Source organism: Papaver somniferum, chromosome 10 (genome assembly GCF_003573695.1).
Source record: "Papaver somniferum cultivar HN1 chromosome 10, ASM357369v1, whole genome shotgun sequence".
Taxonomy (NCBI): Eukaryota; Viridiplantae; Streptophyta; class Magnoliopsida; order Ranunculales; family Papaveraceae; genus Papaver; species Papaver somniferum.
The window spans coordinates 5,918,537-5,990,625 of NC_039367.1; positions in this window are offsets into that span (position 1 = coordinate 5,918,537).

Below are 72,089 nucleotides of genomic sequence, written 5' to 3' on the forward strand. Positions count from 1 at the left end.
ATGAAATCAAACCTATAAAAAATCAAATGAATGCTTCGTATATAGTAGCACCTTAAGAATGAGAACCCTATTAGCAAAATCCCATTAGCATCAATATCGGTCTACCAACGATACACCCATGGTTTTTTTAATTATGTACTCTGCTCTCACTTTATACCAAAAAACCCTAATAACTAATGATCAAACAAAAGAAAGAAAACTCAATAACTCAATGAAATCAGATTATTACATCCTTATACGAAACCATTTACCAAGAAATCAGAACCTAAAACTACGATGATGTGGATAAGCTCATGATATATAAAAATCATATTGAGCCAAACCTAAGAGAGAGGAAACTGTGATGGAGAAGATGAAAAAAAAAAGAACGCCTTGAATAATGGATTAATGGTAACAAATATACCATAAATTTCGTGAAAATAAATGAGGAAGACATTATTAAGGGAATTATATTTAAAGGACTATAAATGAATTATATATTGTTAAACCATTGCTCGGTTGAACCCACAAAGCGTTGGTATGTCAAGTTTGGTTGTCATATTTTAGTGAACCAAAACTCATTTAAAGAGCCGCTTGATTATCTACTAGAGTCAACTTCGTATAGGTTAGCTATAAAGTTATTAGGATATGAGACTTACAAGTATTACTCGAAGACTTGAATAATGTGAAGAAGTAAAGAGCTACATCGACGACACCATCCTTCCTCTTGAGGTTAGTAATATTTTGACTTGAACTGTTTCATTCCTAACGTATCTTTCAAGTCGTGCTATATTGAAAACATAACTGTGAAGTTGTGAATGATTATACTCTAGTTAGACGTAGTATTAAGGAATTGTAATACGAAGTATAACGCCTATCTTTTGACCTTCGTATATAATACATCGACATAATCATATTAATGCTACTGTGATTATATATGGGTATGGGTGAAGATTTCGTCCTAGGAAACAATGTTTTACATTCGTTTAAATGAAGTACAATTCATAAACTTGTTTTGTGAATCGAAAGGGAAATCGCTAGGCTTATTGGTATTGTTATTCATTGCAAATCTTTGGATTACCAATATGTGTGTTTAGTATAACCGCTCATAACTTGTTTATGTATCTTGGTAGAACTATTCACAATGCCTAACTTATGTATCGGTACGACTTTTATTAGTGAAACCAATCTTAAGTAATCACCTGAGATGGTATGATCGATATTTGTAATTGGTGTGACCATTCCTAGTCATTGGGTAAGCGATCCTAGAACTTGGTGGGACTAATCACAAGATGTGTAATCGATCCTTGTAGTAGTGGTAGGCTCAAAAACCTATAATAATAATACTGCAAGTGCACAGTGTCTAACTAGTGGACAATGGAAAGTACAGGTCGTTCCCACGAGGAGTGTGAAATACTCTACCAACTAATACCAAAAACTAAGGAACCAAATATAAGATGTTTTAACGATTTTCATAAATTCGGAATAAAACAAAATAACAAGTAATCGTAATAATAAACAAAGTAGAAGTGGGTTATTAGGGTCTTCGATTTCCACCAATTAAATCATACTAAACTCTACTAATCTCTATTTATCACCCAAGACAATTTCGAAATCAATCTCATGTCTCGGAAGATGGCATGTTAAACTCTAAAATGTTGTTTCTCCGTTGTAACTTCCTTCGCTTCATGGGTAGTGATTCTAAAGCATATTAAGTCAAGGGATTTAACCAAAGCACGAAATATCAATTGAAAAGCATAAACAATCAAGAAAATCACATAATCGATTAAATACCAAGCTATATGAAGATAAATCACTATTCAATCAAATCATTATTGGAAATATCATCTTAGAGTTTATATAAATAAATTGGTTTCTATCTAAACCCTAAAATGGCTCTAGCTATCCATGGATTTCTCAAAAGCCATAAAAAGATTAAAATCAAAATAGCTAAGCAAAAATGAAATCGAGAGAATGAAACTTCAAACCCTCGTCTTCTCCCTGTTCACGGCCATGTGCCGCCGCCTCATCTTCTTCTTTTTTTGTTCAGTTTCTTTTTCTCATACATGGATGCGAAAGAGTCCGACATAAGACCTAGCAACATTTTCCAACGCCCGGTCCATTCAGGTCCATTACCAGCTTCCAAATTCAGACCCATTACCAAGATCCGACCACGGCTTCCTATACCCGAACACCTGACATCACCACAAAACCACCGGATATACGAGTACTCTGTGCTACTTTCTCGGCTTAAAATTCCAGATGAATCTTCACCGAAATCTTCACAAATTCACATTCATGCTCAACCCCCTTGGTAAACTCTATCTCTTTGCTTTTCTGACACTTTACACGAGCCTATAACACTCGAGCTAACACCACTTCTCCATGTTGCCGGGTGTTCTCAATTAACTCCAGTTTCAGACTACATAAAACACCACTTTTAACTTCAGACCATTACCAAATACTGATTTCGAAATCAGTTCTTTCCCGAGCATGGCCGCAACTATATTTCTTCATCGTGACAGCTTATACAAATTAGCTGCTCCACGAAGTTCATCCAATGATGTCCATCTCAACGTCTCAGCTTCCCATTAGTTTTTTCCTGTACTTCTCAAACTCCTCTTCGTTTGGTTGCAATACCACTCAACTTTAGACCCATACGAACCTCCAACTTCATTCCACAGCAAACCCTAGTTCCGTTCTCTAATCTCATCTCGTGTCTTCTTTTCTACCTCGGCCTTGACTCTTACAGTTCACCTTCAGCCAAACTCCAACTCGCTCCTCTGCTGACCACTGATTGCAATAGCTCAACGTACATCTCCACTTCCTGTCCGGCTAAGTTTCTTCTCACTGTCGAATCGATCACACCAGCATCTAACTCCATCTCCTTACGGAATCCGTCAACATCACTTTCTGTATCTCGGCCACGACTGCATACTCAAAATTATTGGAGACTCAACTTCTGAATGTTTTTGTGTGTTTCTTAATGGAGATTGAGAAATAATTACATCAGTAGCATCTCCGTTATTCGTTTCAGCACCCTCTTAATTCCTCCATCATCTGTACGTGTGTTGATGGTGGTTTTTAGTTCAGGGCTAAAGTTGTAAATTTTCCGCATTTAATATGTCGTCACTCTGCAAAGAAAAAAATCCATGTAAAAGTGATGAGTGTTCAACCTTTTCACTGGCGCATTAATTGATCAATTCAATATGTTCACTTGAAACTTATCCCGAATGGTGCATGTAGCAACAATTCCAGATGTTCTGTAATTTTCGGCCCCCTGCCGATATTATTCATTAATATAAGACTCACTGACTACTTTTCTGTGCTATGTTCCCTAGATGAACCCTTAATATTGATATGACATGATAATTAATGTTCACTCGCAGCAGAGTAGCATGAATTTCCCGAAGTATCAAGGCTAAAGTCTTTGCATAAAAGTACTCAACAGGAAAAAATACTACTCTACGACAATAAAATTAAAGAACTCTTTACAGAGTTCAATCAATTTTGTGATAACTCACGAAAATATCCTAACCCAATTAATTTGCAAAATTAGGGTTCCCCCCCCCCCCCCCGCGCAGTATATCAGACCTTGTTGGTCGAGACTAAACCTATGCAAGCTAGGCAATTGATCCTCCATGGATTAGTAGGTGCAAAATCCTACCCAAAATAGAAAACAAGGAATAAAAGAGGAGCCGTGGAAAAAGGAGCAGCAACAGAGGTAGGTATGGTCGTGCCATAAGCCAGCCGGCGCCACTTGCCAATGACCACGCCCCCATGCTGCTTGACCGTCCTTCTTCTTTCCCATCGACCAATCAGGTCGCTTTAAATCCACCACACATACACCAGAAGTGTGGCCACACTCACACCTGGCCGGCCCCTCTTTTAATCAACCAATCAGGTCTTTCTATACCTGCCACAATATCAAAAGAGGCAAAGTTGCGCCAGATGGTCATATACCATCGCTAATACGCTAGTTGGCATGCCAAACGTGCCACTTTTCCACAGAATCATGTCGAACGTGGCAATGTACCATATATAGAGCACCAACGTGCCAACCCACCTTCTGCTCGTGGCCAACGCCATAACAGATTTCAATTTGGTTATCTTAACCAGAAACACGACCTTGCTCTAGTGGCGATGGTCGAAACCCTAATTTTCAGTCGTGGCACAAATTACGCCACTCCGGGCCCCACAACATGCCACGAGCCGCGCGGGACCCAGGAAACCCTAATAATGGCTTCATATCATAGCCACTCGTATCAACCCTTGCTCCTGTGGTCATTTCCACATAATGGTCTGGCTATGGTTCCTTTGGCGTGGCTATGGCACCGTTTGCACAAAACGTCGATGTGCCACGGCCACATGCCACATGTCGTATGCACTAATTAGGGTTTCGGCATGCCAAACCCTAATTTAGGAAAAGTTGTTGTGCTAATCATGCCAAGTAATGTTCCACAGAGCATTGGGATTGATGTGGCAACTGGAACTGATGTTTCCACGCCACATTTGGGTCCAACACCAATGTGTCAAAATCTAGCGGCCATAGCTACGCCAGGCGCTACTTGCACCATTGTTCCACTGGCATGCTCTAACTATGCCAGCCATGTCGTTGTGCCACTGGCATGTGCTAATTATGGCAATGGCGCCACTGTGCTACAATCAGGCGCCAACAGAATGTGGCCATAATCCATGGCCACCCTTTCTCATGAGTTACGATCATCAACCGTCCAAATTCGCCACAGAATTGACAGGCATGTGGCAAGTCTTAGACAACCAACTAAGACAAGCCTAATAACATCACATGCTATTCTCCTTCAGCAAGTCTCCAGAATTTGACTTGCCACACATAGAAATCTGCTACACGTTTTTCACGAAAACACTCGAGATATCAAACATGTCACAAACTGGGGGATGCTCATCAGGGTATTGGTCTGGCGGTTTACAACGTGCGGCGTGCAACACGTCCATTATAATAAAGTGTCGGAAAGAAAGGGCAGTTAGTGGCGGCATGAAGTAGTGGGTGTAAATTAACCCGTCTCCGTCATAGTAGGATTATGGTTTCTGGCATTTACACACGACCCCACTTCTCCATCACTCAATCATTCTCACTTTCTACGAGATCAGGGTGCGTTCAATATGACTTGTATAAATAGGTTCTACCTATTTCAACCAAACGACGCCTATTAGACCATTTCTCGGTCGAACTCGCATGCGTTTCTATCTCAAGCATGTTTGTCAATGTTAGTGATCAAAACTATAAGTCTTGATTTCTAGTCTACCATAGCTAAGTCTCGGACTAGGATAGAAAGTGTAGTTGAGCTCAAGGACTTCATGGCGATTCATCATATAAGAAGAAGAACTATTCAAGGAGCCGGTGGAACTTCTCGACAAAAAGGTATGTGAAGACTTGAACTTATCTAGCACTCAAAATTCTATCTACTCTATCTCCTACTTCTTGAGACAAAAAGTCGTATGCTATATATAGACTTATATTATACACGTATTTAGAGTTGAGTATACCTCGCCTATCTATATCTCAAAATATGTGTTGGTAAGCGTTTCGCTTCGACCATGTTTATCTTTACCTAGTGACGAAAGTCATGATATGTTTCAATCACTTTCAAAATTTCTTTGACGAGAAATGGTGTAACAACTATATAACATCCTCTAAGAATGTTTCAATGGTTGGAATGAGAGTTTAGATTACATAACCAATGATGGACATAAGTATTGTTGTGGAAACACATATGTGCATAAGTCATATCCCTTGAACCAAAGTTTGCGAACTTTGTTGATCAAGAGAAACCGGAATAATGGCTTATTGCCAAGTCCGCGAACATAGTCCGCGAACTGCCGAACTTCTCATCCCGAGAAATTCTGCTGGATTTGACAAACTAGTTGCATGAGTACCAGTCCGCGAACCCAGTCCTTGAACCGTCGGAAAGTCTTTGCCGAGATTTTCTGCTGGAGTTTGTAAACTCTGCCCGGTTGCTTAAGTCCGCGAACCTAGTGTGCGAACTTAAGAAGGTTATATATCTGAAGATGATTTCTGAACTTAACTTATAAAGACTAAGGAAGGCAATTTACAAACCATGGTTATAAAGTTCATGAACCGATTCGAGTGAATCAAATCATCCTTGCTTCAATTGTGTCTTGTGTAGTACTTAAGATTTCCTTGCAATTGAACAACTCTCTAAATAGTTCATTTGATCCATTTGAACTAGTTATGGTGAAGAATAATATGGTTGGTATGAAATGCTCATATGGCTAACCTTTTGGTTAACTATTGTTGAACCAACAATGTACACGTTTGGGGACGGTTAACAAACCTAGAAGCGTGCATTTCATTTGTGTATAACAAGATAAGTTTTCGATCTAACGGTTGAGAAATATTAGCTTGAATCTAAATCAGGTTTTCATCTAAGGGTGGATATTGTTTGCTTTGTGACCAAGGCGAAACCATGATTTGAAAGATAAGGGGACATCTAGAACCTTTGCAAAACTAATCCCCACACCTCACGTGTGATACTAGTTTGCGTGCTAGAGTCGTTTCTCCTTTAACCTTTGGTTTTCTTCTTCGAAAACTAGGTTAACGACTGAAAGACTTCATTAGGATTGTGAAGCCAGACCGATACTACTTTTATCGTAGTTGTATGATCTGATCTTGCATCTTCTATCGTACGAGTACAATCAGATTGATTGGCTTGAGATTGATATCTCTGATAGGCAAGATATAAAAAGTAATCACAAACATCTTCGTCTCATTGTTTGTGATTCCGCAACATCTTGTTTCGCTATCATAGGATTAATATTGTTGTGAGATGATTGCTTTATCTAGGCTGTTCTTCGGGAATATAAGACCGGATTATCAATTGGTTCCTGTTCACCTTGATTATTATCAAAATACGGAACAAAAACTTTAGGGTTTTTCTGTGAGAGACAGATTGATCCTTTGATAGACTTGTCTGTGTGAGACAGATTTGTTTATTGTCAAGTCCTGTGATTTTTGGTGGTAGCAACTCTTAGTGGTGGGTGAGATCAGCTAAGGAAATCAAGTGCGCAGTATCCTGTTGGGATCAGAGGCGTAGGGAGTACAACTATACCTTGGATCAGTGGGAGACTGATTGGGGTTCAACTACAGTCCAGTCTGAAGTTATCTTGGAGTAGGCTAGTGTCAGTAGCGGCTTAATACAGTGTGTGTTCAATCTGGACTATGTCCCGGGGGTTTTCTGCATTTGCGGTTTCCTCGTTAACAAAATTTCTGGTGTCTGTGTTATTTCAGTTTCCGCGTTATATTGTTTTATCTTTATAATTGAAATAATACAGGTTGTGTGTTAGATCATCAATAAGAGTAATCCAACCTTTGGTTGTTGATTGTCATTGATTGATCCTTGGATATTGGTCTTTGGTACCATCCAAGTTATTCCTTGTGTTTGATTAAAGACTCGCTGATTTCTGTTAGCTCGAGTAAATCAAAACAAGAGAGAGATATTAACTCCTTGAGATACTTTTACCTAGATTTAATCTGACTGTCTAGTTGATTCTCTAGAAAGTATTTCGGAGTTAGTCCATACAGATTGCTAAGCGAAATATTGGCTGGTATTGTTAGACCCCCGCTTTTTCAATTGGTATCAGAGCAGGAAAACACGTTCAAGACCTTACAAGTCTGTGTTTGTAGCAATCTGAGTCTGAGGACAGAATCTCTTACGCATACCAGGATGCCTCCTAAAGCTTTCAACTATGTCAGTTGTCTCGAGAATACCTCAAATGATTATTCCTTAGTTGATTCTTCTGAATACCGAGGTAGGAAGATTGTATCATTTTGTTGATCACTCTTCCTCCAATGAGACATTGGACACAATGGCGAAAGCTGAAATGGAGCTCACCAGAATCGCAAAAAATTCTACTGAGTTTGTTGATCTTCAGAATCGTGATAAACTCATCGATGAATTTGAAAAGTCTATTGATCGAGAATGTGTACTCTATAACATTATTGAGTCCTTCTCTAAGGATATTGATAAACTTCTTCTAGAGAATAATCTACAGCGTGAAAAGATTTGTGATCTTGAAAAGGTTATCAAAGAAGGTTCAATTAGAGAAAAAGGTTTGATCAAGACGCATTTATCTGATCTTGACGGATTTCGTGGTGAAAAAGAGAAGCTAGATGCATCACTTTCACTAGCCCATGAACAGTGTATAACCTTGGAAAAGGAAAACTCTGTCTTCAGGAAAAATTCTTTTGTTCCAACTGTTCCTCTTGACATACAGTACATGAAGAAATATCCTCCAAAAGAAGATTGTGTCGAGAAAAGTTTATATAACTTACAATCTTCTCACAGGGCTGTAAAGTTAAAACTGATTCGTCTGTTGCGTCTTCTCCACAAACCTGAACTTTCTGTGGAAAAGGGAATCACTATGCTATCCGTTGTTTTTCCAGGAAGAAACAAATTTCTAAACTTCGTAATTTGCTTCTTTCCACTGACAATGGGGTAAATAGTCAGTCGACTACTGCAGTGAGTCTCATGCTCACAAAACACCAGACATCTTATAAAAATGATCTCCTTCCTAGGAATCATTACAGTACTTATGTGCATTCTAGTGGTATAAAGTCTTATGCTGCTGATGAAAGCATGACCTGTGCTTATAAGAACAACTCTGGTGAATCTAAGTCCAGAGTTTGGAAACCCATCTCGGAAAATCCTCTTGAACCAATCTCTAGAGGTCCTAGACTCAGTAATCAGAAAGCTCCTTCTCTTGAGCTTTTAGGAAGAGCTATGAGAAATTTCCCTAAAAATGGAAACTACCATGGGAAGACAAGAAATGCTGAGATCAGATATCCTGGTGGAAATCACAACTACTCTCTCAAAACCTATGGTGAGACTATGTCTCCCTCTGCTACCTAGTATCAAAAAGTTCCATTCTTGTATCTAACTTGAGAGATACAAGGATGATGTTTGACAGATGCTCAAGTAATTAGTTGAGTTCCATTAGTTTGTATGTTTGATATCTCTTGATGTGAGTTTTTAGTATTTCCTTCCTTCTTCACCTTGACCTTTCTTTTTAGGGCTGGAAATTTTTTGAAAGAGACACAGTATGAAATTTTCCTGGTTGGGTCCATTCTTTGGCGTATGGCTTAGTCCACGAACGTCCATATCTCCTCAAGGAACTCTAGGGTTTCCATCTAAGGTGTAACTTGAATATATATATATATTTCATATATGCATTCATTAATCTTCAAGAAAGGAACTCAATGGAAACTGTTCCCAGAGAAGAAGTTAACCCTACTGTAGAGGATGATCTCAAAGGAAGTGATCCTGCTCAAGAGTTTATTCTGAAGAAGATGCTTGAAAGGAAAAATTATAACTCTTGGGTTGGAGAATCTGTCAAGGATTTAATTCTCGTTCAGAATGAAGTAAAGAACGAACTTGCTAACCTTCTGATGTGATTTTTAGATAGTGGTAAAAGTGGTTCGATTCTCAGACTTGTGAAGGATATTAATTAGACTTAAATCCTAAATATTAAAATAGAAAACTCACTAAAAATTATAGCAAACTCAATCAAAGATGATATCAATACTAAAAGAAACACTGAGGCTAAGATTCCACTATTTTCCAAGTTCAAAGTGATTAAACCAATACTTATATTTATGCAATTTTCTTGTTTAATTTGATTCTAAAATATTGCAACAAGTAGATTTTCAAAAGTAATAATTGTAAATACCAAGTATGAAGCATCAAAAGTCTTAAAACTAAGCATACTCCATCAAAATAGATCACGATCACTCAAATATAAATCATATTCAATAATAATTCAAGGAAAATAATCATATAACTATTGCAAATAAAAAAATAAAATAGAAAAAACCACTTTTTGTTGGAAAAATAGCTTCCTCTATCGCCTCAGCAATGTGGTTTAGCTCCTCATATTAATCATGATCTCAAAATATGTGTTTGTTGCTCAAAAGATGATTAAAAGAGTGAAAATTAATAACACAGACTGTTTGCAACAGTGTATTGGTGTTGCAAAACAGCTGTTACAATGGAACTGTTACAGAAAAACTGTTACTTTGTCGCTGATTTTAAGACCCTAAAATAAGACTGCTCTGAACAGCTTAATGTTCTTCAGCTGTTAAACAGCGACACTTTTCTGCGACTGTCTACCGAGGGTCAATATTCTTCGCGTTCTTCTTCTTCAACAGCAGCAGCAGAAACACAGTTTGGTAAAGCTCTGATTTCTTCTTCTCTGGCTCTCCTTAGGTTCCCAAACTCTCGACACCTCTTCTATATGACCCAAGACATCTATTTATATCAAAAATACCGATTAAATCTCTCCCAAATCTTCCAAAATCTCTTTCCTTCTCTTCACGTCCAAGTTGCGACAATTTCTTGTTTTAGGATTTCTACGCGTTTCTGAGCTTTCCTTTTTATTCTAAACTCTTCCTTAGATAGATACAAATCTTTGGGAAGGTTTACAGCGTTTTAATCACTCTAAAATTCCCTAAAACAGGTCACACACGTGACTTTCCATATTTTCTTGTTGTGAGAAAAATCCGTTGTTTGAGCCCAATCTAATCGATTTAAACACCCATATCAGATTCCTAGACCCATAAGGAGTCTATCTTATGAAAATCAGAGGTTTAATCGACCTCAAACTCCTCCAAATCACGATTGCCAAAACTGCTCTTTAACTACACTTTTTTCCCGCCAAAACCTGAATTTTGAATGTTGAAGATGGTTTCCCCTTATCCAGAGTAGGGGTGCGATTAGCAGATGCCTGGAAATGGGATGCCCCTTATTAATTAGGTAACCCCTTATTCAAAGTGAGGGTCCGAATAGAAAATGTCCTCCCATGAACACAAAAAACACTTTTCGAGCCAATTTCGCCGCAAAATCTTATTGTTCCAAAAACACCTACAAAGACATAAAAAGCCAAAATAAATACAAAATCGAGCACTAACAACATATACAATTGATATTATATCAGACACAAAAATGTGTCTATCACCTTCAACTGCAGATCAACCAGATTATTGATGGACAGGAAAAAATCCTTGGTACTCAGAATATCTTGATCAGGAATCAGAAGAAAGTTATTCTTGACTGCGCTAAGGCTCGACACCTTGTTCGCATTGTTGATCGAAAAACTAACGTTCTGACTCATGAACATGGTGTCTCTACAGTCAACAAAATCAAGGATATCAGTGACTCCTATTTCGATGGACCATACCATAGGTATGAAATTATCAAGGAAAACTGAGTTTTATTAGTTTCCTAGTATGTCTCCTTTTTGGTTTAGATGGAAGAATAACTAGTGCTTGGAATAGCAATGATTGTGACTACACATAGCTATTATATTCATCTTCTTGTTCTTTTTTAGGTTTATTGGTTTTAAATTCTAAAAATATTTGGAGGATGATGGTTTGAAGTATTTAATCTTTATGATTTGTAATATTGCAATTTTTTATGGGATGTTGGTGTTTACGTCCGTGAACTATGTTGTCCCATACTTTGTCAAAAGTAAAATCGTTCGTGTTTGGTATTCACGTACTAGTAAAAGAATGAATGGACTTTTGACAAATAAAAAAGTTAATCCTATATTGTCAATTCTTTGATGGAATATAGGTTAAAATCTTTTGTGTTCAAGGATTATGTCTATTAAAAATCGTTATGCAAATAGTGATGGAAGATAGAATGAATCCTTGTGTATTCCACAGTATTGATCTTTACTGATCCATATTTTATGTAATACTGTGAGGATCCGTAATGTGTCTTATGTTGAGCACGATACAACCAAGTTGATTATTTTTTAATTAGCTTTGTTGGTTGTTCCGTAAGGTACTTTATGTTGAGCATTTTTGAACTAAATTAATCATCTTGTTTGGTTATTTAGTTGTTGCTCTATAAGTCTTTTTATGTCGAGCAAAATAAATGACAATTAAATTGATTACTTTTGTAATTAGTTTGGTTGTGTATTCCAATTAGATTAATTATGGGTTTTCTTGTAATTAATCTAGTTGAGTATTTTCATACTCCATAAGATTCCTCTTATGTTGAGTATATGAATGACTATCCTATTAATTTTCTAATGGTTATGTTAGTCATATGCTCCGTAAGTTCTCTTATGCATAATCAATTAAGTTGATCACTTTTGTGTTTAATTTGATTGCGTATTCCGATTAAATTAATCATGGGTTTACTTGTGATTAATTTGATTGAGTTTTTGGATATAGAAAATCATTCTCATGGTTTTTGGTGTCCAATAAAAATCCTTCTTTTCTTTTGAAATTAAGGTCGCTCTTGTTGTTCCCTTGGGAATGACATAAAATGGGGAAGAGTTCTTTTGAGCTTGTGCTTAATGGTCATATCTTGAGGGGTGTGCGGCTGTGGAATTTTAAAGGGGTTATCTTGTATCTTTAAACTCCTTGATGAATGCTATTAGCTTCGGCAATATGATTGCATCTAAATTTGATGGTATGTATTTTCTTTTAGTCATGAAATGTCTCTTACGGAAATTTCATTATGATCTCGTTCTTGTACCTTTGCCAATTTTATTGACAAAAAGGGGGAGAATTAATATGTAGTTCACACTACAAATACATATGGTTTTTGGAACATTGTGTAAGGGGGAGTGGTTTCCATGTGAGATGGAGTATTGACTAAGGGGGAGTGATACATATCACCATAGTATTATTATTGAAGTTGTGATACAATTGGATTTTGACACTGTGGAATAATACTATGACACTGTATAACAATGATCGAGACCGATGCTTTCTCATTGTTATAACTACGGATCTTCAACAACGGTGATGCTAAACTTACAACCTTTGGGATCATTGGAGTACTTGGAAGTGACGAAGATTTCGAGGAATGTTGTAGATTAGACATGTGGAATAGGAGTTATTAAAGTTTCTTTATCTTTTTTGTATTTTATATGTATTGATAGTTTTGTCACTAAAATTGACAAAGGGGGAGATTGTTATAGCATTGCTCGGTCGAACTCGCATGCGTTGCTATCTCAAGCATGTTTGTCAATGTTAGTGATCAAAACTATAAGTCTTGATTTCTAGTTTACTATAGCTAAGTCTCGGACTAGGATAGAAAGTGTAGTTGAGCTCAAGGACTTCATGGCGATTCATCATACAAGAAGAAGAACTACTAAATGAACCGGTGGAACTTCTCGACAAAAAGGTATGTGAAGACTTGAACTTATCTGTCACTCAAAAGTCTATCTACTCTATCTCCTACTTCTTGAGACAAAAAGTCGTATGCTATATATAGACTTAGATTATACACATTTGGTATTTCGATCCGAGTAAACCTCGCATATCTATATCTCGAAATATGTGTTGGTAAGCGTTTCGCTTCGACCATGTTTATCTTTACCTAGTGACGAAAGTCATGGTATGTTTCAATCACTTTGAAAATTGCTTTGACGAGAAACGGTGTAACAACTGTATAACGTCCTCTAAGAATGTTTCAATGGTTGCAATGAGAGTTTAGATTACATAACCAATGATGGACATAAGTATTTTTGTGGAAACACATATGTGCATAAGTCCTATCCCTTGAACCAAAGTTTGCGAACTTTGTTGATCAAGAGAAACCAGAAGAGTGGCTTATTGCGAAGTCCGAGAACTGCCAAACTTATCATCCCGAGAAATTCTGCTGGAGTTGACAAACTAGTTGCATGAGTACCAGTTCACGAAACCAGTCCGCGAACTGGCGGAATGTCTTTGCCGAGATTTTCTGCTGGAGTTTGTAAACTCTGCCCGGTTGCTTAAGTCCGCGAACCTAGTGTGCGAACTTAAGAAGGTTATATATCTGAAGATGATTTCTGAACTTAAACTTATAAAGACTAAGGAATGCAATTTGCAAACTGTGGCTATAAAGTTCATGAACCGATGCGAGTGAATCAAATCATCTTTGCTTCAATTGTGTCTTGTGTATTACATAAGATTTCTTTGCAATTGAACAACTCTCTAACTAGTTCATTTGAGTCATTTGAACTAGTTATGGTGAAGAATAATATGGTTGGTATGAAATTCTCATATGTCTAACCTTTTGGTTAACTATTGTTGAACCAACAATGTACACGTTTGGGGACAGTTAACAAACCTAGAAGCATGCATTTCATTTGTGTATAACAAACTAAGTTTTTGATCTAACGGTTGAGAAATATTAGCTTGAGTTTCTCAACCGTTAGATTGACTAATCGTATGGTAGCGAAACAAGATTCAAGCTAATATTTCTCAACCGTTAGATCGAAATCTTAGCTTGTTATACACAAATGAAATGCACGCATCTAGGTTTGTTAACCGCACCCAAACGTGTACATTGTTGGTTCAATAATAGTCAACCAAAAAAGGTTAGCCATTTGAGAATTTCATACCAACCATTTTCTTCTTCACCATAACTAGTTCAAATGACTCATATGAACTAGTTAGAGAGTTGTTCAATTGCAAGGAAATCTCATGTACTACACAAGACATAATTGAAGCAAAGATGATTTGATTCACTTGAATCGGTTCATGAACTTTTATAGACACGGTTTGCAAACTGCATTCATTAGAAATTTTAAGTTTAAGTTCAGAAATCATCTTCAGATATATAACCTTCTCAAGTTCGCAGACTAGGTTCGCGGACTTAAGTTACTGTTATAGTTTTGAAAGTGGTAGTAAAAGTTCGTTGCTCGGACTTGTAAAGATTTAAAAATAAAAATATATACACAATATTTGTCACAATGGGCGAGAGGTACTGGGACTAGGATTCCGCCAAATTCATTTCTTAAGGTTCAAATAATAATTCTTTTATCAATAATAGCTCAAAAAATATATTAAATATATCGACTCTAATTTATTGCCAAGATTGATTCTCAAAATATTAGGTGTAAATGTTAAGCATGGGACATCAAATCATCTAAGCTAAGCATGACCCATCAAATCAAATCACACCTAATTAATTTAAATCATAATTTAAATTAAAATTAGTGCAAAAGTCATGAAAAGAATTAAATATAATTACCCAAGTGTGAAATAAGGCTTCCTCCATCGCCCCAGTGTTGGGATTTAGCTTCTCATATTAATCATAATCTCAAAATACATGTATGTTGCTCAAAAGTTGATTAAAATGATAAAAATGAGTAAAACAGTGAATGGACGACCCACAGAAGGCGTCACAAAAGGAACGATAAGAGAGAGGTGCTACTGATATTTAGACTGCGCTGCGACCCACGGCTGTGCGTCTTATACACTGTTCATAAACGACTGTCCTTGCGAGTCCGTTCTTCGTGTTCTTGGTGTTCTTCATCAGCAGCAGCAAACAGCAGCAGGAAGCTTGCTGTTCATCTTGATTTCTTGCTCCTCGGCTCTCCTCAAGCCCCCAAACTCTCGACAACCGTTCTATGACATCCCAGAAGCATTTATATAGTCACAGCGCCTCCAAATCTCCGCCATCAATTCGAATAATCTTCCACTAATGAGTTTTATTCTCGGAAAATATTTTCTACCAGAGTTACGTAATTATTTCCTTCTTTACCTTGTTCACGCGTCTGCATGGTGTTGACATTCTACCATCATGTTTATTACGTGTCTCTGATGAAGTAACGCACGCTGTATACACACGAAATCATTCCAAAGATAGCTAAAAATCCCGAGAATATCTTCCATGTGACGTGCTTTCCATGTTTTTCTTCTCTCGGATTAACTAGCCAATTTGGATTGAAACCAACACCCGTATGACGCCTGTTAAGCCCAAATAAACCTTTCCGAAGAATTACAGCGATTTAATCTCGCTAAAACACTTCCAAATCACGAACCAAAAATCTGCCAGAGAATAACTTTCTTTTCCCGCCAAAAATTGATTTTGAATTTTGAGAAGATGACCTCCCCCTATCCTGTATAGGTGTCCCCTTAGTAATTTGGGCTGAAATAGTAATTCTTGGGTTGAAATAGTAATTTTTTCTGGGACGTTTCCGGTGCATTTTTTGGGGTGCCTTTAGTACTTTTCTCCGGGGTGTAAATCATCACTTTTTGAGCAACTCTTTCCATACAAGGGTATTTTCTCCAAAAACACCTAAACAAACATAAAAACACCATAATGAGAACAAATGGGTACTAATAAAATACATAAAAGAGATCAAAATAGACACATAAATGCGTCTATCAGTTACCGGGCAGAGTTTACAAACTCCAGCATAATTCTCGGGTTTGAGAACTTCGCAGGTTCGCGGACTGGGTTCGCGGACTTAGCTTCACGCAAATAGTTTGTCAACTCCAGCAGAAATTCTCGGGTTTGAGAACTTCGGCAGTTCGCGGACTGAGTTCGCGGACTTGGCTCACACCATTCTTCCGGTTCTCTTGATCAACAAAGTTCGCAAACTTTGGTTCAAGGAATATGACTTATACATAAATGTGTTTCCACAATAATGCTTATGTCCACCATTGGTTATGTAATCTAAACTCTCATATCAATCGTTGAAACATTCTTAGAGGACGTTATACAGTTGTTACACCATTTCTCGTCAAAGCAATTTTCAAGATGATTGAAACATATCATGACTTTGGTCACATGGTAAAGGTAAACTTGATCGAAGTGAAAAGCTTACCAACACATATTTCTAGATACAGATAGGCGAGGTATACTCGGCTCGAAATACCAAATGTGTATGATCCAAGTCTATATATATAGCATACGACTTCTTGTCTCAAAGAGTAGAAGATAGAGTAGATAGACTTTTGAGTGACAGATAAGTTCAAGTCTTCACATACCTTTTTGTCGAGAAGTTCCACCGGTTCTTTGAGTAGTTCTTCTACTTGTATGATGAATCACCATGAAGTCCTTGAGCTCAACTACACTTTCTATCCTAGTCCGAGACTTAGCTATAATAGACTAGAAATCAAGACTTATAGTTTTGATCACTAACATTGACAAACATGCTTGAGATAGCAACGCATGCGAGTTCGACCGAGCAATGCTCTAACACCCATAAACAATTGGCGACCACAGTGGGAGATTAAATCTCTCGGTTACAAATTAAATTCTCAATTTCATTTTCCATCCCAATTGGTCTTAGGCCAAATTCAATCATTAGCCATAATTCACTTCAATCTCCAATTCATGATGCATCCCGGCCATCAAAAACACTTCCAAAGACGCTAATTCTCGAAATTCAATCACCATGAAAGTACGGAAAACCAGATGTAGCAAGAGCCAGCAAACATTCGCTCGGAGAACGCCACCAAATTTCAGAGACGACACAAAATGTTGAATCCTTGTCTGAAGTTTGTGCCTCCACCAACGACGATGCAGACAGAGTATGTGGACGTATCGAACGAGAGAAAAGGGAATGGCCAACACCAATATACCGTCCGCAAGCGCAGTCAATTGAGTCCATGGCGTTACATCCTCTAGCACCAATACCGGCGCAGGAAACATTCCCTCTGGCTTAACGCCTCCTGTCACCAGAGCCGGCGCCACTCCACCACCGGGACGAGATACTGGAGGAGCTAGAGGAAGCCAACCTTCTCTTACCACTGGTTATTTGATGGAAAGACAAAAGGTTCTCGTAAGGCTCAGACAGACATGGCTACAACTCAGAAAGAGATACCTATTTTCTTCAAGACACTAACGGAGCGGCTACCACAAGAGTCACGTCAACCCCATATGGAGCTGTCAAGGAATACTTTTAACATCCGACGCAGGCACTTCAGCAGGACGCGCGTTTATAGATGAAGAGGCTCGCGTTTCTCCTGAACGCTCAGTAGAAAGGAATCAACAATCCTATTTCATCACACGTGAAGATCAGGAACGACTTTTCCAAAATCGAGGCAAATAAAATCAGCAACCCTCTTGAGTTTACAGAGACCCTTTTTCCGTCAAAAGATTCTTTTTTTCTGGGGACTCCGCCCACAAAATCGTGCAGTCTATGATGAAACATTTATGCGAAATTCTGTATTTCTCCAAGGCGCAACGTCAAGACATATTTGCATCCCTCAACCGCATTGCATCAGGAAACCAGCTGTTTCCATCCAGGGAAGTCATTCCCAAACCCCAACCTCTTCTGGAAAACACGATTGATAGATGGAACTGGGGACTCCTAACCACTGTTCACTTGAAGGATGTTGACAGCACGCTGATTGACGCGGCCTCCGACTTCAACATTGTAACCGTAAAGGCTCTGGGAGTTGCAAGGGAAAATCAAACAGAAGAAGCGTATTCTTTCTCACGAGGAGAAAAAATACGCCTTGCCGACCAGCACTATTTGTGCTGTCATCCCATACGCCATATTGTATCAAGTCATTTTTCGAAGTAAATGGTTAATAGCGCCCTCAATGGAGTTTTCTCCAGGAACCGCTTCGGCGTTTCTCTTCAGGAGACGCTTCAACGTTCTCTACAGAATTCGCTCCGCTTCAATGTTCTCCAGCAGCCCCTCCGCTTCAACGTTCGCTCCAGCAGCCGCTCCGCTTCAGCGTTCTCTCCATAAGCTGCTCCAAGATCCGAAGCCAAAGCTTCAGCGTTCTGCTCCATAGCTTCAATGTCCTATCCAAGAGCCAAAGCCGCTTCAACTCCTCCTTCCTTCAAAGGATCGTGCCGTAGCCGCCACTTCTTCCTGCCAAAGATCGTGTCGTAGCCGCCACACTCCTTCCTTCCAAGGTTCGTTCCCGTAGACACCACACTCCTCCCTGTCAAGGATCGTGATCGCAGCCAACCAAGGTTCATAGTTGTGGCCACCTTTTGTTTTATCCCATCAAAGACCTGGGAATTTTGTCCGTTTATCAACCCGTCATCATCCTGATGTCATCACTAACACCTGATGCTGCTCACTCATGGGGAGCCTAAAATACCCAAAGCCCAATCATGCGCGAAGGACATGCCTAGCGGAGACAAAGCTAATTAACTATCCTTAAACTAAATGTTTTATATCTATTATGCATATTCAATAAGCTTTAAATATCTTGGTGTTGAGACGTGCAAATTCCTCAACACCACTATTGTGTTGCAAGGCATGTTGCCTCAGCACATCCTTTCTCTTAGTGTTGAGACGTGCAAATTCCTCAACACTCACCACTGTGTTTCCAGGCATGCTTCCTCAACACATCCTTTCTCTTAGTGTTGAGACGTGCAAATTCCTCAACACTCACCACTATGTTGCCAAGCATGCTGCCTCAACACATCCTTTCTCTTAGTGTTGAGACGTGCAAATTCCTCAACACTGACTATTGTGTTGGCAGGCATGCTGCCTCAACACACCCTCCTCCTGGTGTTGAGACGTGCAAATTCCTCAACACCACCACTATGTTGCCAGGCATGCTGCCTCAACACATCTTTTCTCTTAGTGTTGAGACGTGCAAATTCCTCAACACTCACCACTGTGTTTCCAGGCATGCTTCCTCAACACATCCTTTCTCTTAGTGTTGAGATGTGCAAATTCCTCAACACTCACTACTGTGTTGCCAGGCGTTCTGCCTCAACACACCCTCCTCTTGGTGTTGAGACATGCAAATTCTTCAACACCACCACTGTGTTGCCAGGCATGCTGCTTCAACACACCCTCCTCTTGGTGTTGAGACGTGAAAATTCCTCAACACCACCACTGTGTTGCCAGGCATGCTACCTCAACACATCCTTTCTCTTACTGTTGAGACGTGCAAATTCCTCAACACTCACCACTGTGTTGCCAGGCATGCTGCCTCAACACATGCTTTCTCTTATTGTTGAGACGTGCAAGTTCCTCAACACTCACTACTGTGTTTCCGCCCCATGCAGTATATCAGACCTTGCTGGTTGAGACTAAAATTAGGCAAGCTAGGAAATTGATCCTCCATGTATTAGTAGGTGCAAAATCCTACCCAAAATCAGAAAACAAGAAATAAAAGTGGAGCCTCGAAAAATAGGCGCAGGAGCAAAGGGAGGTGTGGACGTGCCATAAACCAGCCGGCGCCACTTGCCAATGGCCACGCCCCCATGCTGCTTGACCGTCCCTCTTTTTTCCCATCGACCAATCAGGTCGATTTAAATCCGCCACACGCACACCAAAAGTGTGGCCACACTCATACCTGGACGGCCCCTCTTTTAATCAACCAATCAGGTCGCTCTAAACCTGCCACAGTATCAAAAGAGGCAAAGTTGCGGCAGATAGTCACATACCATCGCCAATACGCTAGTTGGCATGCCAAACGTGCCACTTTGCCATAGAAGCATGCCGAACGTGGCAACGTACCATAAATAGTGCGCCAACGTGCCAACCTGCCTTCTGTTCGTGGCCAACGCCATAACAGACTTCAATTTGGTTATCCTAACCAGAAACACGACCTTGCTCTAGTGGCGATGTTCAAAACCCTAATTTCCAGTCGTGGCTCAAATTAAGCCACTTCGGGCCCCACAGCATGCCACGAGTCGTGCGGGGCCCAGGAAACCCTAATAATGGCTTCATATCATAGCCACTCGTAGCAACCCTTGCTCCTGTGGTCGTTTCCACATGATGGCCTGGCTATGGTTCTTTTGGCGTGGCTATGGCACCGTTTTCACAAAACGTCGATGTGCCACGGCCACATGCCACATGCACTAATTAGGGTTTCGGCATGCCAAACCCTAATTTAGGAAAAATGGCTACGCTAATCATGCCAAGTAGTGTTCCACGGAGCATTGGGATTGATGTGGCAACTGGAACTGATGTTTCCACGCCACATTTGGATCCAGCACCAATGTGCCAAAATCTAGTGGTCATGGCTACGCCGGGCGCTACTTGCACCATTGTGCCACTGGCATGCGCTAACTATGCCATCCATGCCGTTGTACCACTGGCATGTGCTAATTATGGCAATGGCGCCACTGTGCTACAATCAGGCGCCAACAGAATTTGGCCATAATCCATGGCCACTCTTTCTCATGAGTTACGATCTCATCCGTCCAAATTCTCCACAGAATTGACAGGCTTGTGGAAAGTCTTAAACAACCAGCTAAGACAAGCCTAATAGCATCACATGCTATTCTCCTGTGGTAAGTCTCCTGACTTTGACTTTCCACACATAGCAATATGCTACACGTTTTCCACGAAAACACTCGAGACACAAACATGTCACAAACTGGGGGATGCTCATCAGGGTATTGGTCTGGCGGTTTACAGTGTGCGGCGTGCAACACGTCCATTATAAGAAAGTGTTAGAAAGCAAGGGCAGTTAGTGGCGGCATGAAGTAGTGAGTGTAAACTAACCCGTCTCCTTCATAGTAGAAACGTGGTTACTGGCATTTACACACGACCCCACTTCTCCATCACTCAATCATTCCCACTTTCTACGAGATCATGGTGCATTCAATATGACTTGTATAAATAGGTTCTACCTATTTCAACCAAACGACAGCAGTTTGGTTAACAACAACACAAGTATCCAGAAAAACTCCAAAGAACTGATAGCTTACATTCCGCAAGCCAGTTCCAAATTATGATACAATTCATAAAACAACCACACCTTCAGGATTAACTATTATGGTCTCAACACCTTATTCGCTTCCCTCCCTAAGACCAACCCATCTCATTCACTTTGTGACCGAAGCAAGATTGGAACGATCATTTCTTGATTTAGGCCAGGATTGTACAGATTGATCTCTCGAATCTAAAGTACTCCCGTGCAGTGCATTTCTTTAAGGTATAGATTCGTTTCTCATCCACACATCCAAATTTACCAAAACCGGCAGAAACAGTTTTTACCCATAAACAACGTGAACCATGGAAGTAACAGCAACTCTTCAACCTTCTCTACGTCTTCTTAGTTTCAGTTCTCCATTACTGCTCTCTAGCTGCGGCTGCTGCCACTATATTTATATTAACAGCTTCTGCCAAAAGTCCGAACATTGCCACTTTCCGTTTACGTCAGTTTAATTCTCTTCACCTGACTCCTGCCACAAACCTCATGCAAAACCAAATCCCATCCTCTGACTCCTAGATCAGACCACCACAACCAACGCCAGTTCTGCCAAAACACCACTTGGATACTAGTAGGTATTCAATTGATTTAAATTTCATATTAAGACATGTTGTTCAAAGATATTCCTTAATAACTAAAGGAGAATCTCGGATCGAAATAAATTACAAAATCTTTTAATTAAGGTTTTTAATTTTATATGTTTTTAATTTCCAGCAATTAAATGCATATCTTTATAAAATAAAATTTGGTAATGTGCATTTACTAATTGGAGATTTTCTACTGAGATTTCGGTCAATATTTGGACAAAGCATTTCCGGGAATTATGAAACCGATTTTGTCTTTATTGCATATCTTTGAGAATATTCGGTTTTGGAAATTCCTTGGTGTCCAAACTTCCTTGGTCTATAAATATTGAAGTTTGCATTTCGAGCAAACTAATCCTCAGAGCCAGCAAAACTACGTAGTTGTGTTGTTACTGGTGGAGCCGTCTATTCAGAGAGGAAAGTAACTTAGGCGAAATCTCTTACGACCGCTAGTTTTAAAGACTTCTTTGGGATTGAGAAGCTCTACGAGTACCGTTGGTGGGAAACTAGATAATTGCAGTTTATTATTAGTTTTCGATTGACTAACGGTTGTTGAACTTTGATTGCACCTAGTTTTTTTATGCTTGAGAATCTTCCTTCTGATATAAGATTTACTCAAACTAGATCGAAGTTTCGACGGGGATCTTTAGACTATTTGTAGATATAAAGACGTCTTGTGATAATCCATCATTAACAGACTCTTTTCTATGTGTGATTGGTCACAAGAGATTCAAGTTGTTTGTGTACAGGTGTTTATTGAAGATCTAAGAAGATTTGAAGTCAAAGAAGATTTCTTATTTGATTTCATAATCTTTGGTTTGCACAAACTTGATCGGTTGGGGATCCAACTATAATTGGTTTATCTTTTGATAGATTGGATTTATTAGTTGCGTAGATCGGCATCAATACATTTCTTTGTAATTCATAATATTGATTGCATAGTCTAAACAATTACTTTGGTAATTGTTAAATAGATTCACCTGAGAACCCGACAAAGGAGTTTATTGGTTAAATGGAAGATCCTTTTGTCAAACTCATATCACGTTGTTTGAAAAGAGTTGTCGCTGAACAGATTTGTTGTTACTTTACTGTTTGGAATACGAACCAAAGGAATTGTTCCAAGTGTGTGACTTATTGCAAGTTAGAGGCACAGGGATACTGAGGGAACTAGGTGAACTATAGGTTTAGTTGATTGGTGTCAACTATACGAAGTTGGTTTATATTTTGTATAGCGGCTTAATTCTGAGAGTATTCAATTCAGGACAAGGTCCTAGAGTTTTTTCTGCATTAGCGGTTTCCTCGTTAACAAAATCTTTCTTTGTCTTTTACTTTTCTATTTCCGCAATTATAATTGATTTATTATAATTAGAAGTAAACTACACAAATGTTAAATCCTAATTACTTGATAGCAATCCTATAGTGTTTGGTTAATTCCGAACCTATTATCAAGTAATCACACTTCGTTGTTGTATTGTCTCGATCTTGTATCCATAGTCAATCATGCAAGCTATCTTGTTGTCATATTGTATCGATCTCGTATCCATAGACAATCACACAAAGTGTGAACCGATTTGTTTATTGTCTCGACTTAGTCCAGAGACAATCACTTTCGAAGAAAGAACTTATAGATGGAAAAGTTTTTAGATATTGAGGTATATTTTTGTACCCTCGTCTTTCAATTGGTATCAGAGCAGGCAAACACGGAAAGATATAACAATTTGTGTTTGGTGCGACTCAACCTATAGAATGATCTAATGAGTGATTCAGTTACGTACCACAAGATCGAGTAAACTCGTCCGGTTTAACTTTAGAAAATTCTTAGAAGGGATATCTTCCACAATATCTACTTGCTCGTCTGAGAATGTGTCTCTATGTTTCTCAAGAAGAAGTTAAGTTAAGCCATGTATTCACAATCCATGACTCCGATTCAGATTCCGAATCACGTCATGATGATAAAGAAGACATTGATTATGTGAATATAAACCTCTCAGCTAATAAACTAAGTAAAGCTCCTCTCATGTGATACGTAGCTCACACTTGCACTAAGAGAGAAGGAAAACTTCTTGCAGACTTATGTCATATGAGCTGAAAATGATCAACTCAACCTTGATCTGCCATCCCTTAAAACTGACTTGGAATCTATCAAGATCAGTTCATCCTCGAAGATCAATTCCTTAGAAGCAAATCTAAAGAAAAGTATTGATCAAAAAAAGAAAACTGAGCTCTTAAGAAAAACAGCAACAGGTGAATACAATGCCTTAAAAATCTCATATGACTTCGAGATAAAGACAGTCTCCGAACATGTCAAAAGGCTGAAGAATGAGATGTGTTCATTAATATCTGAAAATCAGTTTAATACATCCTTCCCGGATAAATCCAAGAAATCTGTATTGATTTGTCCTTCAAGAGGAAAGAAGAATGTCGACCTTAAGAGCGTTCAAAACAGGTTTTCATCTTATAAAGAGGTTCTATATTCTCAGGGGATAACAGGATGAACTACTCACATCAGAGAGTTTCACATCATCATAAGCATCATTATAGACGATGTTTTCATTGTGGATTCAAAGGTCATGTTATTAAGGACTGTCAACGTTTCTCTTATTCAAACTCTAAAAAATTCACCTCCGGCCCAAGGTGTAACATGAAATCTTCCTCGAATAAAATCATACATAAACATGATCTTCTCAGATCAAAGTATTCTCAAAAGAATTCTTCAGTAGTTCATCACACAAGTAAGAAGAATCGTAAGGATACGAACTTATGGAACTGTATACAAAAGAAGATTATGGAACTGAAGAGAGAAGAAGTTGGCAATGTCTCCAGTTCATCAGCACTAAAGGTAATTCCTAAATATCTTGATGATAGTCATTTCTATGACAAATTTGATTTGTCTTCCAAAAGGAGTAAGGTTCTTAACAAAACAGATAAGAAGAAATTTTTTGTTAGTCTTGGAAAATTTAATCTGTCTCTTTCAGATATCTAGTATCTGAGAGAAATACACTGACTCATGAAGTGCTCAAATGTTCGTTTGAGGAGTTCAGTGTATATTGTGCAATAGTTCAAAAACTTACAAGAATTATGAAGATATTCATAGGAACGCACTTTCCTAAAAATCCTTAATATTGAAGAATTTCGGTTATTCCATATTAAGGAAGAATATTTGTTTTCCATAATCGATGAACAAGTTTTTAGAAACTATTGATGTATAAAGTTTCGGTAATGTTTGAGCTTTTCGATCATTAGTCTGGAACCAGGAATCATGGACAATACAGATTATTATGCAAAGCTTTCTTTAAAGGTTTCAGAAAGGTATGCTGAAAAGATGGTTTGTGACTCTTTCGGACTTCTTAATTTCAATAGAAACGAAACCGCTTCCTATATGAATATGAATCATTCATATTGTATGATCGATTATGAAAAGGAGTTTCACAAGATGGATCGAACTTGTGCTGAAACTAAGTTGGAAGTATTAATGCTAAAACGTACTCTTGAAAAATCTTTACTAGTTCAAGATAAGATTATCAAGCAACTAGATTTACTCTCCAAAATAGTAAACGATGAGGAACCTAACTTCCACAAGGTTGATGAATTATTTTTCAATCAAGGATCGCTTCAGGGAATTCGGAGAATCATTTCTATCAAGCGGAAGAGATCACAAGATCATAAAGGGATCTGAATCAAGAGAAATAGACATTAGTTTCTGGTCTCTTTCAATAAAGTCTATTTTGAATAAAACTATCTTATTTATGAATATATTTTTTTTTGATAGTTTCCGATTACATATCCTGTGCTTGAATGCTTCATTTTATTGCTATGTGTTTTGAGATGTTTGATTTCGGTTTTCATAACCTTAATATTCGATCTCATATTGTGTGAACCCTTATGGTTGGGTGACTTTTTGATTTAGCGGGACTGAGTTCTAGCCCATGATGGTAGGCTTTATCAAAGGATCATAAGGGGTTCCGATTGAAACTCATGTGTAAAAAAGTCACAATATGTTGAATTGTTTTTGGTTTAGCATAAAAGCATATGTGTTTAGGGTTTTCAACTTTTGCATCGCATTAGTTATGGTTTTCAACCTTTTTCTAGTAAAGGTTGCCTTTTGTTGTTGTTCTTTTGTCTTGCGATAGGATGACAACACAACGAGGGAGAGTTCTATGTGAACTTGCGCTTAATGATATATCTTTCGGGAGTGAAGAGGATGCAGAATTTGAGGTAACGAATTTGTTAGTTAATCGTTTCCTGTTTAAGAAAAGCCTGATTTTGTTGCATATATTTTGCTTTTGCTTAACAAAATTTCGGTACAATTGATGTTTATTCCATTATTTTTGTATGGATATGTGTGTGTGATTCAATTGTTTCCGGTTGAGTAAAACTATTGTTATCTCGCTTTATTGTTTGGTATCAATTGTTTAGGCTTAACGAAAATTCGGTGCAATTGCGGTGCTATAATGTCTATGTTTGTTTCAATTGCTTTCGGTTGAGATAAATAATTATGTAAATTAATTTATTTGGTTTGTATGAATTTTTTACAGCTTAACAAAAAGGTTTTCGGGATCAATTGTTTAGTCCAATTCGATTCCGGATAAGAGAAACTAAGTTAATTCTGATCTTAGTTAGACTTATCAAAGTGGAGGATTCGGTTATTCAAGTATGCCATAACAAGAAATACTAGTTAACTAACCTAGTACTTGTCTTGTTTAAAGTGAAAGGTCTAAGTTATTGTTCGAATAATTAGAACTTGATGAGAAAAATAGAGTTAATTCTGATCTTTATTTTGGTCTTATCAAACAAGCGATTTTATTTGTACAATCGGTTTAGCAAAAGAATTAAGGTGCTTAGTCAATTTTTAATTTGCTAAACTATTAGGGAAAATTGCTTCGGGAAATTTTTTCCTTGTTAACATATCAAAACAAAATTAATTTGTAGTTTCGGTTTTGATATTTGTTATCTAGAATGGTGTGTGGAACCCTCGTGCTTAACTCTTATAGGTTATGCAAGTCTTTTAGATTTGTAAGATCATTTCGGTTTGTGCTTTATTTGCTCGTACCTTTGTCATTTTGTGAAAAAAAGGGGGAGAAATATATGGAGTAAACAAGTGATTTGGTATCACTAAGGAAAGGACAATGGTGCTTAAACGTTATATATAACGAAAGAGTAAAGCATAGACTAAGGGGGAGTAACATATCATATTGATACTTGTGGTTATGTTAACTACAAAGGGAATAACAAAGACGTGCGGATTGAAAATCTACCTATCTTACCTTCAAGGGGAGTATTAGCTTTGTTATTATAATGTCAACAGCGTCATTTGTGGATTGAATGTATACAGGTTATTGTGTTGTTGAAACTTGGAATCAAGCGTATGTATAATGAATTCTTGTAATTTGTTTATCCATATGATGTAAGAGTTTTGTCACTAAAATTGACAAAGGGGAAAATTGTTAGAGCGTTGCTCGGTTGAACCCACCAAGCGTTGGTATGTCAAGTTTGTTGTCATATTTTAGTGAACCAAAAATCATTTAAAGAGTCGCTTGATTATTTACTAGAGTCAACTTCGTATAGGTTAGCTAGAATGAGACTTACAAGTATTACTCGAAGACTTGAAGAATGTGAAGAAGTAAAGAGCTACATCAACGACATCATCCTTCCTCTTGAGTTTAGTAATATTTTGACCTGAACTGTTTCATTCCTAACATATCTTTCAACTCGTGCTATATTGAAAACATAACTGCGAAGCTTTGAATGATTATACTCTAGCTAGACGTAGTATTAAGGAATTATAATACAAATTATAACTCCTATCTTTTGAACTTCGTATATAAGACATCGACATAATCGTATATATGCTATTGTCATTATGTATAGATATGGGTGAAGATTTCATCCTAGGAAACAATGTTTTACATTCGTTTAAATGAAGTACAATTCATAAACTTGTTTTGTGAATCGAAAGGGAAATCGCTAGGCTTATTGGTAGTGTTATTCATTGCAAATATTTGGATTACCAATATGTGTGTTTAGTATAAGCGCTCATAACTTGTTTATGTATGTTGGTAAAACTATTCACAATGCCTGACTTATGTATCGGTATGACTTTTATTAGTGAAACCAATCTTAAGTAATCACCTGAGATGGTATGATCGATATTTGTAATTGGTGTGACCATTACAAATGCATATCCTTAGAAAATAAAAATTGGTAATATGTATTTACTAATTGGAGATTTTCTACTGAAATTTCGGTCAATATTTGGACAAAGCATTTCCAGGAATTATGAGAATCGATTTTGGCTTTATTGCATATATTTGAGAATATTCGGTTTTGGAAATTCCTTGGTGTCCACACTTCCTTGGTCTATAAATATTGAAGTTTGCATTTCGAGCAAATAATCCTCAGAGCCAGCAAAACTACCTAGTTATGTTGTTACTGGTGGAGCCGTCTATTCGGAGAGGAAAGTAACCTAATTAGGCGAAATCTATTACGACCGCTCGTTTTAAAGACTTCTTTGGGATTGAGAAGCTCTACGAGTACCGTTGGTGGGAAACTAGATAATTGCAGTTTATTATTAGTTTTCGATTGACTAACGGTTGTTGAACTTTGATTGCACCTAGTTTTTTTATGCTTGAGAATCTTCCTTCTGATATAAGATTTACTCAAACTAGATCGAAGTTTCGACGGGGATCTTTAGACTATTTGTAGATATAAAGACGTCTTGTGATAATCCATCATTAACAGACTCTTTTCTATGTGTGATTGGTCACAAGAGATTCAAGTTGTTTGTGTACAGGTGTTTATTGAAGATCTAAGAAGATTTGAAGTCAAAGAAGATTTCTTATTTGATTTCATAATCTTTGGTTTGCACAAACTTGATCGGTTGGGGATCCAACTATAATTGGTTTATCTTTTGATAGATTGGATTTATTAGTTGCGTAGATCAGCATCACTACATTTCTTTGTAATTCATAATATTGATTGCATAGTCTAAACAATTACTTTGGTAATTGTTAAATAGATTCACCTGAGAACCCGACAAAGGAGTTTATTGGTTAAATGGAAGATCCTTTTGTCAAACTCATATCACGTTGTTTGAAAAGAGTTGTCGCTGAACAGATTTGTTGTTACTTTACTGTTTGGAATACGAACCAAAGGAATTGTTCCAAGTGTGTGACTTATTGCAAGTTAGAGGCACAGGGATACTGAGGGAACTAGGTGAACTATAGGTTTAGTTGATTGGTGTCAACTATACGAAGTTGGTTTATATTTTGTATAGCGGCTTAATTCTGAGAGTATTCAATTCAGGACAAGGTCCTAGAGTTTTTTCTGCATTAGCGGTTTCCTCGTTAACAAAATCTTTCTTTGTCTTTTACTTTTCTATTTCCGCAATTATAATTGATTTATTATAATTAGAAGTAAACTACACAAATGTTAAATCCTAATTACTTGATAGCAATCCTATAGTGTTTGGTTAATTCCGATCCTATTATCAAGTAATCACACTTCGTTGTTGTATTGTCTCGATCTTGTATCCATAGTCAATCATGCAAGCTATCTTGTTGTCATATTGTATCGATCTCGTATCCATAGACAATCACACAAAGTGTGAACCGATTTGTTGTATTGTCTCGACTTAGTCCATAGACAATCACTTTCGAAGAAAGAACTTATAGATGGAAAAGTTTTAGATTGAGGTATATTTGTGTACCCTCGTCTTTTCAATTGGTATCAGAGCAGGCAAACACGGAAAGATATAACAATTTGTGTTTGGTGCGACTCAACCTATAAGAAATGAATCTAATGAGTGATTCAGTTAACGTACCACAAGATCTGAGTAAAACTCGTCACGGGTTTAACTTTAGAAAATTCTTAGAAGGGATATCTTCCACAAGATCTACTTGCTCGTCTGAGAATGTGTCTCTATGTTCTCAAGAAGAAGTTAAGTTAAGCCATGTATTCACAATCCATGACTCCGATTCAGATTCCGAATCACTTCATGATGATAAAGAAGACATTGATTATGTGAATATAAAAACCTCTCAGCTAAATAAACTAAGTAAAGAGCTCATCTCATGTGATACGTAGCTCACACTTGCACTAAAGAGAGAAGGAAAACTTCTTGAAGACTTATGTCATATGAAAGCTGAAAATGATCAACTCAACCTTGATCTGCCATCCCTTAAAACTGACTTGGAATCTATCAAGATCAGTTCATCCTCGAAGATCAATTCCTTAGAAGCAAATCTAAAGAAAAGTATTGATCAAAAAAAGAAAACTGAGCTCTTAAGAAAAACAGCAACAGGTGAATACAATGCCTTAAAAATCTCATATGACTTCGAGATAAAGACAGTCTCCGAACATGTCAAAAGGCTGAAGAATGAGATGTGTTCATTAATATCTGAAAATCAGTTTAATACATCCTTCCCGGATAAATCCAAGAAATCTGTATTGATTTGTCCTTCAAGAGGAAAGAAGAATGTCGACCTTAAGAGCGTTCAAAACAGGTTTTCATCTTATAAAGAGGTTCTATATTCTCAGGGGATAACAGGATGAACTACTCACATCAGAGAGTTTCACATCATCATAAGCATCATTATAGACGATGTTTTCATTGTGGATTCAAAGGTCATGTTATTAAGGACTGTCAACGTTTCTCTTATTCAAACTCTAAAAAATTCACCTCCGGCCCAAGGTGTAACATGAAATCTTCCTCGAATAAAATCATACATAAACATGATCTTCTCAGATCAAAGTATTCTCAAAAGAATTCTTCAGTAGTTCATCACACAAGTAAGAAGAATCGTAAGGATACGAACTTATGGAACTGTATACAAAAGAAGATTATGGAACTGAAGAGAGAAGAAGTTGGCAATGTCTCCAGTTCATCAGCACTAAAGGTAATTCCTAAATATCTTGATGATAGTCATTTCTATGACAAATTTGATTTGTCTTCCAAAAGGAGTAAGGTTCTTAACAAAACAGATAAGAAGAAATTTTTGTTAGTCTTGGAAAATTTAATCTGTCTCTTTCAGATATCTAGTATCTGAGAGAAATACACTGACTCATGAAGTGCTCAAATGTTCGTTTGAGGAGTTCAGTGTATATTGTGCAATAGTTCAAAAACTTACAAGAATTATGAAGATATTCATAGGAACGCACTTTCCTAAAAATCCTTAATATTGAAGAATTTCGGTTATTCCATATTAAGGAAGAATATTTGTTTTCCATAATCGATGAACAAGTTTTTAGAAACTATTGATGTATAAAGTTTCGGTAATGTTTGAGCTTTTCGATCATTAGTCTGGAACCAGGAATCATGGACAATACAGATTATTATGCAAAGCTTTCTTTAAAGGTTTCAGAAAGGTATGCTGAAAAGATGGTTTGTGACTCTTTCGGACTTCTTAATTTCAATAGAAACGAAACCGCTTCCTATATGAATATGAATCATTCATATTGTATGATCGATTATGAAAAGGAGTTTCACAAGATGGATCGAACTTGTGCTGAAACTAAGTTGGAAGTATTAATGCTAAAACGTACTCTTGAAAAATCTTTACTAGTTCAAGATAAGATTATCAAGCAACTAGATTTACTCTCCAAAATAGTAAACGATGAGGAACCTAACTTCCACAAGGTTGATGAATTATTTTTCAATCAAGGATCGCTTCAGGGAATTCGGAGAATCATTTCTATCAAGCGGAAGAGATCACAAGATCATAAAGGGATCTGAATCAAGAGAAATAGACATTAGTTTCTGGTCTCTTTCAATAAAGTCTATTTTGAATAAAACTATCTTATTTATGAATATATTTTTTTTTGATAGTTTCCGATTACATATCCTGTGCTTGAATGCTTCATTTTATTGCTATGTGTTTATGAGATGTTTGATTTCGGTTTTCATAACCTTAATATTCGATCTCATATTGTGTGAACCCTTATGGTTGGGTGACTTTTTGATTTAGCGGGACTGAGTTCTAGCCCATGATGGTAGGCTTTATCAAAGGATCATAAGGGGTTCCGATTGAAACTCATGTGTAAAAAAGTCACAATATGTTGAATTGTTTTTGGTTTAGCATAAAAGCATATGTGTTTAGGGTTTTCAACTTTTGCATCGCATTAGTTATGGTTTTCAACCTTTTTCTAGTAAAGGTTGCCTTTTGTTGTTGTTCTTTTGTCTTGCGATAGGATGACAACACAACGAGGGAGAGTTCTATGTGAACTTGCGCTTAATGATATATCTTTCGGGAGTGAAGAGGATGCAGAATTTGAGGTAACGAATTTGTTAGTTAATCGTTTCCTGTTTAAGAAAAGCCTGATTTTGTTGCATATATTTTGCTTTTGCTTAACAAAATTTCGGTACAATTGATGTTTATTCCATTATTTGTGTATGGATATGTGTGTGTGATTCAATTGTTTCCGGTTGAGTAAAACTATTGTTATCTCGCTTTATTGTTTGGTATCAATTGTTTAGGCTTAACGAAAATTCGGTGCAATTGCGGTGCTATAATGTCTATGTTTGTTTCAATTGCTTTCGGTTGAGATAAATAATTATGTAAATTAATTTATTTGGTTTGTATGAATTTTTTACAGCTTAACAAAAAGGTTTTCGGGATCAATTGTTTAGTCCAATTCGATTCCGGATAAGAGAAACTAAGTTAATTCTGATCTTAGTTAGACTTATCAAAGTGGAGGATTCGGTTATTCAAGTATGCCATAACAAGAAATACTAGTTAACTAACCTAGTACTTGTCTTGTTTAAAGTGAAAGGTCTAAGTTATTGTTCGAATAATTAGAACTTGATGAGAAAAATAGAGTTAATTCTGATCTTTATTTTGGTCTTATCAAACAAGCGATTTTATTTGTACAATCGGTTTAGCAAAAGAATTAAGGTGCTTAGTCAATTTTTAATTTGCTAAACTATTAGGGAAAATTGCTTCGGGAAATTTTTTCCTTGTTAACATATCAAAACAAAATTAATTTGTAGTTTCGGTTTTGATATTTGTTATCTAGAATGGTGTGTGGAACCCTCGTGCTTAACTCTTATAGGTTATGCAAGTCTTTTAGATTTGTAAGATCCTTTCGGTTTGTGCTTTATTTGCTCGTACCTTTGTCATTTTGTGAAAAAAAGGGGGAGAAATATATGGAGTAAACAAGTGATTTGGTATCACTAAGGAAAGGACAATGGTGCTTAAACGTTATATATAACGAAAGAGTAAAGCATAGACTAAGGGGGAGTAACATATCATATTGATACTTGTGGTTATGTTAACTACAAAGGGAATAACAAAGACGTGCAGATTGAAAATCTACCTATCTTACCTTCAAGGGGAGTATTAGCTTTGTTATTATAATGTCAACAGCGTCATTTGTGGATTGAATGTATACAGGTTATTGTGTTGTTGAAACTTGGAATCAAGCGTATGTATAATGAATTCTTGTAATTTTTTTATCCATATGATGTAAGAGTTTTGTCACTAAAATTGACAAAGGGGAAAATTGTTAGAGCGTTGCTCGGTTGAACCCACCAAGCGTTGGTATGTCAAGTTTGTTGTCATATTTTAGTGAACCAAAAATCATTTAAAGAGTCGCTTGATTATTTACTAGAGTCAACTTCGTATAGGTTAGCTAGAATGAGACTTACAAGTATTACTCGAAGACTTGAAGAATGTGAAGAAGTAAAGAGCTACATCAACGACATCATCCTTCCTCTTGAGTTTAGTAATATTTTGACCTGAACTGTTTCATTCCTAACATATCTTTCAACTCGTGCTATATTGAAAACATAACTGCGAAGCTTTGAATGATTATACTCTAGCTAGACGTAGTATTAAGGAATTATAATACAAATTATAACTCCTATCTTTTGAACTTCGTATATAAGACATCGACATAATCGTATATATGCTATTGTCATTATGTATAGATATGGGTGAAGATTTCATCCTAGGAAACAATGTTTTACATTCGTTTAAATGAAGTACAATTCATAAACTTGTTTTGTGAATCGAAAGGGAAATCGCTAGGCTTATTGGTAGTGTTATTCATTGCAAATATTTGGATTACCAATATGTGTGTTTAGTATAAGCGCTCATAACTTGTTTATGTATGTTGGTAAAACTATTCACAATGCCTGACTTATGTATCGGTATGACTTTTATTAGTGAAACCAATCTTAAGTAATCACCTGAGATGGTATGATCGATATTTGTAATTGGTGTGACCATTACAAATGCATATCCTTAGAAAATAAAAATTGGTAATATGTATTTACTAATTGGAGATTTTCTACTGAAATTTCGGTCAATATTTGGACAAAGCATTTCCAGGAATTATGAGAATCGATTTTGGCTTTATTGCATATATTTGAGAATATTCGGTTTTGGAAATTCCTTGGTGTCCACACTTCCTTGGTCTATAAATATTGAAGTTTGCATTTCGAGCAAATAATCCTCAGAGCCAGCAAAACTACCTAGTTATGTTGTTACTGGTGGAGCCGTCTATTCGGAGAGGAAAGTAACCTAATTAGGCGAAATCTATTACGACCGCTCGTTTTAAAGACTTCTTTGGGATTGAGAAGCTCTACGAGTACCGTTGGTGGGAAACTAGATAATTGCAGTTTATTATTAGTTTTCGATTGATTTGATTGACTAACGGTTGTTGAACTTTGATTGCACCTAGTTTTTTTATGCTTGAGAATCTTCTCTTCTGATATAAGATTCACTCAAACTAGATCGGAGTTTTGACGGGGATCTTTAGACTGTTTGTAGATCTAAAGACGTCTTGTGTTAATCCATCGTTAACAAACTCCGTTCTGTGTGTGATTGATCACAAGAGATTCAAGTTGTTTGTGTGTAGGTGTTTATTGAAGATCTAAGAAGATTTTAAGACAAATAAGATTTCTTATTTGAGTTCATAATCTTTCGTGTGCACAAAACTTGATCGGTTGGGATCCAACTATAATCGGTTTATCTTTTGATAGATTGGATTGATTAATTGCGTAGATCGGTATCAATACATTTCTTTGTGATTCATATTATTGATTGCATAGTCTAAACAATTACTTTGGTAGTTAAATAGATTGATCTTAGAACCCGACAAAGGAGTTTATTGGTTAAACGGAAGAGCCTTTTTTAAAACTCATATAACGTTGTTTGAAAAGAGTTGTTACCGAACAGATTTGTTGTTACTTTACTGTTTGGAATACGAACCAAAGTAATTGTTCCAAGTGCGTGACTTATTTAAAGTTGGAGGCGCAGGGATACTGAGGGAACTAGGTGAATTATAGGTTTAGGTGTTTGGTCTCAACCATACGATGTTGGTTTAGATTTTTTATAGCGGCTTAATTAATTATGAGAGTATTCAATTCTGGACAAGGTCCCGGGGTTTTTCTGCATTTGCGATTTCCTCGTTTAGAAAATCTTGTTGTGTCTTTTACTTTTCTATTTCCGTAATTATAATTGATTTATTATAATTAGAAGTAAAATACACAAATGTTAAATCATAATTACTTGATAGCAATCCTATAGTGTTTGGTTAAGTCCGAACCTGTTGTCAAGTAATCATACTTCATTGTTGCATTGTCTCGATCTTGTATCCATACTCAATCACGCAAGCTATCTTGTTGTCGTATTGTCTCGATCTCGTATCCATAGACGATCACACGAAGTGTGAACCGATTCGTTGTATTGTCTCGACTTAGTCCATAGACAATCATTTTCATAGAAAGAACTTATAGGTGGAAAAGTTTTAGATTGAGGTATATTTGGGTACCCTCATCTTTTCATATTTGCACCCCTTAAATAATGCCCACAAAAACGCTACCACTAATGACCCATTATTAAAGTAATTATATCTAAAACATATTGTTAATAATATATAACAGATAAAGGTTAATTTAGTCCAGGTGATAATATGAAAATTAGATCTAATCTAACACGACAATTTTTAACAATGCATCTTGTATTTTGGTTACAAATACATAGCATCTTAATGATGGGGTTTATACAAGAGAGGAACCAAACTTGGGTTCCTCAAATATTTCCACAGTAGGAAATCATTCATGGGTCAATTAAGGTTGGGGCAAAAACCAACACAAAGACTTTACTATGAATTGATCGGAGATGATGGGAGAGTGTGATAGATGAGTTCTGGTGCGTATTGTTGCCGTTAAATGAATAGTGTTCTGGTAATTAGGATTAAGGGGTTTTACCGATATGAGCAAGGGTTTGTGTTCGATCAATTGAGAGACTTGGAAAGAGATAGTTTTACCGAGAAGAACAAGGGTCGGTAAGGAATTTCTAGCTGTGAAAACAGCAAGAACTTCTGTTGTTTCCATCGATTAGGAGATGTATGTGTGGTTTGTCTTGAATTTGTGATCAAGTGCATGGAATAGTGGTCAAACGTTTTTAGTGAATGTGAGTAGTTCGAATGCAGGAAAGGATAAATGACTTGCTCAGGAATCAACAACAAACTCATACATGTATCACCAACAGGATGCATATTAGGTGCTTGTAAAAATACCTGGACCACCTGTTTTATCTACCGGAAACAATGATCATCATTGATAGCAATTATTTTAACTTCTAATATTATTTTGTTGCCAAACTTGCTTATTAGTTTTTTAAATTTGAAGTCACCGAATTGCGAAACTAGCTTATTCATAATATTACTTCTCAGAAGCACTTCTGAGAAGTCTAGAAGCACCCAAACATGCTATTACTCTAATAGTAAGGCCTATTCCTATACATATGGCAAATACCATATTTTTCCATATATGCACGCATTATGGGTATGCCAAAGTTCCAAACTTATATGCCTATATGTCAATTATAACATATACGCATACAAGGTAGACTTTCAAGCGAGCGATAGAGTGTTTATCGCTAGATGGTCTCAACGTCGCTCGTTGGTCATTCCAGCACCAACGATAGTCATTTATAAAGTGTTGCTCGCTGTTTTGATCATCGCTCATCAATTCCTCATCTAACGACTATTATTCCCCCTATAAATACCCATTTCAACTCACACCATCTCAACTTCAAATTCATTTCACTATGACTAGTGCTCGCATAACCTAAGTGGATTTCACTCGAAAAGAAGATATTTCTCTAATTCGATGTTGGATTTCAGTTGCAAGTGATAGAGATTTCAATTTAGAGACTTTAATTTATGGGACACTGTGTTTCAAAGGTTCATGACGTTAAGTCACATAAATTCAAGCAGAACAAATGAGTGTCTTCAAAATCGTTATTGTTTTATCAAAAACTATGTGAGAAAGTATTAGGAAATTATGTGGACGATAAAAGGGGATAATCCTGGGTTGTCAACTGAAGAAATAAAAATTAGAGCTCATACCAAATTTGTTGAAGACAACAGAAGTTTGTTTAGTCACGACAAATGTTATGAACTCAACAAGGTTCACGTGCAGTGATTCAATTTTTAAATATTGTGTTATGCAATTAAGGTTAAATTTTAATGAAATGTAAAACTAGTTTTTATTTGAATATGAATATAAAAAATTTCCATTAATTAAAATAAAAAGATTACATTTGAAATATTTAAACTACATTACGTTCATAAACTACTAAGTTCCTTCCTGACCAAAGAACCAATTGCCCGTGTTTTCTGGATCAAGAGTGTTGTTCAACATATCAGTTTTCGAGACGGTTTGAGACTCACTTGGTGCTTGAGTCTCATCAAAATCACCATAACCTTGATAATTAATGGATCCATGGCGCAGGGAAACATGATATAAATCTTGAAATGTGTGTTGTTGATATGTTGTGGAGTTTACTGAAAGGGTTGAAATGCTGATTAACTTGAGGCGATTGGGGTATACAGAGTCGATTTCCTAATTGCTTCCATGTTCACACCACCACCAGGAGTCATTATGTCAGTTGGCATTTGCCTAAACAACATGCAGGAATTTTATCCATACCAACGTTTTCATCACCTTCACGTACTACTTAAGTGTCTAACACTTGGTGTGGAGTAGAACTTTCTGGTACCTCCTGCATAGAACGACGTATCAAACTTCTTTCACTTCCACGACTTCGCTGACTTGATCGATTGGGACTCATGCCTCTACCACTGGGACTCAAATGAGTCATTCTTCTACCACTGGGACTCATTCCTCTAACACAGGGACTCATTCCTCTACTACTAGCTGAACCATCATGACCACAAAATCCTTGACTCAGGTAAACCTTAATGATTTCCCTCAGTTTTTGCAACTTATTCAAGTGGAATCTCTGAAATCCATGTGTTAGAGCATGATAATCGTTCAACTAGGTATGATACTGCTCTGGTGTAGCATTGACCCCACAGTATGGATAAGTACGATCAAGTGCACTGGACGCAATTGGATAAGTAACTGTCTCTCCAGATGTGGTGGATCTAGTCTGTACATCCCAAGAAAATGGTGGCGTAGTTGACGATGAACCCGCTTGAGAAGGATATGCAAATGCATCGCCCGTCTCTAGTGGAGGTTGGGAAGGAAGAAATTCATCGCCAAGTGGCATCCTACCTAAAGCTGGGAAATCCATCCGACCCAAACTTTGAGGTTGCATAGCAATATTGGGATTGAAAATAGTGTTAAACCAAAATAGGTAGTCATTTCTGTCCATTGGCTCCCGGATCAATTCATCAACTTCTTTCCAATTATGACCTTCCCTTATCTTCAAGTAGTCGTCTTCAGAAACCCCTGGACTTGGATATGGGTTGACGGCTCTCACTATTCTTCTCTGCAACTGAAGAAGTTTTTAGCGACCCCAAATCTAGCAGTTGTTAACTAAATAAAGAGGCATTAAGAATCTAATCATTTACTTAAACATTCAATTAAGAAATCTGCTACAAAACTTAACCCAAAACTTGCCCTGCTCTGAAATTTATATACAAGAACTCCTATCAAATGATACATATACAATAGTCATTTGGTTTACAAATATAATATGCAACATAATAAACATAGCTGAAGTTAACCAACTACCGAAATCAACCCTTGAAGCTTTCGCTGCGCAACTCTGATCTGAATTTGAAACTGAAAATGAAAATGGGTGAGCACATCATCCCTCAAAGGGGTGCCCAGTAGGAATAACATTTAACTTTCAAGTAATCATTGGAATGATCTAGAAAACAATACATGTTTTTCCTAAACATCAAGAGACAATCAATTCACAGAAATAAACAATCATGTATATGGAACTAACTCCTTCAACAAACAATGTGTAATATTTGTGCTAACCACACTCAGTAATAATATTGTGGTGTATCGCCCTAGCCATGTGCATAAAAGCTGAATTCATGTAGGTATAAAAGAATGAGCAGTATCTTGTATACCACGAATGAAAATTCTCATTTCCAAACATACAAATGGAAATTCTTATTTCCCAAACAATTCATAAAGACAAACAAAGCATTATAATTCCTTTCCAAACCATGGAAAGATTAAAAGAGATACAGAACTTTCGGAATTTAAAACTAAACAATGCAAGGAATACACAATCAGAAAATGCTTGAATTTTTTAAACATAAACTTTCGTAAAAGAAGACAACAATAATCACAAAAGATTTAAATATAAATTCCCACCTCTTTTGATGACAAGCCAGACCTACCTCGAGATCCACGATCTACTGGTTCATCCTTTAAATCGATCGTTGTTAATAACTAACTGTTAATCACACAAGAACTCTAAGATTCTAGACAAAATAGCTCACATAAGAATCATATAATTTTATCTAATGGTTCTAGGCCCATTTAAGGTTCTACACATCTTCATTATCCATCTCTTGCATATCTAAAGGTTTAATAATTCAATTAGGTTGTTTCTCTAGTCCACTAGATAAGTCTTATGAATATCTAGAATAAGCCAAAGGATAATTCGGACCATAAGAAAACTAAACCTAAGTCCAAATCCACTAAACAAGCCCATTACACAAGGCCTGGTCCACTAGGGTCAACTAACGGTCTCTAACAGTCGAAGGGTCACTTAACGGTCAACGTCCAAGGTCAGGTCAATAGTCAAAGTCTAGTCTGGTCAAGTCTAGTCCTGGTCTACTAAGTCCAATTGATTTAACTTAGGTTAACAAGATCAACTCGACTCAGTCAGATCAACTGAGTCAGCTAAGCAAGACGAGTCAGACTGAATAAGTTCAGTCAGACAAACCAAAGGTTCTTACCCAACTACAATTCTAACATCAGTTCAATTTCAATCTATTTCATTGCATCAAATCATTCATTTCAATTTATAACTCTAAATTGATTTACAAAGACAATACATCTTACCTACAAGAGCAGAAGCAAGCCTTCTTAGAGACTGCCACCAAGCCATAACTACAAAAACAACACTTCCTTGCAACTCACAAAAAACTACAGATCCACCACCTACACCACCATCTCAGCACCAACAGTAGTATTACTACCTTCAACAATTACATATAATCTGATACTCTATTCTCACCCACAATCTGTATCATCTAATCATATACTTATTTCATGTGATTCAACACAAGCCCGGACTATCATTGCATCTTCACCCACACTATAACTCTAGATAACACTTTTCAATTGCACTTCATAATCCAGTACCCATATCAGTCTCAGTTACCCTTTGTCCACACTTTCTTCACAACACTGAACTACTCCCGTTATAGACTCATTCTCATATTTAAATTCATCACCTTTATCAGTTATATGTACCCAGTTGTACAACAAAACCATCTACACCTCCACCAGTTCAATAACTGTAACCCAAATTATGAATTGATTCAACTTTAATCACCACCAGATCCAACAACTATACAACCAATACTGCCAACAAACAATATCCTAACATTCATCTACAACTCCTTCAATTCACAAGCAGTTCAACTTAATTCAACACTAAAACAACCTGCATCCCCACCACCAACTTCTACAGTTCACATTCTCAGTTCTCAAAATTCAATTCATCTATTACAAACACCATTCATCTCAAAATTACCATATGTAATTAACTTAACATTTAACCAACTCTTCTCTTTGTGCTTAACACAAACATAACCAAATACAGCTCCAGCATAGCCAATTTAATTCTCAATTTATTTAGAAACTTATAAACTCAAAAAGGAACTTGAACTGTTAATACTAATAAAACAATTACCTCAATTCAGCTTCACCTAAACCATGGATTCCAACAGTTGAATCAGATTCTTCTTTGATTTTCACTTACTTCAGTAACTCCTCTCAAATCCACCAATAACCCATCAATTATGCTTTAATAACACTCAACAATCTTCACCATCCCCGTTAATTAATCATGAAACCCTAATTTCTAAATTCAAATCATACTCTAACCTTAACTCTTAATTCAGTTCAAACCCACCTTCAATCATCTTCCTAAAACATCAATTTCATCCTTTCAATCTTCTCTGAGATTTTCTAATGAAACCCTAACTCTTTGATTCTTCCCTAAATCAAATTCAGAACTTTAATTAAATTACAACCCTTCTGTTATTCTACTAGCAGCAACCCAAATCACCTCTCAGTTCACCTAAGAACTCGAATTCAAATCACAGAAACCCTAGCTCTTAATTCACTTCCTTCTTCTAATCTGATTTAATAGAAGACACCAATGCCATCACCACCGACTACTGCATGATCTTCTCCACCCTTTGTCGATCATAGAACTTCCATTTAATTCTCTAAAACTCGTAGAAGAAAAGAACAAGAAAAGAAAGAATGAGGAGAAGAAGAAGAAGAATGAAGAAGAAATAGAAAGAAGAATACACGTATATCTTCTCGGTTTGTCTTGAGATAAGGCCGACCCAATTTGCTGAGATTCCCACTCGCTTCGACACGTGCAACCACAAAGGTAATATCCAAGATTACTATTTTACCCTCCGAAAACAAATTGATAAATCTTCTTCACCCAGTGTCCGAATGACGCGTGCGGGTAGTCCGATATGCAAAACTTTTCGAGACCTATTCAGTGATACTAATTTCGTATCTAGATCGTTGTTAGATTAATTCCTATTAATTAACGTTCGTGTTAAACTAATCAAGTTATTAGCGGCTAAGACGACTCTTGACTAGTCTAATAGCGTTGATGAGATTGAGGGTCCTTACAAAGTTGTGTTTCACCATAATACCAAACACCCTTTTCATAAATAGAGTTGTATAACACGATCCTTTTAAGGCTTAGTTGTACCATTCTCTAAGCTTGTTCTTCTTCGAACTCAGGTTTTGCTTCATACGGCTGGGAGACAAGGTTAAGGCTTGTTCTACACAACTGTTGAATCTTATGAACAATAGCATTATGTTGACCATCTTCAATTTGTTCTGCTTTCCTATTCTCGGAATCGTACTTCAGTATGACCGGAAAAACATTGGTGTGATTCTTAAGAGAAGGTTCAGAAACATGGAAATATGTATACCACCAATACTGAAAATAATAACATTATTGGTTAGTAAAATTTTCATATGAAAATAACAAATAAATAGTGTGAAAAATATTGGTTCTTACCTCCAACACTCCCCAAAAAACATTAAAACTATCTTTGACACAAGTCGAGCAATTACCAACGGATATGTAAATCTCTGATAAAATTGGAGACCCCCAATCATTTATTGGTTCTTACTCTAAATATTCTAATGCTTCGAGAAAACCAATTAACACCACTGAGCTAGCATTTGGAAATAGACATTGGCCTAGTGTCCATAACACAAACAGACTTTCAAGCTCCTCATAATGGTCAGGGAACAAATATTCAATATTTCCTAACTTGTTCTCATTCATTTTCTTAGAATAACGTTACAAAAAACTTTCCAACCTAGGCACTTTTAATCCATTTGTTTTTATTAGTCTGTATGAAGCATTTCCTTCTACACCATTTGAGTATAAATGAAGTCTTTGTTTCCATCTATCTTCTGATAACCAATTTAGTATGTTAAATGAAAGTAAGTTTCCAGCACATGAAATTCCCTTTAACATGTACAAATATATCGGTGTAACTCCTATTACCAACATTTATTCATAATTAGAATTTGTTGAATTTTATAAATTTAAAAAAAAAAAAACATAATCTGAAAATTTAATTACTAGAAAAAACTGACTTACCGCACTCAAAGTCTTTGAAAAAGAACGTGTTTTTAGTCTTCCACCATCGTTCTAATATAACTTGAACTTCTTGAGTCTTGTGGTTTCTAGGTTGTATATGATATAAATGTAGCCAAGGATATCTTCGACTCTCTCTTGAGCAACTTGGGGAAGTAACTAAAATATCGTACGGAACTCAGACCATCCACCTCTCAGAAATACTGAATTAACTCGCCCCGGATAGTCAAATATGTGATTAGGGAACACACCATCACCGCCTACTTGTATAACATTTCGAAACTCATATTCTTTATCCACAACATAACTTAATCCACCGGCTGGGGTACAAGTAGATCCTCTTAGTTTTTTGTTTCTTTTTATTTTCTCACTTGCATATTTGTTAAAGAAGTAAAAAGAAATATAATTTTCTTAGCGAAGAGAGCAGAAGAGCAGAGAAAAGTTGAGAAGGGAAGAGGAGGTAAAGTGTGAGGAATATATGGGACGGTGCGGTATTTATAGGCGTTAGAAAGTCGAACGTTGGCGATATTAATTATAACGCTAACACTAGAATCAATATCAAGCGATATTCATGGCAGCGCTGGCGATATTGTCAAGATCATTCGCTAGAAACTCTGTCGCTCCGTGGTGTAGATTGGGAAAAACGTTTTGCTGATTTTTTAGGGAATGGAGATACGACGGTGTGGACAGAGGCTCCTCAACCGAGAAAACTACCTATCCTCAAACAGATGCACTGCACGGGAGTGCTTTGAGTTCGAGAGATCAATTTGTAGGACTCGGGCTTAAACCAAAACAATGGCCGTTCCAGAGTCAATTAGGTCACAAAGAGGGAAGAGGGTTAATCTGTATGAGGGAAGTTGAGAAGTGTACGAGATCAATCATGATCGGTAAATATGTTTAAGGTTTTTGCAAGTTTTCTGTGAACTGTTGAGTTCGAATAAGTTCTGGTCAATTAATTGAATTCTTGAGAGTGATTGCTCGGATCATAATTCCTCTATTCTTCAGTCGTGGATTCAGACACTTATTCATATTGCAAGAATAGTAAACACATTGATCTCCAATAATTGTGACGGTTGCTCGAGTGAAAGAGTGGGAAAGTGGGAAATCATGGTTTAACCAGTTCCAAGTCGTGCAGAGACTTAGTTGATTGTCCACCCACTACTTTGCTAAATCCCTTAACTGCTCGCACGACTTACTCACATTTATCATCATGTATGAACACACGTGCCATAGGCTGCCAAACAAAAACCCTAATTAATATCCCCATGTGACGTGATTAATGTCTTACGAATGTAGAGTCTGCAAAGCAGACATGTATTTGATTAGTCAGTCGTTGACTTAATTATAAGATGAGTCTAATTATTGTTTGGTCGAGCATGATTGTTGAATGCTCTAGGATTCATGAACTGAACATGTCTGCTAGGATATATAGTTCTCGAATGGATGATGTTGATAGTTGAGTCAATATAATGAATATTGATATTCTGAGCTAATAATGCTCGTATGATGAATCGTTGAATATTGATAGTTGGATAAATATTCGAAGATCTGAGCAAGTATTGCCCATTCGAAAAATTACTGAATATTGATAGTTGAATCAACATTTGAGCATCTGAGCAAGTATTGCTCATTTGATAAATTACTGAATATTGATAGTTGAATCAATATTCGAGCGTCTGAGCAAGTATTGCTCATTTGATAAATTACTGAATATTGATAGTTGAATCAATATTCGAGCATCTGAGCAAGTATTGCTTATTCGATAAATTACTGAATATTGATAGTTGAATCAATATTCGAGCATCTGAGCAAGTATTGCTCATTCGATGAATTATTGGTAATCGTGACCAAATAAAACATTAATTAAAATATTGGTAGCTGGACCGAATATTATATAATTAATCCGGATGTTGATTGCTGGATCAACATAAAATTATTAGTATTTGAACTTGCTCAGAATTTTGATTTGCAGAGCATTCGTTCGAAACCCTAATTTTGATCAATTGTTGATCAATTGATGATTCACTGAAAACAAGTCACTGAGTGAAGGAGGGGCCGGTTAGATGGGATGATGTCCAACCATGTAGCGCCCAGGTACTCAAGTGAGCATGCACCAAAGTCTTTTGTTGACCAGTTCGGTGAAAGAATAATCAAATGCTAGTTTAATCATTTATTAAAATAGTGCACATGTGAGCGTTAGGTGGTAAAACCTAGTTATGGAGAAATAAGGGACCAACCAAAGGGTCATGGGACTTGCCTTTGGTGGTTATGGGACCAGATGACGGTCGATTGAGCGAGTCCCAAGTTGGTTGGAGAGAGTTTGGACCCAATATGAACAGTTGAGAGATAATTAGGTCAAAATTATGAAAGAGTATGGGACCGGCTCCTTGCAATCCTAAGGGCCGACCTTGGTCGGTCAAGGTGGCATGCCCGTGTCACCATACTACCCGTGTCTCAGTCCTAAGAGTTTTGGTATTTTCTGGTGCGCGTTTGAGCAATATTTTGGATTTTCAGAAGAGTTTGATCTTGACTGAACCTTTCAATTTTGCTTGAATGAGCAAGTAGAACTTTGCTCATGCGACCGATAATTTGAGAATATTAAAATAATAATATTTTAATTTTTTGACATGAGAAGTCTAGTCGGTCATGGGGCTATCTGACTTTTTGGCTTTTTAATGATTTGAGCAATATTTGAGAAAATATTGAAAAATTAGGGTTTTCGCTCAAACGATGGAGTTCCATGAGATGAAGGAAACAATAATATGAGAAAATAAGGGATTGTAATGTGTGGGATCGGCCACGTCTAGGGTGTGGGATCGGCCACGGCTAGGGCGTGGCCGGCCGACTAGGTGGCCCGGTCCCATGACACCTTTCCCTATTTATGTTTGATGAAAGTATGGAGAAACTAAGAGTTTCGCTCAAACGAGGGAGTTTTTTCAAATGAAGGAGTCTTCATAAGATGAGGGAAATAATAAATTAAAATAAAAATAAAATAGCGGAAGAGGGGGACCGACCACGGCGGCATGACCGGTCGGCCGGTGGGCCCGGTCCCACACCTCTTGTTTATTTTATTTAATATTATTTTCCTTCATAAGTTCCTTGTTCTTCCATATTTTTGAATGCTCGTTCGTGCGTTCGGGTACTCGTTCATGCATTATTTTCAAGTACACTTGCACCATTTTCTCGGGGCTTACTCGGTGATAGTCGCCTGATTATTGAGTATTTATTTCTAATTCATGAAATTCAGCTGAGAATGATTCATGAAACGGAGTAATAAAATAAGTTGAGTATTTATTACTAATCCATGGAATCCATCTGGGATTCAGGGAACGGAGTAATGCGATAAAATGGTTATCTATTACTAATCCATGGAATCCAGCTGGAGATCAGCCATGGGATGGAGTAATGGGATAAAATGGTTATATATTACTAATCCATGGAATCCAACTGGGGATAGCCATGGAACGTAGTAATAAGATATAATAGATTATTTTCTATGAATTCAGTTGATGAATGACACGTTAGAATTAATCTATTTGCAGAATCGAGATATGAGATAATTGAAGCATCATATTCGTTCTGAGCGGTGTATAGTCAGGGAACAACGAGAAGCGTGACGTCCTGAAGGCGTTAAGCTCTCTAACAAACATTATGTATAGGAACCGCCCAATCATTAAGAGATTCTATACACGGTCTATCTACGTAGTCATGGAACAACGAGCAGCGTGACATCCTGAGCGCGTTGATCTCTCTAACAAACATTATGTCTAGGAGCCGCCCAATCATTTTGATTCTACGTAAAGGTGATGATGAAATGTGTGAAGCATCTAACGCTAAGCTGGGAGGCCTTTCGAGAAACATATTCATCATATCTCTGAGAGGAATGTTCGCTCGGTCAGAGATCGTGAAATGGTTCACGGATCATAAAATATAAACCGTCACATACATTCCTGAAGTCGGGTCAGAAACATGCAGTATCATGATTTTACGATTTTAGCCCTTGTTGAAAATCCACCATCAACATTAACTCCCCTGCTTTGTGAGGGACAGTCATGTTCCGCAGTAAGTACTAGATGGTGATTTTCCAGTAGACGAGATAACTGGTTGAACTTAGTCGTACAAAGGCATTTTCACAAAAGGGAAGAATCCCTAAAAAAAAAAATCTCTTTGATTGACCGACCAGCTTTCTCTCCCATCTCACGTCCGTGAGAAGAAGAATTTTTTTTTGAAGTCGCCGGCACCGACTACCGCCGACGGAATTCTTGCCGGCGCCGACAAGGTACGTGAATTTTATTTTTTTTACTGTTCGTTCATGAGTTATGCTCAAAAAAAAAATCATATGCATACAGGCATGCGTAGGTTTTATGAAAAATTTGTATTTAGCAAACAAACGTCTATCCGTCCGTCGATTTAGGAAATGAATGATAATCCCTAACTTAGGAGAGATTTATTTTTGAATAGACATGCGTCTAATGATAGAGTTTGTTTATGAGTTTTCACAAAAACAAAATTTATTTGGGATATGTGTGGACCTTTGAAAAATAGAAAAAGACCCATTTGATAGACGAACGAATTTTTTTTAACACACGTGAGTTATTCATGAAATTTTAAAATTTTGTAAAATCAAGTTTGATCTTTAGCAATCGCCTAGAAGCAAAAAAAATTAATAAAATATTGTTTGTATGGATTTTGTGATTTAATAGTGTATACACGAAAATCAATGAGTGTTCCCTCGGTGGGAGTTGCTTACACGGTGAAATTATGTGAATTTCTCACATGATGGAAATGTGAATTGCTCACATGAGAATCAAGTTATGATTTTGAATAATGAGTTTTGCTCGTCGAAGGTTCAAAGGAGCGGACAAACCCTCAAAATTTTGCGTTGTAATCACTACTGATAGTGAAATTATAAAAGGTAAGAGTTGGAATATTACCATTTTTGTTGCGTGTTTGATGTTGGCATATCCATGACTCTATGTTTTTGGCTTCAGATAAAGGTGATTTCCAGTAGTGACCACTCTTCTAGCTCTTCTGAGGAAGATTCCAAGCCAAAAATGAAGATTTTTGCAGCGGAGGCACGTGCCAAAACGGATCGGTCACTGAAGGATGCTAAGGAGATAATAAACAGTATGTCTATCGATCATCTAAGAACTTTCCATGATGGACTTTTAAAGAGAGAAGCCGGAGACGGAAAGCTGGCAACTTATCGGAAAAAACGGCGTCGACTTCAGCAGACAAGGCTAGCAGCTTAGGATGAAATTCGGTCTCGCGCTGATAGTGTGGCGTCAGATTCAGATGCGGAAGAAGTTGAATATGTCTGGTAACCTGTTGAACGTGAGGTTAAGCCATATCCACCTAATATGAGAGCTGAGTGGCTGACTAGAGCGGATTTCCGAGCCGTATATGAAGAAGATGAATATTTGGATGCAATGTATGTTGATCCTGAAGATCAATTGGAAGAAGTTCTCAGTGAAGATTCTGACGACTCTGATGAAGAACTCGACGAAGATTCCACGGATGATGATTAGGAAGACAATAATGTATCCGATGAATCTGATGATTAAGTTTGCTTGCAAATTCTCCAGAGGTCATTTATTTTCTGTTAAAGTAGATGTTATTTTGATCATTTGAGAAACTTGACTGCATGGACGTTTCATTAGGAATTACTTTTCGAACAATAATCCCTTATTATATCTTCTGCTTAATTCTTCTCATGCCTTCAATTGAACGAGATGGACCAATGTCCATTGTGCAAAAAGTTAATCATAATCCTCAGAAGTGTGATTGCACGAGCGAGCTAGAGAAGCATGTTGTTAGAGAATTGCTCGGTCGAACTCGCAAGCGCTTCTATCTCAAGCTTGTTTGTCAAGTTTAGTTGCCAAAACTATAAGTCTTGATTTCTAGTCTACTTATAGCTAAATCTCAGATTAGGATAGTAAGTGTAGTTGAGTTGTAGACTCCACGGCGTTCATCGAATGAAGACGAAGAACTACTCAAGGGAACTTGTGGAACTTCATCAAAAAATATGTATTTGGAGACTTGAACTTATCTATCACTCAAAAGTCTATCTACTCTATCTGCTATTTGAGACAAAAGTCGTATTGCTATATAGACTTCGATTATACACACTTTCTATTTCGAGCCGAGTTTATCTCGCTTATCTATTTATCGAAATATGTGTTGGTAAGCTTTCGCTTTAGCCAAGTTCATCTTTACTCGTGATGAAATTCATATTGATTATTTCAATAATTTGAAAATCGCCTTGATGCTAATAGTTTGTGGATAACACTATTTTAACATCCTCTAAGAAAGTTTCAATGATTGAAATGAGAGTTTAAAACAAGTAACCAAGTTTGGATATAAACATAGTCTGTTTTTCACATTTGTGAAAAAGTCCAAAACCGGAAACCTAAAGTATGCATACCCGTACGCGTACCGGCGGCTGTTGGAAATCCGGGTATGTATGTGTATCCGTACGCATACTAGAGGAAGTTTCACGTCCGTGAATTTATACAGTTTTAAAGTAAAAAACAAACTCAATCCGGCTACTTAAGTATGCGTACCCGTTTGCATACTTAGGCAGGTTACTTTCTAAAATCGGTTTGTTCATGAACTAAAACATTTATGTAATAAGGAATGCAATCTTTACAAACCGTGTGTATAATATTCATGAATTGATTCGAGTGAATCATAATTTATTTTGCTTCAATTGTGTCTTGTATACTTCTATGAGATCTAAGAAATTGAACAACCCTCTAACTAGTTTAGTTTGAGTCATTTGAACTAGTTATGGTAAAGATGAATAAGGTTGATATGAAAGTGCTCATGTGGCTAACCATTGGTTAACAATTGTTGAGCCGACTAAGTGTACACGTTTAGGTACGGTTACTCAAACCTAAACGAAGATACATTTCATTTGTGTATAACAAGCTAAGTTCAATCTAACGGTTGAAAGATATTAGCTTGAATTTAATCAGGTTTTCATCTAACGGTGAATATTGAATGCTTTATTACCAAGGTAACTTAGATTTCAAACCCTGATTTGAAATCTATATAAAGAAGAACTCTAGAAACTGGGAAACCTAATCCTCACACCTCCTGTGTGATACTAGTTGTATCGATTCTCCTTTAACCTTAGGTTTTTCATGAAACCCTGTAGGTTAACGACTTGAATACTTCATTGGGATTGTGAAGCCAGACCCAACTATTTACTCTATAGCCGCGTGATATGATCTTATTGTTTTCTATCGTGATTGAGTACAATCGTAAGTTTGCTTGAGATTTATATCTCCGACAGGCAAGATAGAAAAGTAGTCACAGACATCTTCGTCTCATCGTTTGTGATTCCACAATATCTTGTTTCGTTAATCGATTAAGATTATTGTGACATGATTGATAATACTAGGCTGTTCTTCGGGAATATATGTCTGGGTTATCAATAGGTTCATGTTCACCTCGAATTATCAAAATACGGAACAAAAACTCGTAGGCATATCTTCGGGAAATATATTTATCTATTCAATAGACTTTTCTGTATGATACAGATTTGTTTATCAAGTCTTCGAATTTGGGTCGTAGCAACTCTTAGTTGTGGGTGAGATCAGCTAAGGGAATCAAGTGCGTAGTATCCTGCTGGGATCAGAGACGTAAGGAACGCGACTGTACCTTGATCAGTGTGAGATTAATTAGGGCTCAACTACATTCTAGACCGAAATTAGCTTTGTAGTATGCTAGTGTCTCTAGCGGCTTAATACAGTGTGGTGTTCAAATATGGACTAGGTGTCGGGGTTTTTATGTATTTGTTGTTTCCTCATTAACAAAACTTCTGGTGTCTGTGTTATTTCTTTTTTGCATTCAATCAGGCTCGCAAATTCTTATTTGTTTGATTGCGGATTGAATTGATAAATTGACATATAACTCTTTGATATACTTTTATTAAGATTGAGTCTAACTGTCTAGTTGATTCTCTTGAAAGTATATTGGAGTTAGTCCATGCATATTGCTAAGAGAAATATTGGGTGAGGTTGTTAGACCCCCGCTTTTTCAATTGGTATCAGAGAAGGCAAACACGTTTAAGACCTCATAAGTTTGTGTTTGTACGTAGAGATCTAAATCTATGGACGACAGTACTATCTCTGATAAACGCGTCACCACAAGAAAAAAAGTTTTGCTTCTATAATGTCTATTAAATAGAAAGATGTGTCAATCTCAAATATATACGAACCTAGTGTTCCAATGAAACAGATTGACACTGACATGTGTTACCCCAATTACCCTTCAAATGAGTCTGACTCTGTTGATGAAAGGGAAGCATCTGAAGAGAGTAAACTAATTCTAAATCTTGTTAGAATCCAGGCTGAATCAATCGGTTGAAAAACAATGTCAATGTTCTTCTCGGTATAGTGAGAGATTATGACTCTAAAGAAAAAGCTTCTTGCAAGGAAAACGTTGAAGTTCGGTCATCATATATCTTACTCGAGGTGAACCTCAAAAAGAATGCTTTAGAAATTGAACATCTCTTGAGTAAACTCTGTATTCAAGGATGTTCCAAAAAGTCTATTATACCATTTACTTCTGTCACAACTGAAAGAGTTCCAGTTCGAGAAGTAAAATCAGAATCCCTTCCTATTGGAAAAGATGTGCTCATAGCCTCCTCTAATCAAGGAAGTTCCATATCACATGGAAGGAAGAAATCTCCAAACGATGATGTTAAGTTTGTTCTCTCTAATCACTCTAGTGATTAGAAAGTGTGTCTCTTTTGTGATTCAAAAGGGCATGTTAAGCAAAAGAGAAACTCTAGGAACAATTCCTTTGTTCGACTTCAACACACCTTAGATTTAATCCTCAAAGGTGTAACTGACATTCTCATGTCTAAACCAATTGGTTTTAGTACTCACCCTGTGTCTTCTACCAGGAAATTCAGTTCGACGTGTTCTTCAAATGCTTAAAAGCATAACAGACTTCTTAACAAAAATTGTCCAAGAAGAGCTCAAGAATTCTCTTCTGTCAAAAAGGGATATAATGTTGCTTTTGATGTGGATGAAGCATCAGGAGAAGGGATCAAAAATGATGATCTGTAAAAAAACATGAACGTGATAATTGAAGTTTATAAATAGATCGTCAATAGGCTGTCAATTCCCTCTAGTCAAAATTCTTCTGGTAAGAACTCAAACTATGTATCGTATTTTGATGACAGTAAGTTTTATGATAACTTTTCACATCAAAAGGTATTATTTCCTAGATTTTAAAGGAAAAGAGACTCAACGGTGAACACCGTTCATCTAATGATCTTAGGGCTCATACTTGTGCTAATTAATCACAAGGGTTGAGAGCTTACTCATAAAAATCATGTTGAGTAAGATGTGTTAATAATCAGGTATACTTTTGGAAAAATTGTTTGCTGTTTAGTTGAGCTATTTTCTTATCGTCCATAGCTAAACTATTGACCACAAACAACTTTGCTTAAGTATTGGACGTGTCTGAAGATGTTCTTCGTTTTTTTCTTTTTGCCTTATTTGCGAAGAAGTTTTCGTTGCAACTAAGTTTCCTTCTACTCTTATTTTCTAAATTGTTTTTCTAAGGAGAAATAAAATTTATTGAGCCAAAAAATTGTGAAAATCTTCACGTAGCAAAAATTTTGTCGTATCGTAAAAGTACGACCTTTTGTGTGTTTTTGTTTTTGGGTCAAGTTGTGTTCGTATGGGTACCCGTGTTATTGTCATGAATCAATTTTGGAAACCCTAAAAGTTACCTTCCCTAAGAAACCATTTAAATACCAAACCTTTTGAGTCACGTACCCATACTCTGGGTTGTTTTGCCAAGAATGTCTTCATCTTCTCGCTCTGGTGATTTTGCAAGAGGTTTTCTTGATAAAGGTATTGGTTTCGAGTCCAAAAGGAGGAAGAAAAAAACCCTAGTAGAAGTTGATTATCATAATGCCTCATGTTACAATGCCTATACACATCAGGATATCGAGAATGAGGATATGGTTTCTGCTGAAGTGGTTCATGATTTTCTTAAATACTTTGAGGAAACAAAACTGTAACTCGTTGATACTATGCAGAGTCTTGATGTGTTAAGAACTAAGTTGAAAAGGGTTAATTCTGACTTTGTTCTCATGAAGTCACATGTTGAAGAACTTCTCAATGAGGATATCTTCTCTGAAGAAGCAATGGATGTTGTTAATCACAAGCTCAAAGATCTCAAGGCTCGTGAGGATTCCGAAAATGTTATTTGATTTCAGCTCATGTTCGGTTTTGGTAGTTTAGGAGTCCTTCTTTGTTTCTTAGCTTGTCGATTTCTTTTTTTCTAGGAAACTTCTTATGAGAATTTATTCTTATGTTTTAAGAAGGATAACTAGGGTTTGGAATAGCAATTATTGTGAGTAGACATAGTTATGTCCAACGATTTTCATCTTGCAATGTTTTTAGATTTATTTATTTAAATTCTAAGGTTTATTTGGAAGATGATTTTTCGGTATTAATCTTTATGGTTTCATATATTGAAACTTGTTATGGGATATGTATGTTTACGTCCGTGAACTATGATTGTCCCATCCGTGTTCAAAAGTTAAATCTATCATATGTCCGTATGAAAGTATTGATAAAAGATGGAATGAACTTTTGACAAACAAAAGTTAAGCCAATTATGTCATTATGAAAATATTGATGGAAGATAGGATAAACTTTTGTTACAAAGATTAAGTCTATAATATGTCGTTGTGCAAATAGTGATGAAAAATAGATAGAATCTTTGTTTATTCCGCATTATTGATCTTCCCTGATCCATATCTTTATGTAAATATTATGTGGCTCCGCAAGTTCTCTTATGTGAGCATTTCTGATTAAATTAATCATGGGTTCTCTTGTGGTTAATTTAATTGAGATTTTTGGATACAAATTCATGTTTCATGTGATTTGTTAATGTCCAAAGAAATCCTTCTTTTTGTATGAAAGTAAGGTCGCTCTTGTTGTTCTTTCGAGAATGAAATTTTATGGGGGAGAATTTTTAATTGAACTTGTGCTTAATTGCCAAATATTAGTGGGGAGTGCGGTTGTGGAATATTAAAGGGGTTATCTTGTATCTTTATAAACTCCTTGATGAATGCATTTAGTTTCGGCTATATGATTGCATCTAAAAAGTTCATATGTGCTTTTATTTTGGTCATGAAGTATCTCTATGTAAATTTCATTAGGATCCCACTAATTTTCGTACCTTTGCCAATTTTATTGAAAAAAAAGGGGGAAAATTAATGTGTAGTCCACACTACAAATGCATATGGTTTTCGGATCATTATGTAAGGAGGAGTGGTTTTCATGTGAGATGAAGTATTGACTAAGGGGGAGTGATACATATCACCATAGTATTGTTGTCGAAGTTGTGATACAATTGAACTTTGATGTTGTGTAATAATACTATGACACTGTATAACAATGATCGAGAGTTATTGTTTTCTCATTGTTATAGCTATGGATCTTCAACAATGATGATGTTGAGTTGAACACGTTTAGAACCATTGGAGTACTTGGAAGTGACAAAGATTTCTAGTAATGTTGAAGAACCAAGGAGATCAAGTATTTGGATGAGAAGCTACAAAATTATTTATTTTGTATTCCATATGTATTGATAGTTTTATCACTAAAATTGAAAAAGGGGGAGATTGTTAGAGCATTGCTCAGTCGAACTCGTAAGTGTTGCTATCTCAAGCTTGTTTGTCAAGTTTAGTTTCCAAAACTATAAGTGTTGATTTCTAATCTACTTATAGCTAAGTCTCGAATTAGGATAGTAAGTGTAGTTGAGATTTAGACTCCAAGGTGTTCATCGAATGAAGACGAAGAACTACTCAAGGGAACTTGTGGAACTTCATCAAAAAAAAGGTATGTGGATGCTTGAACTATCACTCAAAAGTCTATCTACTCTATCTGCTATTTGAGACAAAAGTCGTATTGCTATATAGACTTCGATTATACACATTTGCTATTTCGAGCCGAGTTTACCTCGCTTATTTATTTCTCGAAATATGTGTTGGTAAGCTTTCGCTTTATCCAAGTTCATCTTTACTCGTGACGAAAGTCATATTCATTATTTCAATAACTTGAAAATCGCTTTGATGGTAATAGTTTGTGGATAGCAACCATTTTAACATCCTCTAAGAAAGTTTCAATGATTGAAATGAGAGTTTAGAACAAGTAACCAAGTTTTGATATCAACATAGTGTGTTTCTCACATTTGTGTAAAATTCCAAAACCGAGAACCTAAAGTATCTGTAGGTTCTCTTATGTGAGCATTTCCGATTAAATTAATCATGGGTTCTATTGTGGTTAATTTAATTGAGATTTTTGGATACAAATTCATGTTTCATGTGATTTGTGAATGTCCAAAGAAATCCTTATTTTTGTATGAAAGTAAGGTCTCTCTTGTTGTTCTTTCGAGAATGAGATTTTATGGGGGAGAATTTTTAATTGACCTTGTGCTTAATTTCCAAATATTAGTGGGGAGTGCGGCTGTGGAATATTAAAGGGGTATCTTGTATCTTTATAAACTCCTTGATAAATGCATTTAGTTTCGGATATATGATTGCATCTAAAAAGTTCATATGTGCTTTTATTTTGGTCACGAAGTATCTCTATGTAAATTTCATTAGGATCCCACTAATTTTCGTACCTTTGCCAATTTTATTGAAAAAAGGGGGGAAATCAATGTGTGTCCACACTACAAATGCATATGGTTTTCGGATCATTATGTAAGGAGGGGTGGTTTTCATGTGAGATGAAGTATTGACTAAGGGGGACTGATATATATCACCATAGTATTGTTGTCGAAGTTGTGATACAATTGAACTTTGATGTTGTGTAATAATACTATGACACTGTATAACAATGATCGAGAGCTATTGTTTTCTCATTGTTATAGCTATGGATCTTCAACAACGATAATGCTGAGTTGAACACATTTAGAACCATTGGAGTACTTGGAAGTGACAAAGATTTCGAGTAATGTTGAAGAACCAAGGAGATCAAGTATTTGGATGAGAAGCTACAAAGTTTATTTATTTTGTATTCCATATGTATTGATAGTTTTGTCACTAAAATTGAAAAAGGGGGAGATTGTTAGAGCATTGCTCAGTAGAACTCGTAAGTGTTGCTATCTCAAGCTTGTTTGTCAAGTTTAGTTTCCAAAACTATAAGTGTTGATTTCTAGTCTACTTATAGCTAAGTCTTGAATTAGGATAGTAAGTGTAGTTGAGCTTTAGACTCCACGGTTTTCATCGAATGAAGACGAAGAACTACTCAAGGGAACTTGTGGAACTTCATAAAAAAAAGGTATGTGGATGCTTGAACTATCACTCAAAAGTCTATCTACTCTATCTGCTATTTGAGACAAAAGTCGTATGGCTATATAGACTTCGATTATACACATTTGCTATTTCGAGCCGAGTTTACCTCGCTTATCTATTTCTCGAAATATGTGTTGGTAAGCTTTCGTTTTATCCAAGTTCATCTTTACTCGTGACGAAAGTCATATTGATTATTTCAATAACTTGAAAATCGCTTTGATGGTAATAGTTTGTGGATAGCAACCATTTTAACATCCTCTAAGAAAGTTTCAATGTTTGAAATGAGAGTTTAGAACAAGTAACCAAGTTTGGATATAAACATAGTGTGTTTCTCACATTTGTGTAAAAGTCCAAAACCGAGAACCTAAAGTATCCGTAGGTTCTCTTATGTGAGCATTTCCGATTAAATTAATCATGGGTTCTCTTGTGGTTAATTTAATTCAGATTTTTGGATACAAATTCATGTTTCATGTGATTTGTTTATGTCCAAATAAATCCTTCTTTTTGTATGAAAGTAAGGTCGCTCTTGTTGTTCTTTCGAAAATGAAATTTTATGGGGGAAAATTTTTAATTGAACTTGTGCTTAATTACCAAAGATTAGTGGGGAGTGCGGCTGTGGAATATTAAAGGGGTATCTTGTATCTTTATAAACTCCTTGATAAATGCATTTAGTTTCGGCTATATGATTGCATCTAAAAAGTTCATATGTGCTTTTATTTTGGTCATGAAGTATCTCTATGTAAATTTCATTAGGATCCCACTAATTTTCGTACCTTTGCCAATTTTATTGAAAAAAAAGGGGAAAATCAATGTGTAGTCCACACTACAAATGCATATGGTTTTCGGATCATTATGTAAGGAGGGGTGGTTTTCATGTGAGATGAAGTATTGACTAAGGGGGATTGTTACATATCACCATAGTATTGTTGTCGAAGTTGTGATACAATTGAACTTTGATGTTGTGTAATAATACTATGACACTGTAAAACAATGATTGCGAGCTATTGTTTTCTCATTGTTATAGCTACGGATCTTCAACAACGATGATGCTGAGTTGAACACATTTAGAACCATTGGAGTACTTGGAAGTGACAAAGATTTCGAGTAATTTGAAGAACCAAGGAGATCAAGCATTTGGATGAGAAGCTACAAAGTTTATTTATTTTGTATTCCATATGTATTTATAGTTTTGTCACTAAAATTGACAAAGGGGGAGATTGTTAGAGCATTGCTCAGTCGAACTCGTAAGTGTTGTTATCTCAAGCTTGTTTGTCAAGTTTAGTTTCCAAAACTATAAGTGTTGATTTCTAGTCTACTTATAACTAAGTCTCGAATTAGGATAGTAAGTGCAGTTAAGCTTTAGACTCCACGGCGTTCTTCGAATGAAGACGAAGAACTACTCAAGGGAACTTGTGGAACTTCATCAAAAAAAAAGGTATGTGGATGCTTGAACTATCACTCAAAAGTCTGTCTACTCTATCTTCTATTTGAGACAAAAGTCGTAGTGCTATAAAGACTTCGATTATACACATTTGCTATTTCGAGCCGAGTTTACCTCGCTTATCTATTTCTCGAAATATATGTTGGTAAGCTTTCGCTTTATCCAAGTTCATCTTTACTCGTGACGAAAGTCATATTGATTATTTCAATAACTTGAAAATCGCTTTGATGGTAATAGTTTGTGGATAACAACTATTTTAACATCCTCTAAGAAAGTTTCAATGATTGAAATGACAGTTTAGAACATGTAACAAAGTTTGGATATAAACATAGTGAGTTTCTCACATTGGTGTAAAAGTCCAAAACCGGGAACCTAAAGTATCCGTAAGTTCTCTTATGTGAGCATTTCCGATTAAATTAATCATGGGTTCCATTGTGGTTAATTTAATTGAGATTTTTGGATACAAATTCATGTTTCATGTGATTTGTTAATGTCCAAAGAAATCCTTCTTTTTGTATGAAAGTAAGGTCGCTCTTGTTGTTCTTTCGAGAATGAAATTTTATGGGGGAGAATTTTTAATTGAACTTGTGCTTAATTGCCAAATATTAGTGGGGAGTGCGGCTGTGGAATATTAAAGGGGTTATCTTGTATCTTTATACACTCCTTGATGAATGCATTTAGTTTCGGCTATATGATTGCATCTAAAAAGTTCATATGTACTTTTATTTTGTTCATGAAGTATCTCTATGTAAATTTCATTAGGATCCCACTAATTTTCGTACCTTTGCCAATTTTATTGAAAAAAAAGGGGGGAAATTAATGTGTAGTCCACACTACAAATGCATATGGTTTTCGGATCATTATGTAAGGAGGGGTGGTTTTCATGTGAGATGAAGTATTGACTAAGGGGGAGTGATACATATCACCATAGTATTGTTGTCGAAGTTGTGATACAATTGAACTTTGATGTTGTGTAATAATACTATGACACTGTATAACAATGATTGAGAGCTATTGTTTTCTCATTGTTATAGCTACGGATCTTCAACAACGATGATGCTGAGTTGAACACATTTAGAACCATTGGAGTACTTGGAAGTGACAAAGATTTCGAGTAATGTTGAAGAACCAAGGAGATCAAGTATTTGGATGAGAAGCTACAAAGTTTATTTATTTTGTATTCCATATGTATTGATAGTTTTGTCACTAAAATTGACAAAGGGGGAGATTGTTAGAGCATTGCTCAGTCGAACTCGTAAGTGTTGTTATCTCAAGCTTGTTTGTCAAGTTTAGTTTCCAAAACTATAAGTGTTGATTTCTAGTCTACTTATAACTAAGTCTCGAATTAGGATAGTAAGTGCAGTTGAGCTTTATACTCCACGGCGTTCATCGAATGAAGACGAAGAACTACTCAAGGGAACTTGTGGAACTTCATCAAAAAAAAAGGTATGTGGATGCTTGAACTATCACTCAAAAGTCTGTCTACTCTATCTGCTATTTGAGACAAAGTCGTAGTGCTATAAAGACTTAGATTATACACATTTGCTATTTCGAGCCGAGTTTACCTCGCTTATCTATTTCTCGAAATATATGTTGGTAAGCTTTCGCTTTATCCAAGTTCATCTTTACTCGTGACGAAAGTCATATTGATTATTTCAATAACTTGAAAATCGCTTTGATGGTAATAGTTTATGGATAACAACTATTTTAACATCCTCTAAGAAAGTTTCAATGATTGAAATGACAGTTTAGAACATGTAACAAAGTTTGGATATAAACATAGTGAGTTTCTCACATTGGTGTAAAAGTCCAAAACCGGGAACCTAAAGTATCCGTAAGTTCTCTTATGTGAGCATTTCCGATTAAATTAATCATGGGTTCCATTGTGGTTAATTTAATTGAGATTTTTGGATACAAATTCATGTTTCATGTGATTTTTTAATGTCCAAAGAAATCCTTCTTTTTGTATGAAAGTAAGGTCGCTCTTGTTGTTCTTTCGAGAATGAAATTTTATGGGGGAGAATTTTTAATTGAACTTGTGCTTAATTGCCAAATATTAGTGGGGAGTGTGGTTGTGGAATATTAAAGGGGTTATCTTGTATCTTTATACACTCCTTGATGAATGCATTTAGTTTCGGCTATATGATTGCATCTAAAAAGTTCATATGTACTTTTATTTTGGTCATGAAGTATCTCTATGTAAATTTCATTAGGATCCCACTAATTTTCGTACCTTTGCCAATTTTATTGAAAAAAAGGGGGGGAAATTAATGTGTAGTCCACACTAAAAATGCATATGGTTTTCGGATCATTATGTAAGGAGGGGTGGTTTTCATGTGAGATGAAGTATTGACTAAGGGGGAGTGATACATATCACCATAGTATTGTTGTCGAAGTTGTGATACAATTGAACTTTGATGTTGTGTAATAATACTATGACACTGTATAAAAATGATTGAGAGCTATTGTTTTCTCATTGTTATAGCTGCGGATCTTCAACAACGATGATGCTGAGTTGAACACATTTAGAACCATTGGAGTACTTGGAAGTGACAAAGATTTCGAGTAATGTTGAAGAACCAAGGAGATCAAGTATTTGGATGAGAAGCTACAAAGTTTATTTATTTTGTATTCCATATGTATTGATAGTTTTGTCACTAAAATTGACAAAGGGGGAGATTGTTAGAGCATTGCTCAGTCGAACTCGTAAGTGTTGTTATCTCAAGCTTGTTTGTCAAGTTTAGTTTCCAAAACTATAAGTGTTGATTTCTAGTCTACTTATAACTAAGTCTCGAATTAGGATAGTAAGTGCAGTTGAGCTTTAGACTCCACGGCGTTCATCGAATGAAGACGAAGAACTACTCAATGGAACTTGTGGAACTTCATCAAAAAAAAAGGTATGTGGATGCTTGAACTATCAGTCAAAAGTCTGTCTACTCTATCTGCTATTTGAGACAAAGTCGTAGTGCTATAAAGACTTCGATTATACACATTTGCTATTTCGAGCCGAGTTTACCTCGCTTATCTATTTCTCGAAATATATGTTGGTAAGCTTTCGCTTTATCCAAGTTCATCTTTACTCGTGACGAAAGTCATATTGATTATTTCAATAACTTGAAAATCGCTTTGATGGTAATAGTTTGTGGATAACAACTATTTTAACATCCTCTAAGAAAGTTTCAATGATTGAAATGACAGTTTAGAACATGTAACAAAGTTTGGATATAAACATAGTGAGTTTCTCACATTGGTGTAAAAGTCCAAAACCGGGAACCTAAAGTATCCGTAAGTTCTCTTATGTGAGCATTTCCGATTAAATTAATCATGGGTTCCCTTGTGGTTAATTTAATTGAGATTTTTGGATAAAAATTCATGTTTCATGTGATTTGTTAATGTCCAAAGAAATCCTTCTTTTTGTATGAAAGTAAGGTCGCTCTTGTTGTTCTTTCGAGAATGATATTTTATGGGGGGGAATTTTTAATTGAACTTGTGCTTAATTGCCAAATATTTGTAGGGAGTGCAGCTGTGGAATATTAAAGGGGTTATCATGTATCTTTATAAACTCCTTGATGAATGTATTTAGTTTCGGCTATATGATTGCATCTAAAAAGTTCATATGTGCTTTTATTTTGGTCATGAAGTATCTCTATGTAAATTTCATTAGGATCCCACTAATTTTCGTACCTCTGCCAATTTTATTGAAAAAGGGGGGGGGAATGAATGTGTAGTCCACACTACAAATGCATATGGTTTTCGGATCATTATGTAAGGAGGGGTGGTTTTCATGTGAGATGAAGTATTGACTAAGGGGGAGTGACGAAAGTCATATTGATTATTTCAATAACTTGAAAATCGCTTTGATGGTAATAGTTTGTGGATAGAAACTATTTTAACATCCTCTAAGAAAGTTTCAATGATTGAAATGAGAGTTTAGAACAAGTAACCAAGTTTGGATATAAACATAGTGTGTTTCTCACATTTGTGTAAAAGTCCAAAACCGGGAACCTAAAGTATGCGTACCCGTACGCGTACTGGCGTTTGTTGGAAATCCGGGTAAGTATGCATACCCGTATGCATACTGGTGGAAGTTTCACGTCCGTGAATTTCTGCAGTTTGAAAGTAAAAAACAAATTCAATCCGGCTACTTAGGTATGCATACCCGTTTGCATACTTAAGTAGGTTACTTTCTAAAATCGGTTTGTTCATGAACTAAAATATTTATGTAATAAGGAATGCAATCTTTGCAAACCGTGGGTATAATATTCATGAATTGATTCGAGTGAATCAAAATCGATTTTTCTTCAATTGTGTCTTGTATACTTATATGAAATCTAAGCAATTGAACAACTCTCTAACTAGTTTAAGTTGAGTCATTTGAACTATTTATGGTAAAGATGAATAAGGTTGATATGAAAGTGCTCATATGGCTAACCATTGGTTAACTATTGTTGAACCGACTAAGTGTACACGTTTAGGTACGGTTACTCAAACCTAAATGAAGGTACATTTCATTTATGTATAACAAGCTAAGTTCGATCTAACGGTTGAAATATATTAGCTTGAATCTAATTAGGTTTTCATCTAACGGTGAATATTGAATACTTTATTACCAAGGTAACTTAGATTGCAAACCCTGATTTGAAATCTATATAAAGGAGAACTCTAGAAACTGGGAAACCTAATCCCCACACCTCCTGTGTGATACTAGTTGTATAAGATAGAGTCAATTCTCCTTTAACCTTAGGTTTTCCACGAAACCCTGTAGGTTAAGGACTTGAAGACTTCATTGGGATTGTGAAGCCAGACCCAACTATTTTCTCTATAGTTGCGTGATCTGATCTTGTTATTTTCTGCCGTGATTGAGTACAATTGTAAATTTTCTTGAGATTTATATCTCCTATAGGCAAGATAGAAAAGTAGTCACAAACATGTTCGTCTCGTCGTTTGTGACAATATCTTGTTTCGTTAATCGATTAAGATTATTGTGAGGTGATTGATAGTACTAGGTTGTTCTTCGGGAATATAAATCCGAGTTATCAATTGGTTCATGTTCACCTTGATTTATCCAAATACGGAACAAAAACTCGTAGGTATATCTGTGGGAAACATATTTATTTATTCATTATAATTTTCTGTATGATAAAGATTTGTTTATCAAGTCTTCGACTTTGGGTCGTAGCAACTCTTAGTTGTGGGTGAGATCAACTAAGGGAATCAAGTGTGTAGTATCTTGCTGGGATCAGAGATGTAAGGAACATGATTGCACCTTGATCAGTGTGAGATTGATTAGGGCTCAACTACATTCCAGACCGAAGTTAGTTTTTTTATAGGCTAGTGTCTGTAGCGGCTTAATACAGTGTGGTGTTCAAATCTGGACTAGGTCCCGGGGTTTTTCTGCATTTGCGGTTTCCTCGTTAACAAAACTTCTGGTGTCTGTGTTATTTCTTTTCCGCATTATATTTTGTTATAGAATTGAAATCACAGGTTGTGCGTTGAATAGATCAATTGGTAAATCCAATCTTTGGTTGTCGATTGAAATTGACTGATCCTTGAACATTGGTCTTTGGTACCGTTCAAGTTATTTCTCTTATATTCAATCAGGTTCGCAAATTCTTATTTGTTTGATTGCGGATTGAATTGAAAAATTGATTTATAACTCTTTGATATACTTTTCTTAAGATTGAGTCTAACTGTCTAGTTGATCCCTTGAAAGTATATTGGAGTTAGTCCATACAGATTGCTAAGCAAAATATTGGGTGAGGTTGTTCGACCCCCGTTTTTTCACATGCGATTTGCACAGATGATCAATTCCAAGTCGAGGTATTGACGGCGCCTGGTTGAACTGTCAGTCCCCAGTATTGTCACTTTTCTTACGCATTACCGATACAATCTGGTTTGAGATTTAGGGTCTCAGTAGAAGTCGCAGCTGATTTGACCATTTGTAGAAGATAAAGTATCCACCGTGTCTTGTGTATTGACCTTCAATACCTAGGATTTTCTATTTATACGAACATATCTTCTTCTGCTCCTGTATATTATCATAAGAGATTTCCTATCATACTTAGGGTTTTCTATCATACCTCTCATCATCATGTCTGATGGCAGTGCCTGTTCTCGAAATGAATCGCTGGTAAGGCATGGAGTTGGAGCGTCCCTCTTGGTAGGCTACATGCTTTTCTTTTTACCTTCATGTACTCCGAATGACTATCAAAGAAAGTAATTTGTTGCAGAATAATCAGGGAGATCGACTTTCTTCTTCCCATTACAGCTTGAGACCCAAGCGGACTGTTAAGGCTCCTGCTCGTTATAGACCTGCTCGTGTTGATGATGGAACATCCGAGAGTTTCCGATCGGAGGTTTCCTTCGAATGATCGTCGCTCTAAATTTACTGAAATTGGGTATTTTTTTTGTCATAGGTTGATGTTCACGTCATTGTTGACGCTAGGAAGAGAAAGAATGGAAAGTCTGTGGTTGTAGCTGATAGTGGTGACAACCGTGTTGACGACAATTCGACCAACTCTGTAGATGTTGATTCTAGGGTTCCTGTTACGGAGTATCCAACGGATGGACTCCCTTTCGATACTCACATGGTAAACGTTTTCCCAGACAATCAACTCGTTGGCGGCTTTATCGTCCCCAAGTGTTATGCATACCTTTATCCTAAGATTTGGAGAAGGTACGGACACATTGCTACCACTGAAGTATGGAGAGGTTTTCTGCCAACCTTATTGAGTACAGTTGTTGGATTATTTGATAGACGCATTTATGTGTCTAATATGTCTCAAGTGTGTGTATTGTTAGTGCTCGATTTTGTATTTATTTTGTTATTTTATGTCTTTGTAGGTATTTATAGAGAAATAAGCTCTTGCGGCAAAATTGGCTCGAGAAGTGGTGTTTTACACCCCCAGGATAAAGTACTAAAGGCACCCCAGAAATGCACCCGAAGCACCCCAAAAATGTGCCGGAGGAACCCCAGAAAAATTACTATTTACGCCCAAAAATTATTATTTGCACCCCATAAGGCAAGTGCTAAAGGGAAACCCGTACAGGATTAGGGGGAGGACATCTTCTTCTCAAATTCAAAAAAAACAATTTTGGCGGGAAAACATTTCACTTCACTGGCAGAATTTCGATCGAATGTTTGGAGGAGTTTTGGTGTGATTCAGTCGCTGAAACTTCATGGGTAGTTGTGATATGTCCTAACAGAGCTAGTATGGGTGTTTGTTTCGATCAAATTTGGCTGGATAACTTGGTTTAATCCAAACAGGGAGTTGGAGGAAAAACATGAGCTTGCACGAGTTGTGAGGAATTTAAACGTGTACTGCACATGCTTGGAAGAGTTGATCGATATTCTGGAGCGTGAAGAAGGTATAGAAGGAAAGAAATACAGCTGCAGACGCGTAGGAAAATGATTTTTGGAAACAATATATTTTCGAGAATAAAAGAAATAATGGGATTAAATAGAGATATTTTGGGAGATTCAATGTCGCAATGATGTATAAATAGGTTCCTAGGATCACATAGAAGGAGGTCGAGAGTTTGGGGTCGAGAGGAGAGCTCAGGAGGCGTGAATCAAGAGTTTTCAGAACTCTGTTGCTGCTGTTGCTGCTGCTCGTGAAGAACATTGGAAACAACGACGGTTTCTTCATCCGTCGTAATGGTTTCTTCAAATGCTTTTCACAGTTTCTTCAACTGGTTTGCAACATTTATCTTCATTGTAACAGTTTCTTCATCCTCTTCTGCAAACATTCATCTTCAGATTTGTCACGGTTATCTTCATCATAACAGTTGAGAGTTGAAACAGTCGGTCTGTAACGCGCATGTGTTGTTGCAGATTTCCTGTTTCACTATTTTCTCTTCTTGTAAACACTTTTTGATCCATGAATACATATTTTGAGTGTGTTTCCAACATGATGAGCTAAACCCATCCTCTGGGGCGACGGAGGAAGCTATTTCGCCAATGAAATGTGGTAATCTCTATTTTATTTAATTTATGCAATTATTACATGATTATTTGCCTTGATAAATAAATAGATAAAATGGTTTTTGTTAAACAATTTTTATTTCAATTGATGGAGCATGCTAGCCTAGGATTTTGTTGTCCCATACTTTTGATTTACAATTGTTATTTCTAAAAAATCAACTTTTGCAATATTAAGAATCAATTTGAATGAAGGATTTGCATAATTATAATTAGAAAATATAAATCACTTTGATATTGGTAATTAGTGGAATCCATAGCCCCAGTCATTTACATATTTTTCATATCACTTTTATTTAAGTTTCCTATATTTTTTTTATTTAAAATTAAGTCTAAAATTTGCTTTCACAAGTCTTGAACGAATCTTATTACTACAACAACAATTAAAAATCACATCAATTTTTGGCGCCGCCGACGCGGACTTGTCTTTAGGCTAGAGTTTTTAGATTATTTTTTTTAGGTTTTTATTTTATCTGTTCTTCTTTACGTTTTTGGGTTTTTGTCTTTTTCTTACAGAATTCGGAATTTGGAGCGAAAGAAAATTTTGCCAAAGCTTTTGGTGAATACTTAAAGACTTCGAGTGAAAGGCAAAGCGAAAGGAGGGAAAGAAGAAGATTTTTTTTACTTTATAAAAAAAAGAGAGATATTTTTATTTTTTTAGATTTTTATTTTTTTAGACTTTCTTTTTCTTTTGCACTTTACATTTTTGGACTTTAAATTTTGGGACATTATTTTTTAAACCCTACGGAAGGGTAGTTTAAATATAAACTGTTTGCAGAGAAGGACGGTGATTACGATATCACCTCGGCCCCTCGGGTTCGTACATGACATAGAAGTCGTGGCCCGAGTCGACTACAAAAGTTCATCCCCCGTCTGGTGCGGGAGGTAAGTTTGTCGAAACTCTCGCGAATCCCCTGTAAACGAGTTACTGTCTTCCTTCGTATGCATATATGTTGAGGACTTGAAAACGGCTGCTTTAATTTCCTAGTAAAGGGCAAGGACTGGCCATACAAGATAAGGGTTCGGATTTCATCACCGTTCTCTTCTTGCCCGCCTTAGGAAAACGACACCAAACACGAACCTAAGCCTAAAATTTTGACTAGAACGAGACCGATAGGGTAACGAGCTTAACAGGAAAGTCATTCGAAAAATATTGGTTACTCTTTTAAGCATACTTCGAAGTTTTTGACGGTTTCTGTAAGTTGAATGCGTGACTGCGCCGCATTGTAATACTGGTGAGGCCTTGGGTATCAAAGCTCCACCGAGCTTCCCTCGCCTCTATTCAACTTACTTTAACTCGGATTGATTTCAGAGGGGTTTGCTTAAATTGTAACGAATTCCCGTTCGAAGGATTAGAAGCTGGTCTAGAAACAATCTAAGTGGAGCCATCATGCTTTTTGTTTGCTAGAAATCAGTAGGTTTGTTGTGGTGGAGTCAGCCTTATTTGTGTTTGCATAGAACATCCCTTCATTTTTAGGACTTTTCTTTTTGATTTTGTTTTTCTAGTTTATGCCCGAAGTTTTTAAACAGGCTTGGAAAAGAAACACTCTAGGTCGTTTGATTAGTGACAAACCTAGGAGTTCTTCTTGTGAAGGCGGGGATCTCGAAGACTCTTCTTTTGAGAGCCCCGTTTTTGGAAACTTCAGTTTTGAGAATCTGTATCTTCGTGAGGAAAGTACCCCTAGTAATCCTAGTCCTTTAGTAGTCCAGAAATGGAAACTTTGAAATCTTTGCTAAACCCAACTAGGACCTCTCGTCCGTCTTGTATCAAGTTAGCTGAAACTGTGGCAAATTATGAACTGAAACCTGGGACTTTACAGATGCTACCAATGTTTATAGGGAAGGAGAATGAGAACCCCTATTTTCATGTTAGGGAATTTGAGGAAGTTTGTAGTACTCTGAAAATTAAAAACCTAAGTGATGATGCGTTGAAACTTAGGTTATTCCCCTTTTCCTTAAAAGATAAAGCCAAATCTTGGATGTATAGTTTGGACTCTGAGTCATTTGAAACCTATAACCAACTTACTTCTGCCTTTATACATAAGTTTTTCCCAAGGCATAAACATCGTCTATTAGGACACAAATATGTACTTTTGCCCAACAAGAGGGAGAATCTTTATATAGGTACTTAGAAAGGTTCAATGACTTGATATCTCAATGTCCTCATCATGGTTTCGATAAGGTTAGGTTAGTTCATATCCTCTACGAGGGTTTAGATTATTCAGCAACAACCATGGTTGAGTCCTTATGCACAGGTGGGTTTGAGAATAAAATTGTTGATGAAGCGATGACATTTTTAAACGAAATCGCCGATAAGACCCAACAATGGGAAAATAGTAGGGAACCCCAGAAAACAATTCTTCTAAGTAGAGGAAATGTTAATAGGGTAGAAGGATCTTATGAGACAGATGCCAAAATAGCAGCTATAGCCAAGAGGTTAGAAGCCTTACAATTAGGTCATTATAGTGGTAGTGGAAGAAATGAGCCTTTTTGGGAAGGCCATGCTTTTGAAGAGCAAGCCAATTCTCTTTATAACAACACTAGGTTTGATAACCGACAAAAGTTTGACCCATATTCAGAAACCTATAACCCTGGCTGGAGAAACCATCCAAACCTTTCTTGGTCCAAGGGCCATAATCAAGGTCATTCTAGTAACACTCAGGTTCCCCCAGGTTTTGGCTATACTAAGAATCCTTCAGCTCCGGCACAGTTTCGAAACCCTTCGGATAAGAAGATTATGAGTTTAGAAGAGTCTCTTGCTTTGTTAACTCGTAACACTGTGCAGTTTCAGCAATCTGTTGCTCAAGGTTTAGAAGAAAATAAGAAAATAGGTCAGGCTAACTCTCAGGCTATTTCCGAGTTGAGAACCCAGGTTAGTCGTATAAATGAGTCTTTAAGAGAAAGAGGTAAGTTTCTTAGTCAGACTCAACCCAACCCTAGAGGAATTAATGAAATAGGTGAAAGACCATCTGATCATGTGAATGCTATTAAAACCTTTAGGAGTGGTAGAGTGATAGACAACAAGGTTTTCATGCCTGATAGTGAACATGCTGTAGTTCACCCTTCTGAACCAGAAACTGAGGAGACTGATAGAGTCTCTAAAGAGACCAATGAGGGTCATATTGAGCCAGGCTTTGTCCCTAGATCCCCATTCCCACAGCTGCTAGTTCCAACTAAGAGGGAGTCCAATTTTAATGATATATTGGAGGTTTTTAAGCAGGTAACTATCAACCTTCCACTACTAGATGCAGTTAAGCAGATTCCCTCTTATGCCAAGTTTCTCAAGGATATGTGTACGCGAAAGCGAAAGCTTAATGTCCAGAAGAAAGCCTTTCTAGCTAGTCATGTGAGTTCTATTATTCAGAATACCACTACTCCTAAGTATAAATACCCAGGGTCCCCTACCATTTCTTGCACAATAGGTAAATACCGTGTTGAGAAAGCATTGCTTGACTTAGGAGCTAGTGTGAACTTACTACCATATCATGTGTACCTTAATCTAGGACTTGGTGAGATGAAACCTACCCAGATGACACTTCAGTTAATTGATAGGTCCGTTAAAATTCCTCATGGTGTGATCGAGGATGTTCTCATAGAGGTTGACAAGTTTATTTATCCAGTGGATTTTGTTATCCTAGATACCCAACCTGTCCCTGACCCAGAGAACCAGATACCAGTAATTTTCAGTTGCCCGTTTTTAGCTACATCCAATGCGATCATTAACTGTCGAAATGGTATTATGAAATTGTCTTTTGGTAATATGACTATTGAGCTGAACATTTTTAATATTAGTTATCTACCCTCTGAACTAGATGACTCGAACATAGAAGAGGTGAACATGATAGGAACATTAGTCGAGGAATCATTACCAAACACTTTGTTAAAAGATCCATTAGAGAAATTCCTGGGATTGATTTTGATGATGATAATGTGATTAATGAGGTGAATGCTTTGTTAGATTCAACCCCTTTGTTAGATACTAGTAATGGATGGAAACCGAAGTTCGAATCACTACCAGTTTCTAAGTCTACCCTAGTTCCTTCATTAGAAGAGCCTCCTAAGTTGGACCTAAAACCATTGCCATATTCCCTGAAATATATGTTTTTAGGCCCGTCTGAGACTTTACCTGTGATTATTTCTTCCGTCTTGGATAGTGACCAGGTAAGTAGGCTAGTAACCGTCCTTCAAAAAAACAAGGAAGCTATAGAGTGGACCATAGCTGACATTAAGGGTATAAGTCCCACTGTTTGTATGCATCAGATCTATTTAGAGAGTGATACCAAACCTTCTAGGGAGATGCAACGTCGTCTAAACCCTAATATGAAAGAGGTAGTTCGAAACGAGGTCCTTAAGTTGTTAGATGCAGGCATTATCTATCCCATTTCAGACAGTAAGTGGGTCATCCCCATTCAGGTTGTATCCAAGAAATCCGGTATTACTGTAGTCCAGAATGATAAAAATGAGTTAATCCCGACCCGAGTGACCACGGGTTGGCGTGTTTGTATTGACTATAAGAAATTGAACAAGATCACTAGGAAGGACCGCTTTCCCCTTCCCTTCATCGACCAGATGCTAGAGAAATTAGCTGGACATAGTCCCTACTGCTTTTTAGATGGCTACTCTGGATATAATCAAATCGTTATTGCCCCAGAAGACCAGGAGAAAACCACTTTTACCTGTCCCTTTGGTACCTTTGCGTATAGACGCATGCCTTTCGGGATTTGTAATGCCCCTGCGACTTTTCAGCGTTGCATGATGAGCATATTTTCTGACATGGTAGAACGGTTCTTAGAGGTCTTTATGGATGATTTTTCAGTGTTTGGTTCGTCTTTCGATGAGTGCTTGCATAATTTGTCACTAGTATTGACTAGGTGTAAGGAAAAGAATTTAGTGCTTAATTGGGAGAAATGTCACTTCATGGTTCGTTCAGGAATTGTTTTAGGGCATATCGTATCTTCTAAGGGTATAGAGGTAGATAAAGCCAAAGTTGACCTTATTAAGACTTTACAGGTCCCAAAAACCGTAAGAGATATTAGGTCATTCTTAGGGCATGCAGGTTTTTATCGTCGATTCATTAAGGATTTTAGCCTAATTTCTAGACCTCTTTGCAATTTGCTTGCAAAAGATGTTAAGTTTGTCTTTGATGATGCTTGTTTAGAGGCTTTTGAGAAGCTTAAGAATTTACTCACTACCGCCCCCATAGTCCAGGCACCCAACTGGAACCTACCCTTTGAGATCATGTGTGATGCTTCAGATTATGCTATTGGTGTTGTGCTAGGTCAGCGAGAAAACAAATTACTTCATGTGATTTACTATGCTAGCAAAACTCTGAATGATGCCCAGTTGAACTATACCACTACCGAGAAGGAACTGTTAGCCATTGTGTTTGCCTTAGACAAGTTTAGACCCTATCTCTTAGGTTCTAAGATCATCATATATACTGATCATGCTGCTTTGAAATATCTTTTGTCTAAGAAGGATACAAAACCTAGATTGATTAGGTGGATCCTTTTGTTGCAAGAGTTTTCTCCAGACATTAGAGACAAAAAGGGTGCCGAAAATGTTGTAGCAGACCACTTGTCTAGGCTAGTTGTTAGTTCCCCTGATGATTCCCTTCCTATAAGGGATAGCTTTCCTGATGAACAATTGTTCTTTGTTACCCAATTACCTTGGTATGCGAATATAGTGAACTATCTTGTTACTGGTCGAATGCCCCAACATTGGGGTAAACAAGATCGTTCTAGGTTTTTAGCTGAGGTTAAGCACTTCTTTTGGGATGATCCTTATTTGTTTAAGTATTGTCCAGACCAGATTATTAGGAGATGTATACCTGAGAGTGACCAGTCCAGTATTATTTCCTTTTGTCATGATCATGCTTGTGGGGGTCACTTTAGTGCTAAGAAAACTGCCGCTAAGATATTGCAGTGTGGATTCTATTGGCCTTCGTTGTTTAAAGACTCCCACGGTTATTGTGTGACTTGTGAACGATTCCAGAAATTAGGAACCATTTCCCGTAGGAACATGATGCCCTTGAACCCTAGTTTAGTTGTGGAGGTCTTTGACGTGTGGGGTATTGACTTTATGGGTCCGTTTCCTAATTCTTTTGGTAACTTATACATCCTTGTCGCTGTAGACTATGTCTCTAAGTGGATTGAGGCGGGTGCGTGTAAAACCCATGACCATAGGGTTGTGATTGAGTTCTTGAAAAATAATATACTTACACGTTTTGGTACACCGCGAGCTATA